Here is a 72,089-nt window from a genome sequence, read left to right on the forward strand (position 1 = left end):
GCATGTTGCACCGCCTTAAGTCGTTGCCGACTTAAGTCGATTGCTCCGTTTGTAGGGCATAGTGGTCACCCCGAGTTAAGTAAGCGTGAGCATGTTGCACCGCCTTAAGTCGTTGCCGACTTAAGTCGATTGCTCCGTTTGTAGGGCATAGTGGTCACCCCGAGTTAAGTAAGCGTGAGCATGTTGCACCGCCTTAAGTCGTTGCCGACTTAAGTCGATTGCTCCGTTTGTAGGGCATAGTGGTCATCCCGAGTTAAGTAAGAATGCAAGTCAATCGTAAACGAGCCAAGTATCTTTGAAATCTCTCTTTATTGATGACGTATTTCCATTATTACAGAATACATGGTCGCCCCGGCTTGTTTTGAAATACAGCTAGGGGTAAAACTTTCGGAGGTGCTCTATGTTCCAGGAGTTTCCAACTTCTGTGCCATCCATCTGGGTGAGGCGATACGATCCGGGCCGAGTGACCTCTGCTACTATGAATGGCCCTTCCCATAAGGGTGATAATTTGTGTCGTCCCTCCCCCGTTAGAATTCGGCGGAGGACGAGGTCTCCTATCGAAAAGAAACGTTGCCGCACAGCTTTGTCGTGGTAGCGCCTTAGGGTCTGCTGGTATCGTGCTGATTGGATTACTGCATTTAGTCGTTCTTCCTCAAGTACATCAATATCCTCCAGCCTGGTGGCTTCGGCTTCTGCTATGCTTTCGAAGATCAATCTTGGCGCCCCAAACTTGAGATCAGCAGGTAGCACTGCCTCCGACCCATAGACCATGAAGAAAGGAGTGTTTCCATGCAGGGCCCGGCTAGGTTGGGTTCTCAAGCTCCAAACAACATAAGGCAATTCTCTTATCCATTTTCCTGCGAATTTTTCGTTCTTATCAAAGACCCTTTTCCTGAGTGCCTCCAATATCATTCCGTTGGCTCGCTCAACCTGCCCGTTGGCTCTCGGATGGGCTACAGATGCGTACTTAATCTGAATGCTCTTTTGCTCGCAGAAGTCAAAGAATTCTGAACTGGTGAAGTTGGATCCCAAGTCAGTGATGATACTGTTTGGTATCTCGAATCTGAATATTATGCTTTGTATGAATTCCACGGCTTTAGCAGAGGTTAAAGAGGCAATGGGCTGGAACTCTATCCATTTAGTGAATTTGTCAATTGCCACCAATACATGGGTGTATCCTCCTTGAGCTTTCTTGAAAGGTCCAATCATATCCAATCCCCAGCATGCGAAAGGCCAAGTTACTGGTATGGTCTGTAGCTGCTGTGCTGGCATGTGCTGTTGCTTTGACAGGTATTGGCAAGCTTCGCATCTCTGAACTAACTCGGCTGCATCGTTCTTCGCCGTCGGCCAATAGAATCCTGACCTGAAAACCTTCCCGACTAGTGTTCTGGATGCCGCATGTACTCCACACTGCCCTACATGGACTTCCTCCAGAAGTTGCTTCCCGGTGGATGGGAGAACGCATTTCATGAGGACGCCTGACACGCCCCTCCTGTATAATACCTCCCCAATGAGTGTATAGTGAGCTGATTGTCTGGCAATGCGCTCTGCCGAGTTCTTGTCATCTGGTTCTTCTTCATTCTTTATATACTTAATAATCGGTTGCCTCCAGTCATCAGAGTCTGACTCGGGTTGATCTATGATGTTGCACTCTTCTATTTGATCCGCCGAGATGCTCGGCTGGAGAATTTCTTGCACGAAGACCCCGGGCGGGACCTGAGTCCGACCGGATCCGAGCTTGGACAGTACATCGGCCGCCGTGTTCCGATCTCTTTCTATATGATGAAACTCCAGACCCTCGAATTTATCTTCTAGCTTTCGGACGACGGCGCAGTATTTTCCCATTGAATCACTTGAACAATCCCATTCTTTGTTTATCTGACTGATGACTACCAGAGAATCTCCATACACCATCAGTCTCTTGACGCCCAGTGATATGGCGATGTTTAATCCGTGTATCAAAGCTTCATACTCGGCTGCGTTGTTGGAGGCCGGGAATAGCAACTGGAGAGCATACTTGAGGTGCTCGCCTCCAGGTGCAGTGAAGAGAATCCCTGCTCCTGCTCCCTGCAGCTTCAGCGAGCCATCAAAATACATTCGCCATACTTCTGCCGTTTCTGGATTGTCTGGAACTTGATGTTCTGTCCACTCTGATACGAAATCAACCAGTGCTTGAGTCTTGATGGCAGTGCAAGGTCGGAACTCGATATCATGGGATCCCAACTCGCAAGCCCACTTGGCTATTCGGCCAATGGCTTCCTTGTTGTGAAGAATGTCCCCTATTGGAAAACCAGTAACTACTATGACTTTGTGATCGTCAAAGTAGTGGCGCAGCTTGCGGGCAGTTAGAAGTACTGCATATAATAGCTTCTGAACCTGAGGATACTTTTTCTTCGATGGGCCTAGAACCTCACTGATGAAATAAACAGGATGTTGTACCGGATAGGCATGCCCTTCTTCCACTCGCTCGACTACCAACGCAGTGCTTACCACGTGAGTCGTGCAAGAGATATATAGCAGCAAATCTTCAGCCGGTTGAGTCGGCGTAGCTCGCCGGGGCGGTTTCAATACTGGTGGTGTTGTCAGGAATTTCTTCAGTGCGTCTAGAGCTTCTTGTGCTTCTGAAGTCCATTGAAACTTATCCACCTTCTTGAGTAGTTTGTAAAATGGCAGACCTTTTTCTCCCAGCCTGGATATAAATCTGCTCAGGGCTGCCATACATCCAGTGAGTCGCTGAACCTTCTTTTGCGACCGAGGAGCTTCCATCTTCATGATAGCTTCAATCTTATCTGGATTAGCTTCAATTCCCCGGTGGCTGACAATAAATCCGAGCAACTTTCCTGCTGGTACCCCGAAAACACATTTTTCAGGATTGAGCTTCCATCTATATCTTCTCAGGCTGTTGAAAACCAGCTGTAAGTCTTCGATGAAGTTTTCCGGATTCTCCGTTTTGATCACCACGTCGTCTACGTAAGCCTCCACACGCTTGCCCCAGTGATCGGCTAAGCATGTTTGAATGGCTCTCTGATAAGTCGCTCCAGCGTTTTTGAGGCCGAACGGCATGGAGGTATAACAGAAAGCACCAAACGGGGTGATGAACGCCGTTTTTTCCTCGTCTTCTTTTGCCAAACTAATCTGATGATACCCGGAATAGCAATCTAAGAAAGACAGCACAGAACACCCAGCGGTGGAATCCACCACCTGATCTATCCTCGGGAGCCCGAAGGGATCCTTCGGACAGTGTTTGTTGAGATCAGTATAGTCGACGCACATGCGCCAATCCACTTTATTCTTTTTGAGTACAAGAACAGGGTTGGCTAACCACTCGGGGTGTAATACTTCTCTAATAAATCCAGCCGCGACCAAGCGAGCTAACTCGGCACGAATGGCCTCTCTCTTGTCGGGCGTGAAACGACGCAGCTTTTGCCGGATCGGCCTCGCCTGAGGATAGACTTTCAATTTGTGCTCGGCCAACTCCCTCGGGACTCCCGGCATATCCGCAGGTTGCCATGCGAATACGTCTCGGTTATCTTGCAGGAACTGGACGAGCGCGCTTTCCTATTTGTCATTTAAACTGGAGCTGATGATGGCCGTCTTGCGCTCATCAGCAAACCCCAGGTTGATTCGCTTGGTTTCTTCAGTAGGCCGCATAGAGGTCACGGCCTGAGCTTCGTTTGCCGGTACGGCGAGGTCTTCCTCAGGCTTAGAGTTCGCCGGTGTAGAAGGAACCGTCGACGGCTTGGTGGTGAGGGCTGCTTGGATGGCCACTCGAAAACATTCTGCGGCGCCTTGGAAGTCGGCGCGCACAGTTATGATTCCTTGCGGTCCTGGCATCTTCAGTATCATGTAGGTATAGTGCGGGATGGCCATGAATTTGGCTAGCCCCGGCCTTCCGATGATGGCGTTGTACCCGCAGTCGAAGTTCGCCACCTCGAACCTCAGGAACTCGGTTCTGTAGTTATCCGGAGTTCCAAAGGTGACCGGCATGTAGATGTGGCCTAGCGGGTATTCCCCTTCCGTCGGCACGATGCCGAAGAAAGGAGTGTCTGACTCGTGGAGCTCTTTGAGGTGAACTCCCAAGCCTTGGAGCGTACGGGGGAAGGTGACGTTGATGCTGCTCCCCCCGTCCACTAGTACCTTCTTTACCCGGCTCTCTCGGATCACCGGATCGACGAGGAGCGGGTATTTGCCTGGATGGTCAAAGTTGAGCCATTGATCCTCCCGAGTGAAAGTGATCGGGTGCTCCGACCACCGGTATGGGGCGGGAGGGCCGGTGGTCGCCACCAGTATCTGGCGGTCGTTGAGCTTTTGTTGTCTTTTGTTCTCCTGCGACCCATGTCCGCCGAAGATGACGTTGACCTCCCTGTCAACGCGTGGGAAAGCTCCTCCTCCCCCCTCCTCCGGCTGATGGGGCTGTCGTGGTTCACCTGGTCCTCCCCTCGGCGGAGGAGGTGGTAGGGGTTGGAAGGGTCGACCATGTCCGACGGAGTGCTTGAAGTCCCGGCAGTTACGGAGAGTATGGCGCATGTCCTTGTGGTACGGGCACTGGGCGTCGAGGATGTCGTCCAGCGTGCGCTCGCCTCCACGAGGCCCTCCTCGGGCGCGAGAGGCGGGTGGTCCGGCGGCGTGTACCTCTTCACGAGGCCTCTTCTCCCAGCATTTGTCGGGTGGCTGGTTCGCGTCGCGTCGTGGTGCTGCCGGTGCGGGCTTTGCTCCTCCGATGAGATCCTGGGCCCGCTCGTCGGCGGTGATGTAGAGGTCGGCTTTCCGGAACAGCTCCTCGGAGGTAGTCGGCGCCTTTTGTAGTATGGCTCGGACGAAAGCCGAGTCGTTAGATCCTCTGTAGAAGTCCTCGATCACGGCCGCCTCCGTGACCTCGGGGATGCGGTTTCTCATGGTCTGGAACCTTTTAAGGTATGACCGGAGAGTCTCGTCCCCCCGGCGCTTGATGGATTTGAGGTCCCATGGTTGCGCTGGCTTGTCGGAGAGAGACTGGAAGTTGGCGGTGAAACGTCGACTGAAGTCTCCCCAGTCGTCGATGCAGTGTCGGGGTAGATGTCGTAGCCACTGCAGCGCATCTTGCCCAAGGACGATGGGCAGATACGCGGTCATGACGTCTTCGGATGCTCCGGCAGCCCGAGCAGCGGTGGTGTAGACGGCTAACCAACCCCCTGGATCCTGCTTAGGTTCATATTTGTCGACATTGGATACCTTGAAGTTGGGAGGCCATTGGATGGCCCTAAGGCGCGGAGTAAGGGCGGATACTCCGCACGTGTCCTCCTGTCGTCGGGGATGACGTCTGTCCCGGGGAGGGGAGTGGCGGTGGTGGTTCCTCGACCGTCCCCGGGTGGTACCACCAGTTGAAGCTGTTGCCGACTCAGTTCGGGTGGCCTGGCTTTGAGTCAGGAAGCCATGATCTCGGTCATACTCCTCCCGACGGCGAATTTCGTTCTCATGCCGCCGTTCGCGCGAAGCATTAATAGAGCTTCGTGCGTCTCGGCGACTGTTGATGGCGTGTCGCAAATCGTTCGGCGGGTGAGCGAGCGGTAGAAGATGGTTGGCCGCCTGAGTGAACAGGCGTCGGTATCCTTCGGCGTCGGGAGTCCGAGGAAGACCGTCAGCTATCCGAGCTAGAACGCCTCCGACTTCGCTCGGCGTGTTCATAGCTCGGGCAAAGTCGGGGTTCAGGTTGCGCCCGAAGAGCGGATTCTCGCGTCGTTGCCTTGCGTCTTGCTCGGCTTGCTCCTGAGTCCGCCGGCGATCACGTCGTCGGGAGTTCCTTCGTTCCCTGAAGACGCGTTCTTCCGGAGTTTCTCCTATCTCTGAGACCTCGTCTCGCGAGACAGGCTGCTCCGGATCCCGTTCTCCAGCTGCGTGATGTCGTCGAACGTTCCTGCGTCGGTTTCTTCGTCGGCGGGATTCTCGCTGAGGTGGTTCTTCTCCAGGCGCGGTCGGTTCATCGTCAGAGACGGCGGGCGACTCTGCTCTCCCGATGAAGAGGACGTTGGGGTAGAACGGTACTGCTGTCGCGGCGACTTTCTTTCCGTTCTCCTTTGAGGCCGGAGGAACGGGAAGAACGACTCGCCTCTCCCTGGTCTCCTTCTTTCTCACGACCCGTGTCCATTCTTTCGTCGGGGAAGTAGACAGCGGAGTCTTCCGGGTCAGCGAGCTTCTAGCTCCAGCCTCCCCGGAGACGATCTTTTTCCGAAGAGCCGGAGGTAGCGTCTTTCCAGCATTTTCGGAGTTTGTTGGAGGAGACTTCTGTTCCGGCAGATCTGCGAGGCGGTGTAGAATTCCTTCTTCATCCGCTACGGATGAGATTGTCCCGAAGCAGAATACAGATCCGGGACGCACGGCGATCTTGCTGTGGAATGTGACGGCCATTGAGCTAGCTTGGATCGTCGACACACCCCCTACCTGGTGCGCCAGCTGTCGGTGTTTTGGGTCCGACCGCACACCCGGGGTGGCCCCTCAAGGTGTTTTTAGGAGTAGGACGGTGTCAACGACTGTAGCAAAATGGTTCGTGCCGATCGCACGAGGGACAATGGACAAGATTTACAGGTTCGGGCCGCTTAGAAGTGCGTAACACCCTACGTCCTGGTGAGTATATGAGCGTGGTTACAAGAGGGTTCTCTGGATAGAGGGCGCAGAGAGTTTACGTGGGTGGCTAAGTGAAACAGGGTCGATCGTTCTGAAGGGGTGCCCCCTAGGCCTTATATACTCGACCGTAGGGCAGTACACGTGGGTATGATAACAACAAGTAGCTAAAAGGTAGTGAACCCCTTGGGTTTATCCCTACATAACCCTCGCCGACTTATCCTCGCAGGGCTCCGTTGCATGGGGGCTTCAGCGCGGGAAAGTCGGGCCTCTATTGCGATTTACTCGTTCGACGATGTGGGCCGTCCGGGTTTGCACCAATCTGGTCTCACGTCTTCTCTTCTTTGTTGATTGTCTTTCCCCAGGCCCACGAAAGAATGACCTTACGAATTATTGGGCCCTCGGGCCTTTCGTGAGGCCTTTTACTTCTTTAGTGGACCCAGGGGATATCTATCCCCCACACCTCCAAGCTCGACAATGAGGAAATGGCGCTCGTCATCAAGAGCTTCCGCCAAATCCTCAAGCAACGGAAGGGGAAGGATTACAAGTCCCGTTCCAAGAAGGTTTGCTACAAGTGTGGTAAGCCCGGTCACTTTATAGCTAAATGTCCATTATCAAGTGACAGTGACAGGGATAACGACAAGAAGGGCAAGAGGAGAGAAAAGAAGAGGTACTACAAGAAGAGGGGCGGCGATGCCCATGTTTGTCGGGAGTGGGACTCCGACGAAAGCTCAAGCGACTCCTCCTCCGACGAGGACGCCGCCAACATCGCCGTCACCAAGGGACTCCTCTTCCCCAACGTCGGCCACAAGTGCCTCATGGCCAAGGACGGCAAAAAGAAGGTTAAATCTAAATCCTCCACTAGATATGAGTCTTCTAGTGATGATAATGCTAGTGATGAGGAAGATAACTTGCGTACCCTTTTTGCCAATCTTAACATGGAACAAAAGGAAAAATTTAATGAATTAATTAGTGCCATTCATGAAAAGGATGACCTTTTGGATTCTCAAAAGGACTTCCTTATTAAAGAGAATAAGAAACATGTTAAGGTTAAAAATGCTTATGCTCTAGAAGTAGAAAAATGTGAAAAATTATCTAGTGAGCTAAGCACTTGCCATGAGACAATAGACAACCTTAGAAATAAAAATGCTAATTTGTTAGCTAAGGTTGATTCTCATGTTTGTATTGTTTCAACTTCCAATCCTAGAGATGATAATGTTGATTTACTTGCCAGGATTGATGAGTTGAATGCTTCCCTTGCTAGCCTTAGAATTGAAAATGAAAAATTGCTTGCTAAGGCTAAAGATTTTGATGTTTGCAATGCTACTATTTCCGACCTTAGAACTAAGAATGACATGTTACATGTTAAGGTTGTAGAATTAAAATCTTGCAAACCCTCTACATCTATTGTTGAGCACGTATCTATTTGTACTAGATGTAGAGATGTTGATATTAATGCTATTCATGATCACATGGCTTTAATTAAACAACAAAATGATCATATAGCAAAATTAGATGCTAAAATTGCCGAGCACAACTTAGAGAATGAAAAATTTAAATTTGCTAGAAGCATGCTCTATAGTGGGAGACGCCCTGGCATCAAGGATGGCATTGGCTTCCAAAAGGGAGACAATGTCAAACTTAATGCCCCTCCTAAAAGATTGTCTAATTTTGTAAAGGGCAAGGCTCCCATGCCTCAGGATAACGAGGGTTACATTTTATACCCTGCCGGTTATCCTGAGGACAAAATTAGGAGAATCCATTCTAGGAAGTCTCACTCTGGCCCTAATCATGCTTTCATGTATAAGGGTGAGACATCTAGCTCTAGGCAACCAACCCGTGCTAAGTTGCCTAGAAAGAAAACTCCTAGTGCATCAAATGATCATAACATTTCATTTAAAACTTTTGATGCATCTTATGTTTTGACTAACAAATCCGGCAAGGTAGTTGCCAAATATGTTGGGGGCAAACACAAGGGGTCAAAGACTTGTGTTTGGGTACCCAAAGTTCTTGTGTCTAATGCCAAAGGACCCAAAACCATTTGGGTACCTAAAGTCAAGAACTAAATTTGTTTTGTAGGTTTATGCATCTGGGGGCTCAAGTTGGATACTCGACAGCGGATGCACAAACCACATGACAGGGGAGAAGAAAATGTTCTCCTCCTATGAGAAAAACCAAGATCCCCAACGAGCTATCACATTCGGGGATGGAAATCAAGGTTTGGTCAAAGGTCTTGGTAAAATTGCTATATCTCCTGACCATTCTATTTCCAATGTTTTTCTTGTAGATTCTTTAGATTACAATTTGCTTTCCGTTTCACAATTATGTCAAATGGGCTACAACTGTCTTTTCACTGATGTAGGTGTCACTGTCTTTAGAAGAAGTGATGATTCAATAGCATTTAAGGGTGTGTTAGAGGGTCAGCTATACTTAGTAGATTTTGATAGAGCTGAACTCGACACATGCTTAATTGCTAAGACTAACATGGGTTGGCTCTGGCACCGCCGACTAGCCCATGTTGGGATGAAGAATCTTCACAAACTTCTAAAGGGAGAGCACATTTTAGGACTAACCAATGTTCATTTTGAGAAAGACAGGATTTGTAGCGCATGCTAGGCAGGAAAGCAAGTTGGAGCCCATCATCCACACAAGAACATCATGACGACCGACAGGCCACTAGAACTCCTACACATGGACCTATTCGGCCCGATTGCTTACATAAGCATCGGCGGGAGTAAGTACTGTCTAGTTATTGTGGATGATTATTCTCGCTTCACTTGGGTATTCTTTTTACAGGAAAAATCTCAAACCCAAGAGACCTTAAAGGGATTCTTGAGACGGGCTCAGAATGAGTTCAGCTTAAGGATCAAGAAAATTAGAAGCGACAACGGGACGGAGTTCAAGAATTCTCAAATTGAAGGTTTCCTTGAGGAGGAGGGCATCAAGCATGAGTTCTCTTCTCCCTACACGCCGCAACAAAATGGTGTAGTGGAGAGGAAGAATCGAACTCTATTGGACATGGCAAGAACCATGCTTGATGAGTACAAGACTTTGGATCGGTTTTGGGCCGAGGCGGTCAACACCGCTTGCTACGCCATCAACCGGTTATATCTTCACCGAATCCTCAAGAAGACATCATATGAACTCCTAACCGGTAAAAAGCCCAATATTTCATATTTTAGAGTCTTTGGTAGCAAATGTTTTATTCTTATTAAGAGAGGTAGAAAATCTAAATTTGCTCCTAAGACTGTAGAAGGCTTTTTACTAGGATATGATTCAAACACAAGGGCATATAGAGTCTTTAACAAGTCCACTGGACAAGTTGAAGTTTTTTGTGACGTTGTGTTTGATGAGACTAACGGCTCTCAAGTAGAGCAAGTTGATCTTGATGAGATAGGTATTGAAGAGGCTCCGTGCATCGCGCTAAGGAACATGTCCATTGGGGATGTGTGTCCTAAGGAATCCGAAGAGCCTCCAAATGCACAAGATCAACCGTCCTCCTCCACGCAAGCATCTCCACCAACTCAAAATGAGGATGAAGCTCAAGTTGATGAAGAAGAAGATCAATCAAATGAGCCACCTCAAGATGACGGCATAGATCAAGGAGGAGATGCAAATGATCAAGACAAGGAGGATGAAGAGCAAAGGCCGCCACACCCAAGAGTCCACCAAGCAATCCAACGAGATCACCCCGTCGACACCATCCTCGGCGACATTCATAAGGGGGTAACCACTAGATCTCGTGTTGCGCATTTTTGTGAACATTACTCGTTTGTTTCCTCTATTGAGCCACACAAAGTAGAGGAAGCACTACAAGATTCGGATTGGGTGGTGGCGATGCAAGAGGAGCTCAACAACTTCACAAGGAATGAGGTATGGCATTTAGTTCCACGTCCTAATCAAAATGTTGTAGGAACCAAATGGGTCTTCCGCAACAAGCAAGATGAGCATGGTGTGGTGACAAGGAACAAAACTCGACTTGTGGCCAAGGGATACTCCCAAGTCGAAGGTTTGGATTTCGGTGAAACCTATGCACCCGTAGCTAGGCTTGAGTCAATTCGTATATTATTAGCCTATGCTACTTACCATGGCTTTAAGCTTTATCAAATGGATGTGAAAAGTGCCTTCCTCAATGGACCAATCAAGGAAGAGGTCTATGTTGAGCAACCTCCCGGCTTTGAAGACAGTGAGTATCCTAACCATGTCTATAAGCTCTCTAAGGCGCTTTATGGGCTCAAGCAAGCCCCAAGAGCATGGTATGAATGCCTTAGAGATTTTCTTATTGCTAATGGCTTCAAAGTCGGAAAGGCCGATCCTACTCTATTCACTAAAACTCTTGAAAATGACTTGTTTGTATGCCAAATTTATGTCGATGATATTATATTTGGGTCTACTAACGAGTCTACATGTGAAGAATTTAGTAGGATCATGACACAAAAGTTCGAGATGTCTATGATGGGGGAGTTGAAGTACTTCTTAGGATTTCAAGTGAAGCAACTCCAAGAAGGCACCTTCCTAAGCCAAACGAAGTACACTCAAGATATTCTAAGCAAGTTTGGAATGAAGGATGCCAAACCCATCAAGACACCCATGGGAACTAATGGGCATCTCGACCTCGACACGGGAGGTAAGTCCGTGGATCAAAAGATATACCGGTCGATGATAGGTTCTTTACTCTATTTATGTGCATCTCGGCCGGATATTATGCTTTCCGTTTGCATGTGTGCAAGATTCCAATCCGACCCTAAGGAATCCCACCTTACGGCCGTAAAACGAATCTTGAGATATTTGGCTTATACCCCTAAGTTTGGGCTTTGGTACCCTTGGGGATCCACATTTGATTTGATTGGTTATTCGGATGCCGATTGGGCGTGGTGCAAAATCAATAGGAAGAGCACATCGGGGACTTGCCAGTTCTTGGGAAGATCCTTGGTGTCTTGGGCTTCAAAGAAGCAAAATTCGGTCGCGCTTTCCACCGCCGAAGCCGAGTACATTGCCGCAGGTCATTGTTGCGCGCAACTACTTTGGATGAGGCAAACCCTGCGGGACTACGGTTACAAATTAACCAAAGTCCCTTTGCTATGTGATAATGAGAGTGCAATCAAAATGGCCGACAATCCCGTCGAGCATAGCCGCACTAAACACATAGCCATCCGGTATCATTTTCTTAGGGATCACCAACAAAAGGGAGATATCGAGATTTCTTACATTAACACTAAAGATCAATTAGCCGATATCTTTACCAAGCCTCTTGATGAACAAACTTTTACCAAACTTAGGCATGAGCTCAATATTCTTGATTCTCGCAATTTCTCTTATTAACTTGCACACATAGCTCACTTATATACCTTTGATCATGTCTTTTTCATATGCTATGACTAATGTGTTTTTCAAGTCTATTTCAAAACAAGTCATAGGTGTATTGAAAGGGAATTGGAGTCTTCGGCGAAGACAAAGGCTTCCACTCCGTAACTCATCCTTCGCCGTCGCTCCAAGAGACTCTCCACCCTAGGGGGAGAGAGCAAAAGAACTTCGTCTTCGGTATAATCTTAACTTATTTATTTATGACCAAAGGGGAAGATAGCACTTCAAGGGCTCTAATGATTCCGTTTTTGGCGATTCATGCCAAAGGGTGAGAAAGTAAGAGCCCAAAGCAAAAGGACCGCACCACCACCAATTTCAAAAACTTTGTGTTTCCAAGGTTATTATCAATTGGCTTTCCTATTATGTTCAAAAGGGGGAGAAAAGTAGTATTTCAAAAATTATCAAAACCCTCTTGAACACTAAGAGGAGGATCTCATTTAGGAGGAGTTTTGTTTAGTCAAAGGAAAAGCATTTAAAACAGGGGGAGAAAATTTCAAATCTTGAAAAAGCTTCTCAAAATCTTATTCATTTGCCTTTGACTATTTGCAAAAGAACTTTGAAAAAGATTTACAAAAGAGTTTGCAAAAACAAAACTTGTGGTGCAAGCGTGGTCCAAAATATTATATAAGAAAGAAACAATCCATGCATATCTTGTAAGTATTTATATTGGCTCAATTCCAAGCAACCTTTACACTTACATTATGCAAACTAGTTCAATTATGCACTTCTATATTTGCTTTGGTTTGTGTTGGCATCAATCACCAAAAAGGGGGAGATTGAAAGGGAATTAGGCTTACACCTAGCCCCTAATTAATTTTGGTGGTTGAATTGCCCAACACAAATAAATGGACTAACTAGTTTGCCCAAGTGTATAGATTATACAGGTGTAAAAGGTTCACACTCAGCCAATAAAAAGATCAAGTCTTGGATTCAACAAAGGAGCAAAGAGGCAACCGAAGGCACCTCTGGTCTGGAGGCACCGGACTGACCGGTGTACACCGGACAGTGTCCGGTGCACCAGAGGACTCCGACTCAAACTCGCCACCTTCGGGAATTTCTCAGGCCGGCGCGCTATAATTCACCGGACATGTCCGGTGTACACCGGACAGTGTCCGGTGCTCCAAGGAAGCGCGGCCCCCGGAACTCGCCAGCCTCGGGAACGCGCAGCAGCCGCTCCGCTATAATTCACCGGACATGTCCGGTGTGCATCGGACTGTCCGGTGTACCCACGGAGCAACGGCTATTTCAGCGCCAACGGCTACCTGCGGCGCAATTAATGCGCGCTCTGCGCGCGCAGAAGTCAGGCACGCCCATACTGGCGCACCGGACAAGGAACAGTGCATGTCCGGTGTGCACCGGACATCCAGGCGGGCCCACAAGTCAGAAGCTCCAACGGTCAGAATCCAACGGCAGTGATGACGTGGCGGGGGCACCGGACATGTCCGGTGTGCACCGGACTGTCCGGTGCGCCATCGAACAGACAGCCTCCCAACGGCCACTTTTGGTGGTTAGGGCTATAAATACCCCAACCACCCCACCATTCATTGCATCCAAGTTTTCCACTTCTCAACCACTTACAAGAGCTAAGCATTCAATTCTAGACACACCAAAGAGATCAAATCCTCTCCAATTCCACAAAAGGCTTTAGTGATTAGCGAGAGAGATTTGCCGTGTTCTTTTGAGCTCTTGCGCTTGGATTGCTTCTTTTCTTTCTCACTTGTTCTTGTGATCAAAACTCCATTGTAATCAAGGCAAGAGGCACCAATTGTGTGGTGGCCCTTGCGGGGAGGTTTTGTTCCCGGCTTTGATTTGAGAAGAGAAGCTCACTCGGTCCGAGGGACCGTTTGAGAGAGGGAAGGGTTGAAAGAGACCCGGCCTTTGTGGCCTCCTCAACGGGGAGTAGGTTTGCGAGAACCGAACCTCGGTAAAACAAATCCACGTGTCACACTCTTTATTTGCTTGCGATTTGTTTTGCGCCCTCTCTCGCGGACTCGTTTATATTTCTAGCGCTAACCCAGCTTGTAGTTGTGTTTATATTTGTAAATTTCAGTTTCGCCCTATTCACCCCCCTCTAGGCGACTATCAGCTTGTGCTTGAGGTCTTTCTTCTGGTTGTTCGCAGAGCTCGAGTCCGCCCTTGACGAGTCCGCCAGGGCGCTCGCCGAGGCGCTTGCCGGAGCTGCCGAGCAGAGGGAAGCTGACCTTGCGGCCATGTCCGAGGCCGTCTCGAACGTTTATCGTATCCTTGGCTCCGGCGACGTCCCTTCAGGAAGCTCCCCTCAAAGCCGCCTTCAAGCCTTGGGTGATCACGCGCGCGGCAGAGTCCGCGAGGCGCTACACCACGGCGTCAGGCGGGCCTTCGCCGTGCTCGCTTCCCACTACGTTGTGGACCTGGAACGGGTTAGTGAGGGGTACTGTCTTCCTGACGAAGACGAAGCTGCCCTGGCAGAAGTCCAGCGGCTCGACGCGGTCGCCGCGGGTCCGAGCGCGGCGCTGGCGACCACCTTTGAGGCGGAGATCCTTCCCCCTGCGCCGTCGCCGGAGGTCGAGATGGACCTTACCGACGGCGGGGACGGAACTGAGGGCGCGGCTCCTTCCCAAGGCGGCGCCTAACTCTTGTTGGAACAATTTCTGTTGGATGTGTGTCTCACCGCGACCGCTGAGGCCTGAACACTTTGTCTTTCTTGCATGAAGTCGTACTCTCCTTTCTTTCAATTTGCGTGTCCGGCCTAGCTTGTCAATAATAGGGTGGCTTCCCGAGTTGGGTCATTTTTCGTGGCAGGTGATGAGCGAGGTGTCTCTAACCCGGAGGCATAGGAGTTCCTCGGCTCAGTCGGCCTCGCCACTTACACGCACCCACGTTCGCGCCTCGGGACCTTGCTTCTGACATAGCCAGGAGAACGCAAAAAACCCCTTTTTGATCGAAAATTTTTGATGTTGAGAAGTACGCCCAATCTCGACGCAGAGGGATTCCCCCTTTTTAGCCCCCGAGGGAGGGTCGGGCTCTGCCGAGGCGAGGCCGACCCTTCCTAGACGACTGAGGCGCAGAGGCTGCCTGACGGGTCGGGCTCCGGCCCGAATATCCAGCGAGTGCTCGGCGACATCCCTCGGTGTGCCGGGCATGTCCGAGGGACTCCACGCAAAGACGTCGGCGTTTGCGCGGAGAAAGTCGACGAGAACTGCTTCCTACTTGGGGTCGAGCCTGGAACCGATCCGGATCTGCCTGGAGGTGTCGCCACTGGGGTCGGGAGGGACGGCCTTAACCGTCTCCGCTGGCTCGAAGTTGCCGGCATGTCGCTTCACGTCTGGCACCTCTTTGGAGAGGTTCTCCAGGTCGGCGATGAGGGCCTCGGATTCGGCGAGGGCCTCGGCGTACTCCACGCACTCCACATCGCATTCGGACGCGTGTTTGTACGTGGGGCCGACGGTGATGACCCCGTTGGGGCCCGGCATCTTGAGCTTCAGGTAGGTGTAGTTGGGGACAGCCATGAACTTCGCGTAGCATGGCCTTCCCAGTACCGCGTGGTAGGTTCCTCGGAACCCGACCACCTCGAACGTCAAGGTCTCCCTTCGGAAGTTGGAGGGCATTCCGAAGGAGACGGGAAGGTCGAGTTGTCCGAGGGGCTGGACGCGCTTCCCAGGGATGATCCCGTGGAAGGGCGCAGCGCCTGCTCGAACGGAGGACAGATCGACGCGCAGGAGCCTGAGGGTCTCGGCGTAGATGATGTTGAGGCAGCTGCCTCCGTCCATCAGGACCTTGGTGAGCCTAACGTCGCCGACGATGGGGTCGACGACGAGCGGGTATTTCCCCGGGCTCGGCACGTGGTCGGGGTGGTTAGCTTGGTCGAAGGTGATGGGCTTGTCGGACTAGTCTAGGCAGACTGGCGCCGCCACCTTCACCGAGCAGACCTCCCGGCGCTCTTGCTTGCGATGCCGAGTCGAGGCATTCGCCACATGCCCACCGTAGATCATAAAGCAGTCGCGGACCTCGGGGTACACTCCTGCTTGGTGATCTTCCTTCTTGTCGTCGTCGCGGGCCCTGCCACCCTCCGCGGGTGGCCCGGCCCTGTGGAAGTGGCGCCGAAGCATGACGCACTCCTCGAGGGTGTGCTTGACGGGCCCCTGATGATAGGGGCACGGCTCCTTGAGCATCTTGTCGAAGAGGTTAGCACCTCCGGGGGGTTTTTGAGGGTTCTTGTACTCGGCGGCGGCGACAAGGTCCGCGTCGGCGGCGTCGCGTTTCGATTGCGACTTCTTCTTGTCTTTCTTCTTGGCGCCGCGCGGAGTAGACGCCTCGGGAGCCTCTTCCGATGGGCGGCCCTGGGGCTGCTTGTCCTTTCGGAAGATAGCCTCGACCGCCTCCTGGCCAGAGGCGAACTTGGTGGCGATGTCCATCAGCTCGCTCGCCCTGGTGGGGGTCTTGCGACCCAACTTACTCACCAGGTCGCGGCAGGTGGTGCCGGCAAGGAACGCGCCGATGACATCCGAGTCGGTGATGTTGGGCAGCTCGGTGCGCTGCTTCGAGAATCGCCGGATGTAGTCCCGGAGAGACTCTCCCGGCTGTTGCCGGCAGCTCCGGAGGTCCCAGGAATTCCCAGGGTGCACGTACGTGCCCTGGAAATTGCCGGCGAAGGCTTGGACCAAATCATCCCAGTTGGAGATCTGCCCCGGAGGCAGGTGCTCCAACCAGGCGCGAGCAGTGTCGGAGAGGAACAAGGGGAGGTTGCGGATGATGAGGTTGTCGTCGTCCGTTCCACCCAGTTGGCAGGCCAGGCGGTAGTCCGCGAGCTACAGTTCCAGCCTCGTTTCCCCCGAGTACTTTGTGATAGTAGTCGGGGGTCGGAACCGGGTCGGGAACGGCGCCCGTCGGATGGCCCGACTGAAGGCCTACGGACCGGGTGGTTCGGGCGAGGGACTCCGATCCTCCCCGCTGTCGTAGCGCCCCCCACGCCTGGGGTGGTAGCCTCGGCGCACCCTTTCGTCGAGATGGGCCCGACGGTCGCGACGGTGGTGCTCGTTGCCGAGGTGGCCCGGGGCCGCAGGCGCGGTGTTGCCCGTGCGCCCGGTGTAGACCGAGGCTTCCCGCATGAATCGGGAAGTCGCGGCATGAGGTTCCGAGGGGTACCCCTGCCTTCGGGAGGCAGAGCTCTCGGCCCGTCAGGCCGCAGCGCCTTCCAGGAGATTCTTGAGCTCTCCCTGGATTCGCCGACCCTCGGTGGTTGATGGCTCCGGCATCGTGCGGAGGAGCATCGCTGCGACTGCCAGGTTCTGACCGACCCCGCTGGATGCGGGCGGCGGCCTGACCCTGACATCGTTGGCGACGCGGTGTTGGAAACCTAGGGGCAGGTGACGTATTTCTCCGGCCGGGGGTTGGCCCGCCCATACCTGCCCGACGTCCCGGCGGACCGGCTCAAGCGCTCCTGCTCCCTCGTCGAGCCTGGCCTGCGCCCCGCGGACTTGCTCGAGCTGTGGGTCATGACCCCCCGCCGGAACGGGGACCACAGCTAGCTCCCGCGGGATGTCAGCACGAGGCACCGGCCCAGGAAGATCACCGTCCTCCGGCATGCCAAGATGGTTGCCTTCGGAGGGATCCCCCAGCTCGACGTGGAAACATTCGCGGCTTGGGCCGCAGTCCTCGTCGTCAAGGCTGCGGCTACCGTCGGAACAGTCGGAGAGGCAGTAGTCACATGCGGTCATGAAGTCCCGCATGGCACTGGGGTTGCCAAATCCGGAGAAATCCCAACAGATGCTGGGAGCGTCATCTTCCTCGGACCCAGAGGGCCCGTAGGTCGAGAAGTCCGTCAATCGGTCCCAAGGCGACCGCACACGAAACCCCAGTGGGGTTGCACTCGCCTCAACGAGAGTGCCCGCCAAAGCGAGGTCGCTAGGCGGGTTGAGGCCGAGTCGAAATGACGTAGAATGGGAATTAGTCTGTACCTTTTGGTCGACAAGGAGCGACGTAGTCACATCGGGGACTGGTTGCACCGTCGTCTCAGGTACAAGGGCGACATCCTGCAAGCCCTCCGCAAGCGCGCTGGCGTCGTCTTCTTGCTCGGGATCAGTGCGTCGCGGGGGGACGGCGCTTGCCTTCGTCTCGAACGCGAGGTCGACGCCCGGCGTGCCTTCCGTTGGGGCGCTGGGAACGTCGATTCGCTCGACGGCCGACGAAGCGCGGCCTCCCGCTTGGCCTTGGTTGCCCCGCCTCCTCCTCCGTTGGCGGGGGAGAGGACGGGGCAAGCTCGCATGTTGTTCTTCCACCACGCGGGGAAGATGTCGTCGATTCCGCCACCGGCGGGCGGGTTGTCGGCCGCCATTGTCGTTGTCGCGCGGCGGTGGAAGGAGTATCATGTCGTAGCTGCCGTCGAAGGACATGAACTCAAGACTCCCGAAACGGAGCACCGTCCCGGGCCGGAGAGGTTGCTGGAGACTGCCCATCTGGAGCTTGACGGGAAGCTGTTCATCAGCACGCAGCAGGCCCCTACCTGGCACGCCAACTGTCGGCGTTTCGAGACCGGGGGGTCCCTGAGCCGACGAGTGAGTGTGCCGCGTGCCCCAGCCCAGATGGGTCGAGCGCGTGGGCGAGCGCGAAGGGGGGAGAGCGAGGTGGCCGGAGACGGGCGTGAGAGAGGTGGAAATCCCGCGGCCTTCGTGTTCGTCCCGCGCCCAGGTCGGGTGCGCTTGCAGTAGGGGGTTACAAGCGTCCACGCGGGTGAGGGAAGCGAGCGGCCCCAAGAGAGCGCCTGTCCCGTCCTCGTCCCGCGCGGCCAACCTTCTCTAAGAAGGCCCTGGTCCTTCCTTTTATAGGCGTAAGGAGAGGATCCAGGTGTACAATGGGGGTGTAGCAGAGTGCTACGTGTCTAGCGGAGGGAGAGCTAGCGCCCTAAGTACATGCCAATGTGGCAGCCGGAGAGATCTTGGCGCCCTGCTGGTATGATGTCGTGGCTGTCGGAGGAGCAACGGAGCCTGGCGGAGGGACAGCTGTTGGAGCGGTCGAGTCTTTGCTGACGTCCCCCTGCTTCCGTAAGGGAGCTGAGAGCCGCCGTCGTCACAGGGCACGCGGGGCGCCATCATTGCCTATCTGGCGGAGCTAGCCAGATGGGACACCGGTCTTGTTCTCTGCGGCCCGAGTCGGCTCGGGGTAGGGTGATGATGGCGCTCCCTGTTGACGTGGCGGGCCCGCGCCCGAGGCCGGGCGACGTGGGGGCTCCTCCGAAGCTGGGGTCGAGTCTGTCTTCCGTTGCCGAGGCCGAGCCTGAGCCCCTGGGTCGGGCGAGGCGAAGGTTGTTCGGCAGAGGCCAGGGCGGAGTCCGAGCCCTGGGGTCGGGCGAAGCGGAGTTCATCGTCTTCTGGTCTTAGCCCGAGTCCGAGCCCTGGGTCGGGCGGAGCGGAGTTCGCCGTCTTCCGGGTCTTAGCCCGAGTCCGAGCCCTGGGGTCGGGCGGAGCGGAGTTCGCCGTCTTCCGGGTCTTAGCCCGAGTCCGAGCCCTGGGGTCGGGCGGAGCAGAGTTCGTCGTCTTCCGGGTCTTAGCTCGAGTCCGAGCCCTGGGGTCGGGCGGAGCGGAGTTCGCCGTCTTCCGGGTCTTAGCCCGAGTCCGAGCCCTGGGTCGGGCGGAGCGGAGTTCGCCGTCTTCCGGGTCTTAGCTCGAGTCCGAGCCCTGGGTCGGGCGGAGCGGAGTTTCCTATGGCGCCTTCGGCAAGGCCTGACTGCCTGTCAGTCTCACTCTGTCAAGTGGCACTGCAGTCGGAGTGGCGCAGGCGGCGCTGTCCTTCTGTCAGACCGGTCAGTGGAGCGGCGAAGTGACGGCGGTCACTTCGGCTCTGCTGGGGGGCGCGTGTCAGGATAAAGGTGTCAGGCCACCTTTGCGTTAAATGCTCCTGCGACTCGGTCGGTCGGTGCGGCGATTTAGTCAGGGTTGCTTCTTAGCGAAGGCAAGGCCTCGGGCGAGCCGGAGATGTGTCCGCCGTTAAAGGGGGGCCTCGGGCGAGACGGAAATCCCTCGGGGTCGGCTGCCCTTGTCCGAGGCTAGGCTCGGACGAGGCGTGATCGAGTCGCTCGTGTGGACTGATCCCTGACTTAATCGCACCCATCAGGCCTCTACAGCTTTATGCTGATGGGGGTTACCAGCTGAGAATTAGGCGTCTTGAGGGTACCCCTAATTATGGTCCCCGACAATATTAAAAATCAATAATTGCATTACAAGAAGTTGATCCATAGTTTCATATATAATATATGTTCGAGACACTTTTGGTATGATAAAAATATATTTACATATGACTCGTAGTCATCGGTGATCTAGATCCTAAATAAACCAATAGGCAAAACAAATATCCATATGCAGCAAGCCCTTGCATCTTCATAGTGTTCCAGGTTCAGAACTGAAAAAATGAAGCATAGAAAATATAACAGGTTAATATATACAAAATGACAGGAATAAGTAATGCAAAGTTGAGAAGAGATGTGCAAATATCGCATTTCAAAGAAGGGGAAGGAAAAATATTATAGCACAAAAATTCATACCATGGGAAGCATGTATAGCCTAAACTGATCTAATCATTATTTCTTATTTCTGCACATAGTCCCTGCCTCTTTGCCTTCAGCTCCCAAACTTCAGCTCCAAGCCTGCACAACTGCACTGCCCAAGCATGGCATGGCAAGGTGAGCCCAATAGTGCAAGGGCAACGCATTAGTGATAGGAAGATTGGAAACAAATTTAGACACCAGCCATGATGTTTTTGCCATATTTTGCTTGCGCTCCTCACCAAATGCCCAAAGCTTTCCTAGGACTAATGCACTTGATTATTAACTACAATCAGCATGATATTTTACACATATAAAATTTTAAGAGAACAGAAGGACCTGAGTGAGCACCTTGGATGCATTACTGTTGTTTTTTTGTTTTAGTGATGCAAAAATTGTAGCTTGGAGTCCTTCGCGTCGTGGTTGTGGTGGATTGTTCTGCACTTCAAGAACACACAATTACATGTGAACTACTTGGGAACATAGTTTAGGAAATCTGCTGCTTGCTGCTACTTTCAGCATGTATACAATATGATATAAACAATCTTATTCCTAGACAGATCATACATTGTTGTTATTTAGTTCAAGTAATTCCTATAAAAAGCAACCTTAGTACAGAATATCCTATGACTACTGCCTACTTTACCAATGATATTGCAATGAGGACATAATTAAACAACCTATTTGAGCACGGCTATAGAAGTAAAAAAGTAGTTTAGAGCTGATGAAACATGGAGCGGCGTGCCTCGATTTACTTAAGATATGTGTATGACTTTAAAAGGAACAAAGAAAATGAATATAACCTAAAAAGCCCTGATGGAGAAAGAAACATAATTTTAGAAGATTGAAATACATACCTATCTTGCAGCGTTGTCCTGTTTTTGTTTTCTTTAGAGTAAATAGAATGATCGGGGGAGTAATAAAATGTTTATGTGATAAAGAGGTAAGGGAAAACATTAGTATTCAACTCGTTGCAATAAAAAACACTGATGTAGGTGGCAAACTTTTTTTTTAAAAAAAGTAATAAAGAAACCATATAACCTCACCTGTTTTATCTAAATCTTTGGTTATATTGAAGCGCCATTGCAGTCCTGAAGTTGTCCTTCAAATGCAGCAGAAACAGATATCTAAAAAGTAACCGATAGTTAGAGACTATATAAAACAAGGCATCACATATTCATTGAGAGCAGCTTTGTTGAAGATTGCAGCATCGAAGGGTTATAATAAACAGCTACAAATATTTAATAGGTCAATTGTGGTCATTAGCTGATTGAATGGGCCGCTAGGAGCAGTAATATTGCTATAGGTAACGTACTTAGTTTGGAATGATTCAGAAGCTTGCTCTATAGCCGCATAGTGGACAGTAACAGTGTGGTTAAAGAAGAACTGGGTCATCCATACCATACTCATGTTAGGGCGGGGGAGGGGCACGAAGAAGACAACGGTGGATGTGCGCACGAAGAAGAAAGCAACGGAATAACCCTAACGAAGGAAAATCAACTGATCTGACTAAGCGTGATGAATGAGATTGGTTACCTGTGAGAAGCGGCGACGCGGTGCAGAGAGGGAGGCTGTGGCGCGTGGATTGTAGTCGCCGTCGTTGTCGCCGACCAGCGCCGCCTCGTCCCCACGAAGACGACGCAATACTTTGGAATGGAGGATGTTAAAATAGTATGGCTCAGTTAATTTAAGTGTTAAGACATAGGATGTCTACAAATACATATATTCCCCATTACAAAGCTAAACCAAGGACTGCTACCTGCCTTGACTTTTAGGCCTGTTATTTCCTCTCCTATAAAGCTTAAATGATGGGGGTGTTTATTTGTAACAATAAAACACAGCAAGGGAGCCGTCTAAAAGGAAAATGGCAATTGCCCAGTTTATATACAGAACAAAAATACTTTCAAGAGACCTAGGGCACCCAGCTAATTACGTACAGAGGTAGTTACACGCATTACATTTCTTCGTCTGTACTTTGCAGACATGGAAGAAGTGGTAAAAATCTAGAGGAATAAAAAATGCAATGTGCATAGTATTTGCAGGGATCAATAATGCATCCATGAAAACATATAGAATAACCAAAGGTAACATTATAGAACCTCAAATGTATTGTGAAAAGTTGCTTCTTAGCTGTCTGATCTTGTGACTATACGGTAGTATTGTGCCTGTTGTAGTGGGTTACAGTCTACGTTTCTATGCAATAATATTTTACTCCCTTATATTAAGGAGGACCAATAGCAACCACCCTCTCCCAACATAAGCAAGCAGGGTTTGACGCATAGAAGGAAAATGTGTGTTGTACCTCCTCATCGATCAGTACAAGATCAGAATGCAGAAGTTTTTTATCATCTCCAGGATCATAGAAGTCTCATATCCTAGTAACCTTAACACACAGACACTCGCTGCAAATGTCATGACAAGGAAAACAGAGCAAATGCGAGAATCTATTAATCCTGCACTCAATATGAACCAAGCTCAGGGGAGGGCGAGTGCGTGCCCTCGAAGCAATCGTCAAGCGGGAGGCCCGACTGTAGCAGACACGAAATCTGGAGGCATGTGTTTAGGGCGTGCACCTCGGGGTCCATCTCGGCGGCGAAGTTCTTCATGAAGTCTGAGAGCACGATAGCCAGGCGTCGCTCCTCCTCAGCACACTGCGTCTTGCGCTTCCGTCCCCCAGCCCCGTCCTCACCGCCGGAGTTGTTGGCTACGGAGTCGTAGCGGGTGCGATGGCGGAATGAGTCTCCGGTGCCCGGGCCGAAGCCATCGCTGTTGTGGTGGGGCTCAGAAGAGTTAGCGTGGAGCGGGTCGGAAGAGGGCTCGTGTGAGGGAGCAGGCTAGGGTTTTGGCAGAAGCCATAGTCGCGGTTGCGCTACAGAGAAGTGGGGAGAGTCGTTTGGAACTGCATAGAGAAAGGAGACCGAACGGCCACGCAAGGCGGTCCAACCTGCATCGATGGTCACGATCTTGTTGACGACGTAGACGACTCGAGAGGTCAAGATTTCCTGTGAGTTTTAATTGAAGTAACGAAGAATTTAGGTCCAGGAGTTATCTGTACCAAGTTGTTCTGTGTTATAATATTAAATATTATTAGAAACATATATTAAATGTTGCCACATCCCAGTTAATCAATACATTTCGCTAGCAACGCATTTTAAGTGTTGTCACATCCTATTTAAATAACAGATGGTGCTAGCAACACATATTAAGTGTTGTGACTACTTTAATAACTTAACGTATGAAGCTTGCAACACATATTAAGCATTGCTACTAATTTCTTACAACGCAAAAAACTATGTGTTCCTGCAGATGCGTTGCCATAGGGGGGTTTGTGTTGTAGTGTCCTAAAGTTGGTTATTTTTAATTATAGGGGATGGGTTGTATGATTTCTTAGAATATATAATCTTTCTCATGGGGTAGTGGTGGGGTGTATTCCACTGTATAACTACCTTATTTTTATATTTTTCCTTTATAGCACACATCACAAGTACTTAGGGAAAAATAAGGTTGCTTATTATTTTCCACTTTTGGCCTTACTTTTTATTCTTTTGAAGTATTGGAAAAATCCTAGTTTTATTTGTTTAACCCACTTACTGTGATATTCTGGGGTGGTTACTATTTTTGTAGTGGTACAATAGTGGTCATGGTTCTACTAAATTTTTCTTATCACTATTGCATATGACCTATTATTTTTAATCATTACCTTACTTAAATACTCAATACCTAAATAAAATCATAAATTCCAGAACACTACTGGACTAGGGTTCCATATATTTTTCCCTTGAACTTTATCACTTAATCATGCTAGGAAAAATAATATTGCTCTCTGGTCTCTATTTTTAGTGCCCTTTTCTATTTCTCCAAATTTTGGGTAAAAACAAATCCTAGGGGATAAAATTTGCTTAATCATGGGTACTGGGGTGCTTAATATTTTTAAACTTTGTAAATATTGGTCAAGTATCTCTACAAATTTTTCAACCCCAGTCTAAAAGTATTTTTACCCTTTTTCTTATTTCCAAGGTTTAAGTGGTTTTTCTATTTAAATCAAAATTCTAAAAAGTAATATAGGTGTTGGGGGCCTTCGTCTTCCGAAGGTCCTCAAAAACATGATTTAACAATGTTTCCCAAGTGTAATATATGTACAGGTACCTTCAGATTCGGAATGAAACTGTACACAATACAAAAAGCAAGGTCGAGACGAAGGATGATGCAGCTCCGAAGCTACGCGCAAGGCAGCTTCGGCTCAGCGGCAGGAAAAGGAACCGACTTAAAGGGAAAAAGGCTATCTAGTCCTCATTAGATTGTCCTTACGTCAATAGTAAACATAAAGGGCATGAATGTAATTTTACACAGGCTACGCCCTGTGCCTATAAATAGATGAACAGTACCCCCGTACTGTTCACGCTGACTTGTATTCATTCGTGCGTCACGCTTGGACTTTTGCCTTCTGTCAAGCTGAAGGTACAAATGTAATTCAATATTGTTCATATTCATTTATGATGATTTAATAAAGATATATTAAATATGTTGTATAATTATTCATGTTGTCTCTCATGTTTCATATGCTTCTTCTTTCATTAATATATACTGCGGTGATGAAGGTACGTCCTTCATGACCTTCGTCTGAAGATCATTATATCCTAAGGGAGATAATGCTTCGAAGGACGAAGGGCTTTAATCATTAACATTTTGTGTTGCTTTGTGCTTAACTCATAGCATTTGAGAACAAGTCACCAAAATTGGCGCCCACCGTGGGGTGTACTCACTTCCACAATCTTCGGCAAAGTATCAACCTTCGTCATGCCGCCGAAGAAGATAACAGCGCCAGGGGCTGCACTGCAGCCACTGGACACAAATCAGGAGACTCTCTCTCTCCGAGAGGCCAGAAGCCAAAAGAGAAAGGCCACCAGTCCAACACTTTAGGAGGAGGAGTTGGACCAAGAGATCAGGGACCTAGAAATCATTCACAAGTAGGTGCAAAGGAAAAAGGAGAAGATGGCTCGGTTGGCCGACCTTCAGAAGAAGATCGACGAAACTACTGAGGAAGTGCGTCATCTTACTCAAGATGATCATGACTGAAGGCCCCAACACAGGGAGCTTCATCAAGAGGGCTCATTCAACGAAGAAGAATGGTACAATGATTTTAATCATGGTAGCTTTACTTTTGATGATGATTCTCCTCTAGCAGCAGAATTGTAGGCTATCTCATGGCCACAATCCTACAAGCCACCTCAGCTACCCATGTACGATGGGCACTCGGACCCAAAACAATTCTTGATGTGGTATGAGGCAACAATATCCTCATATGGAGGCAACGCAGATGTCATGGCAAAGTCCTTCGTCATGGCAGTCCGAAATGTGGCCCAGACATGGTACTCTTCTCTTCGGCCAGGGACAATCACGTCATGGCAGAAGCTCAAGGACATGCTGGTTACCAGTTTTCAAGGCTTTCAGATAAAGCCAGTCACAGCTTAGGCCTTGTTCCAGTGCACACAAGACCATGTCCGAAGGTTCTTGCGACTGAGAGCACAAGCGCCTACAATGCCCAATGAAATCGTCATTGAGGCCATGATCAAGGGTCTTCGGCCAGGACCTATGGGCCAATACTTCGCTAGGAAACCCCCCCCCCCAATTCTGGAGAAGCTGCTTCAGAAAATGGATGAGTACATCCGAGCTGATAATGACTTCCGACAAAGAAGGGAGGAAGCTTATAGATTTTTTGAGATGACTAGGGGCTTTGGAGGGAGAATCCACTCTAGGCATGTCAGATCAATCCACAACTCTAGTCAGAATGATGACAAAGGAAGCTAGCTTCAGAGGTCACAGCACACCACACAGTCTTCGGGACAGCAGCAAAGCTTGTTGAGGCCACCAGCTCCAAGGGGCAGAGGCGACAGGGGCTTATTCTGTGGTGAGGACAAGGGCCATACTACAAGAACGTGCTAGATCACTATTCTGAAGCAAAAAGAGATTGCCGAAGCAGAAGCTCGGCAGAATCAGCCGAAGCAGGTTTTACATACTGCTTCGTGCCACTCTCCTTACATACTAGAATATGTGGGCAACCAACCTGCAGCTTCTGTTGCTTCGGCAAGCCATTCACAAGCTTCTTGGCCTCAGCTCCCACAGCCACCACCACTGCAACCTACTTATTCCCGAAGCCAACAGCCAGAAGTGCGTCAACACTCCCAACAACAACGTGACTTCAGGGAGGCGTCCGAAGCTCGTACAGTCAATAGTACTGTGCTAGAATCAAAGCACATATACTGAGCAATATCCTACTTCTCAAATACTCTTATTTTCTAGGCTATTTTGCTTTTTGAATAAGGAACAAGCAATGAAAACTTAGTTTTAATTTCTTGTAATGATTTTGCTTCTATCAGAATGAAATATATCTTCTTCACAGATTTATGAAGCTCAAAAGCCGTTCCTAAGAGAATGCAGAGCTTAAATTGTCGAAGCTACAAAAAGTCGTTCCTAAGGGAGCACAACGTAAGTTTTGTGCTCAAAAGTCATTCCTAAGGGAATGCAGAGCCCAAATTGCCGAAGCTACAAAAAGTCGTTCCTAAGGGAGCGCAGCGTAAGTTTTCTGCTCAAAAGTCGTTCCAAAGGGAATGCAGAGCCAAATACCACCGAAATATAAGGCAAAGAAGTTAAAAAGTCGTTCCTAAGGGGATGCAGAACTTATACCGCCGAAATAGAAGGCGAAGAAGTTCAAAAGACGTTCCTAAGGGGATCTAGAACTTATATCACCGAAATAGAAGGTGAAGAAGCTCAAAAGTTGTTCCTAAGGGGATGCAGAGCTTGTGTGTTCCAGTGTGGGCGTGTGGGTGTGTGGCTTTGGCATCCTCATCATTTTTCATCATATCATCACATCATTTCGCACAATATTACATCATACATCATATTGCATTAACGACACAAGAATCGAATACGAAGCCAACCTTCGGCAAATGCTTCGTCAAATTGAAAATGTGCTAAGGCACGAAGTGAGCTTCGGGAAATACAGTTTTGACAGCCTTGTCATAAGAAGGGATCTCTTTCTATACGAAGCATGAAAAGAAGGGAAGGTGTTTTTTCGCCGAAAGCTAAAAAAACGGTATGTCTACATAATTCATGCATCGCAAAGAAACTAAATTACAATAATTTACATATTCGATTCAATGTTACATACATCAAATGTCACATAGTTTTGTTACAATAGAAACTTAATCTTACTTAAATTGTTCCATACATTCCAGCTATTATTACAATAAAGTCTATTCCTCTTTAAGGACTTTCTCTGCAACTTCGTTCAGTAATTTGTTGACGACTTCATCGACAATGGATTAAACCATGTTTATGATGTCCAGCGCTTCCTTCATTTCTGGATTAGCTAGGGGATCGTACGGTTCCGGCGGCGTAGGTAGTTCAGCTGAAGTAGGAAAAATTGATTAGTTCGAAGCCACAAAGCAAGTACCGAAGCTAAAAAGCCAAAAAATAATACATATACGCCTTTTGTGTTCTGCAGCTTCTTCAGCTCGCTTTGCTTCTGCTCTGGCGTCGTGAGTGTCTTTTTCACTCTTTTTTATAATTTCATGGGCTAGCTCTCGACCACCGTTCACCAAGACATCGTTATAAAATTTCCCCCATTAAAGTTGCTTCGGCTGAAGGATCCTTCGTATCATCTACGGAGAAGACAGCTTCGGCCTAGGCCATGGTCTTAACGTGATCACACCCAGCCTTCTCCAAGATGGCTGAAATCCCCCGCGCACTAGAAAATGCACAAACATCCCCGCGATCACTCAAAATTTCTTCGAAGGCTTCGGCTTCTCCACTTATCCATTCAATAACGCCTTCGGGGTCGCCTCGTATGAAGTTTTCTTCAGCAGAGTAGGCACCCACTTTGGCGAAGCTAGTTTTTAATTTTCTCACGCAATCCAAGGATTTTTCGAAGCACCTTTCCTTGGATTCGCGAAGCTCTTTAACATTTTTCTCTAGATAATTTTTCCAATATTCGCTGATTTCTTGATTAGCCTGTGCGAGTGCGCAGTTTTCCTTAGCTTCGGCCAGTTGTCTCCGAAGGTCTTCAATTTCAGTTTTCTGGGCTTCGTCTTCCTTTACTTTGTTCACTAATGAAATTAAGATTTTGTCCTTTTCCATACCTTCGTTTCTCAATTCAATCACCTCTGAACGAAGGTTATTAAGAGCCATTGTATAGCTTTCGTCTTCAATATTCTTCTGCGCCCTAAGGGCATTACTAAGAATTAAGCCCTGCAAAGAGGAGGAAAGAATTAAGCATGAAAAATAAAATACTTCATTCTCAAATTCAAAGTTAACTTCTATACCTTTATACTGTTGTATGCTAGGCTGTCAGCAAGATCATCCTTCGACAAAATCGGAAGGCCATCTTCCAGCTCCGGGAATCCCATGCTCTTACCTATCTCCCGGCAAACGGATATTTCTTTGTTTTCCGGGAGACAGTATAAGAAGTCGTCATCGTTAGTGTCGTTAAACACTAAAGCTCCCTTCGGATATTTCTACTTTCGCGCATAGTGTCTGGCTTCCAGAATTTCTTCCTCGGACAATTTCTTCCCCGAAGCGTGTCGAATGATGTAGTCAACATTTTCGATCGGAGCTTCGGGAGCAGGATTCTCAATGTTTTCAAGTGCAATATGTCCTGTCATTTTTTCCTCAGGCGCGGCAGGCTTCACCGCAACGGGCGCTGAAGGCCCAGCTTCGGCTTCAGCCAAAGTTTTCGTAGCTTCGGTTTCTGCTTGCCCAGTTTTGGCTTCGGCTTGCGCTTTGGAAGCTTTAGCAATATTCTTTGTAGGAGCACGGCTCAAGGCCTCTGTAGTCTCCAGCACAGCATCCAGCATGTTGGCTATCCTCCTCCTCTTGGGAGTCACGGCAGAAGCCTTTTGTACCTTAGGCAGTTTTGCCTCTGTTGGAGGGCTCAGGATTTCTAGCATTTTTATCACTTTTTCCACTTGTGGCTCTTTAGCCTTATCATCTTTAGTTTTGGCTGGCCCGACTGTAGGCATCTTCGGCACTACAGTTGGCTCTTCAACGCTCTGTGCAATTGAAGCAGCTTGTCTAGCTTCAGCAGTTGAAGAGGCTCCTTTGGCAAATTCAGGCACCACGGCCGGTTCAATATAACGCGGCCGGTGGGTCAGAACCTTCACCTTTTTTTATCTTCGGCACAACTGTGGTAACCGAAGCAGCAGCCTTCCTCTTTTTTCCGTGCCCTCACAGCGGGATGCGATAATCGGGGTATATGAAGCCAATCGCATCAAAGACCCTGTTCGGTCTTTTCTTCCCCCGGCCTTCGAAGGCTGCGGACAAAGCATTATCTTTGGCCTTGGAGTAAGCTCCAAGTAGCTCATCACTGGTAGCTTCAATACACTTCAGCCAGTCGTCGTTTGGCTTATCAAACTTCTCCCTAAATCTGAAGGTATACTTCAATCGGACCAGACCACCATCACTAGAATCGGTGGTGGTCTCCTTCGGCATATCCCAGATTTTCACAAGTGGCCATACCCTGAAGGATATATGCTCTTGAATCAAATCCCTTGTGCCAATGAAGGCACAAACAGTGCTAAAAGCCCTCTGACATGCTTCAACAGCGTCATCAATGTCCACCTTCGGCCTTCGGAGGCGGAAGCGAGACCAGATGGGGCGCTGGATGATTTCTTTGATGTCTTCCCTTGCCTTTAAATCATTTTTAACATAAAACCACTTCTCCATCTAGGCTCTGGGCCATCTCTTTCGGAATCTTGGCACCGAGTGGCTTGTGTTGGGGCGAGCAATAAATCCATAACAACCGAAGTTGTCGTGGTATTGTTCTTTGCCAATAGCCTTCGCCTCATATAAAAGCTCGTGCATACTATAGAAGCACTTCGCGCTTGGCTCTAGCCCCTGACTTCTTACATCCCAGACAAAAATCCCCATCCTCATTATAGCTTCAGGGGCGATCTGATGAAGGAAGATCTGGTATATCTTCAGCACTTCAACCACAAACTTGCTCAAAGGGAACCGAAGGCCAGCCTTAAAAAAGCTTCGGTAGATAACAACTTCGTTTTCCTCAAGGGCAGGGATGATGTTGTCTCCGCCAGCTCTTACGATATACATGTCACAAAAGTACCTTCCTCTCATGTTGTCAAGATGACTCTGTTTAATAGTCGATTTTCCGAAGACAGCATGGCTTGGTCGCCAAGGCCGATCTTCAGAATCTTCATCCCCACTTTCCACATCATAACTATCACTATCATCAGTATCTTCAGACAAACCTTCTAGTATCTCTTTAGTAATCTTCTCTGTGTTTGTTTTTGACATAGACTCAATAAACCCGGCGATAAAAGGATCCACAGCTTTCTTTTCTTCAAACAACTTCGTCTCCTCAATTAGCTTCGTCTCTACAGTCATCTTCTTTTCCTCAGTCATCTTTTCCCCAGACTTGGTGAAAACACGTCTTTAAACCGAAGCTCGAAAAGCTTGAAAATCAGGCGACAGCTAGTGAGCAAGAGCTAAAAAGTTTGAGAAAATAATGCAAATGGTAGAAATGGCGTATCAAATGTTGCCGGTGTGGGTTCATATTTATACGCCCAGTGCTTTGCAACTTGGTGGACCTCATCTGTCATTGACTATTGCTATTCTAGCAAAGGGAAGGCGTTTTTCGGACCTTCGGCTTAAGGCCTTCGTTCATGTCGCAGTCAGAATTCGTTATTATAACAAATTAATACTGCGAGGGGCTACTGTTGGGGGCCTTCGTCTTCCGAAGGTCCTCAAAAACATGATTTAACAATGTTTCCCAAGTGTAATATATGTATAGGTACCTTCGGATTCGGAATGAAATTGTACACAATATGAAAAGCATGGTCGAGACGAAGGATGATGCAGCTCCGAAGCTACGCGCAAGGCAGCTTCGGCTCAGCGGTAGGAAAAGGAACTGACTTAAAGGGGAAAAGGCTATCTAGTCCTCGTTGGATTGTCCTTACGTCAATAGTAAACATAAAGGGCATGAATGTAATTTTACACAGGCTGCGTCATGTGCCTATAAATAGATGAACAGTACCCCCGTACTGTTCACGCTGACTTGTATTCATTCGTGCGTCACGCTTGGACTTTTTCCTTCTGTCAAGCCAAAGGTACAAATGTAATTCAATATTGTTCATATTCATTTATGATGATTTAATAAAGATATATTAAAGATCACAACAACAATGTATATCATTTTCGGCGGCTGTTGTTATTTTCGGCGGCCAGGAGGTGGCCGCCGAAAATAAGTAAAGAATTTCGGCGGCAGGAGCAGACCGCCGAAAATAAGGTTATTTTCGGCGGCCGTGTCAGAAGCCGCCGAAAATAGTCTTATTTTCGGCGGCTTCTGACACGGCCGCCGAAAATTAGGTATTTAAAAATAGCCGATTCCTTCTTCCTCTGTTCTGTTTCTTCTCCGTCGCATTTTTTCGCCGCCGCTCGTCCTAGCCGCTCGTGCGCCGCCGTCGCTCGCCCCACCGCGCCGCCACTCGCCGAGCCGCGCCGCCCCTCGCCCCGCCACGCCGCCCCCCGCAGCGCCGCGCCCGTCGTGCCGCCCCACCGCGCAGCGGCACCCCCGGCCTGCCGCGCCGCCCCAAGTCCCCGCCGCGCCACCCAAGCCCCCGCAGCGCCGGCCCTCGCCCCGCAGCGCCGGCCCCCGCCCACCACGCCGTTCGACGCGCCTGCAGCGCCGCCCGCCCGTGCCCTCGACGTGCCGCCGCCAAGCCCGACGCCTTGCCAGCCGACGCCACCGACGCGCCACCGACGCGCCATCGACCACGCCGCGCTCTGCCCCGTCCCGTCGACCTCGACTCCCGTCAACCTCGCCTTCATTAAGGTATTTTATTTTGCGTATTTTATTTTGTATTTTCGGCGGCCTTTTATTTAATTGCCGCCGAAATTAGTATATTTTTGTATTTGTGTTTGTTGATTTGTGTGTTTGATTAATATTATTGATTAGTGTGTTTGTATGTGTGTTATATGTTTAGGGAAGGCATATGTGGTATATGTGGAATGTATTAGTGGTATATGTGTTTGTTGATTAGTGCGTGTGATTAGTGTTATTGTTTAGTTCGAGACATATTGTATATATGTGGTATATTTGGTTTAGTAAAGATATATGTGGTATATGTGTTATATGTGGTTCATTCTTATATTGTTTAGTGGCAGCGAGGTCATGCTGCCGAATTTTTTTTGGTCCTGCTAGCTTGCTGTGGGTTTAGAACCTATTCTTGCCTGTACATATATATAGGACCGAAACCATTAACGTAGTTGAATAATGTTTTCACGATATGGTTCGGTTTAACAGTCTCAGGCATGGCTGAAGATCGTGCATGGATGTACAATGGCTGGAGTAGAAATGGACGTCATTCTGATGAGTGGGTAGCCAAGACCAAAGATTTTGTGGACCACGTATTCGCCTTGTCCTTTACCGGCACTGTCAGATGCCCTTGTAGGCGTCACGAAAACAGTATATTTCTTAATAAGGAAAGAGTTAGCCTAGATCTTTGTCAGTTTGGATTTATGCCCGGATATGAGGTGTGGGAACATCATGGTGAGGTAGTACCCAACCGGAATGTAGAAGATGAGGAGAACAATGATTGGGCTGGCGATGATGCGATGCATGAGATGCTAGATTCGCTACGTCCAGAATTCAACCTAAGCTCCGAGGATCCTGCCACACCAGAGGTTTCTAGATTTTTTAAACTACTAAAAGACTCTGAAGAGCCGTTGCATGAACACACAGGTGTGAGTATACTCGCTTTTGTGACTCGGCTCATGGCCATTAAGTCCAAGTACTTTTTCTCGAACAATTGTTATAATGAGATTTTAAAGTTATTAGGAGATGTGCTCCCAAAGCCCAATAAGTTGCCTAAAGACATGTACCAATCAAAGACAATTATCAAAGGTCTCGGTATGGATTATGAGAAGATTGATGTGTGCAAAAATAATTGTATGCTTTTCATGAAGGAGCATGCGGAAGAGAAAAAATGTCTGAAATGTGGACAATCTAGATTTGTGGAAGTTGTTAATGATGAGGGTGAGAAGGTGATGACAGATGTTGCAAATAAGCAGCTCCGCTACTTGCCACTAACTCCTCGAGTGAAACGGATGTTTCTATCTAAAAAAAACCGCTATGCACATGCGATGGCACAAAGAAGGTGTCCATGATAACGATGACCTAATCATGCACCCTTCAGATGGGGATGCATGGAAGGCTCTCGACACGTTTGATCCCGAGTTTGCAGCTGATCCGAGGAATGTTCGAATCGGCCTCGCGACCGATGGCTTCACACCTTTTGGTCAAATGGCATCATCATACTCATGTTGGCCCGTCTTTGTTATTCCATACAACCTTCCACCTTCTCTTTGTATGAAATATGAATTTATATTTCTTTGCTTAATCATTCCTGGCCCAGACTATCCTGGAAAGAACCTCAATGTCATGTTAAAACCCTTGATTGAAGAGTTGAAGGAGCTTTGGAAAGGTGTTGAAGCATACGATGTTTTTACAAAACAGATATTCAAACTTCGAGTTGCGTATTTGTGGTCGGTGCATGACTTCATGGCGTATGCTATTTTTACCGGTTGGAGTACACATGGTAGATTGACATGTCCATATTGCGGTTCAGATACAGATTGCTTCCGTCTTGCTCATGGTGGAAAGATCACTTACTTCGATTGTCATCGACGCTGGTTGCCCAGGAAACACCCCTTTAGGAGCGATAAGAAAAACTTTATAAAGAACACTGTGGTCACCAAAGGTCCGCCTAAACGTCTTAACGCGGCAGAAATATATGCTCAGCTGAACAACCTTGTCCTAAATGAAAAGGGGGACAAGTACGAAGGATTCGGAGTGGACCACAACTGGACACATATATGTGGTCTCTGGGAGCTCCCTTATATGTCGTCATTGATTCTTGTGCACAACATTGATGTCATGCACCAAGAAAGTAATGTTGTTGAAGCCCTCATACACACCTGCATGCATTTTGACAAAACAAAGGACAATCTGAAAGCTCGAAGAGATCTAGCAATGCTTTGTGACCGACCAACCCAAGTGCTCAATGACAACGGTAGGCCGCCTCGTGCCTTGTTCTGTCTTACCTCTAAAGACAAGATCGAGGTAATGAGATGGATGAAAAAAATTAAATTTCCCGATGGTTATGCTGCGGGCTTGAAAAGAGCTGTGAATTTGAAAACGGGAAAACTAACTGGGTTAAAGAGCCATGACTTCCATATATTAATGGAGAGGATTATCCCTGTCATGTTTCGTGGTTATATGCCCGACGCCATGTGGCAAGCAATAGCTGAGCTAAGTTATTTCTACAGGCAGATCTGTGCCAAAGAAATAAGTAAAAATATGATGGAGAAGTTGGAGAAACAAATACCAGTGTTGTTATGCAAGCTAGAAAAAATATTCCCACCTGGATTCTTCAATCCGATGGAGCATCTACTTATTCACATTCCATATGAGGCAAAGGTTGGTGGACCTGTACAATATAGGTGGATGTATCACATTGAACGTGCACTCAAAAACCTGCGAGGCATGGTTCGAAATAAGGCTAGAGTAGAAGGATGCATCGCTGAAGCTTTTTTGCTAAAGGAGGTTTCATACTTCACGAGTGTGTATTTCGCAGAGGAACATAATGTCTATGCTGCTACCATGCGATACAATGTCGATGAGGAACCTCCTGTCAGTGATCTCAACATTTTCCAATGGAGAGGCACAAGTACTAGTAAGGGCACGTTCTACCACCTTAGCATGGATGAAAGAATGTCTGCATTGCTATACATGTACTCTAATATGGAAGAGATGGAGCCATATTTCATGTAAGTCTTTATTTTACCCCTTAATTTCTTTACCAAAGGAGCCATATTTAATTACTTATTTGTCGTACAGTAAGTTCGACGAGGAAAATTGGACTTATTCCCATCAGCCTAGAAGCAAACAACTAGATACTATGCGACGACATGGGAGGCAAGGAAGACCTAATTTTGTTGACTGGTTTCGCGAGCATGTAAACTCTCTATATTCCTTACTTTCATGTCATTTAGCCTTTTACGCGAGGTAGTCATTTTAACTGTATATTATTTGCAGTGCACAAAGACTCCTAACATACACGAGGACTTGAGACAGCTATCTTATGGGACGGTCACTTGCAGAACATTTGGTCGATACGATGTGAATGGCTTTCGTTTTCGTTCGGACCAATTTGAAAAGTCTCGTCCTCGTGCAGCCACACGTAACACTGGAGTTCTGACTAGGGCACTCGATGCACTCGGCAGAGAAACTAATTATTATGGCATCATTCAAAACATCCTAGAGTTTAGTTTTGCAGGGAACAAACCTTTGAAATTAGTATTCTTTCTATGTGATTGGTTTGACAGCACTAATGGGATTAGACAAAGTCAATATGGTATAACTGAAGTAAAGCACAAGGAACGACTTCGAGGCCATGATAATTTTATCCTTGCACACCAGTGCGAGCAGGTCTACTATATGTCGTACCCAAATCCGAAGTTTGAAGCATGGTGGGTAGTTCATAAGGTGAACCCTAGGGAACGTTTACATACTCCTTGCACTGCTGGTTATCAATTCGAAGAGAACAGGCCGATGATGTTTATCAAGAAGAAGAATTGCCAACTACTTTTACTATCGATGAGGGTGTTGCACTGAACTCACTAGTCGGAGACCGTAACGATGTCACTACTGATGAGTGTGTTGCACCGAAACGAAAACGAAATCCAAGGAACAAAAAAGCCACATTGCGAGCTTTGGATCGAAGAAGACTCCTTGATCGTGATTCTGATGAATTTTGATGTGTAATGCAAAATTTCATATTATGTGATGTATTATTTGATTTTTTATTAGTTCACTTAATTTTATGGAGCTAATACATTTAATGTTTTTCTATTGAATAGGATGAGTGGTAGGAATAAACCAAAGCGCACTGCTAGGGGGTTTCTTAATGCGGCTAGCAGGATACTCCCTGGTGCACGTTCCCTTTTCCAAGGGAGTTCTTCTAGCCAGAGCAGTCAGGAGGCGTTGCTGAGAAACGCTCGGCCAGAACTACGTGATACACCTATCGCTCTACAACGGAGTACCGATGTAAATGTTTATGTAATTGATCTTATTTGTCAGTCACTTATGTAATTGATCTTATGTAAATGTTTATGTAAATTTTTACGTGTCTCTATTTCATGTGCATAGGAAGAGGAGGATGGCGAGGAGGAGGTGCAACACCATGAGGAGGAGGACGAGGACGAGCAGGCCCATGAGGAGGATGACGAGGAGGACGAGCAGGCCCATGAGGGCATAGATGCTGAGGCGGATGACGATACCACCGAGGCTCCTGTCGTTCGACGAAGGGGCACTCGGAAGGGCCACTTTGTCCTACTTCCGTCAGCGCCTGCACAATCTGAAGCTCGAGTACCTGATCATCCCGGTTGGTGATAGGTACTCACGTTTGGCCACTTTGTTCTTACTTATTTGTTTATTTTACACTATATATATGACATGACTTTCTTGTTTTTTGTCATGCAGCCAATGGGAAGACACGTCATTTGACGGTCGAGGTCACCATAGACAGGTTAATCAAGTCTTAGGTAACCTCTGTCATCTACATAACCCAGGAATTGTCACCGACCCGAAAGGTGTGGTGGTTCCTTGCACTAGCTGGTCGCACTTCGCACTAGCTCCACATGCTACATATGGAACAGCTCAAGGCGCCGTCAAGCAAGACTTTTGGGTAATTTTTTCGAACTAACATTTATTAGTTGTTTCAACCTAACATTTATTAGTTGTTTTTGAACTAATTTTATTTTCGATGTTGGACAGAGACGCTATCGTGTGGAACCTGAGGCTCAAGAGCATGCAGACCGAGTATTAGAGAAAAATGCGAAAAAGGTGTGCAGGGATGCATTTTCCAATGCTCGTCTACAGGTTGTGAACGCGTACATGAAGCGCCGAGGTCATTCTATCAACAACTTTTGACAATATTCAGATGTCTACTTGATTGTAGACCAGTACATGGAGGTAAAAATCTAATTTAACAACTCATTCAGATGTGAATGTAATTTTGAGCTAACGCTTTATATGCAGGTAACTCTTCTATGGATGGAACACCGGCCGCAGGCTTACAAGGCTTTGTGTGAGATATGGGCTTCGCCCGAGTGGATTGAAAAGTTAAACAGAAATCGACATAGGCAGCGCCATCAGCAGGACGAGGACGATGATGAGGTCGTAGTCAACCATACCTATGGGGCTAATGGACACATTCGGTTGGCTAAGCGAATGGTGAGTATGTAGTATTCTGTTTTACTCAGAAATGAAACAGGATTGAACTCATATATTTGCAGGAGGCTCAAACTGGAGTTGTCCCGAGCCCAATCGATGTTTATAGGAGAGGGCATCGAGCGAAAAACAGTGAAATCTCCGATGAGCTGTGTAGTCAAGCGGACGTTGAGCGTATGGTTAGTTGTTGTTATGATTAATGTTTTCTTCCCATATAGCTATAAATTACATGTGTGCTGAACCTTCATATTGTATTGCAGGAGACATACGCGCAGGAGATGGTTAAGAAGTATGGAGAAGACTACGATTGGCGAGGAGCGCCTACCATCGACGCTGAGGTTGTGCATTCACTTGGAGGCAAGGCGCATGGACGGTATGAACTTGTGAATTGTTTTCAATAATATTGGAACTACGACCGAATAGCTAATTTTCTTGTTCTTCAAGATATTCTATGTTTACCGGTGTTATCGATTTGACGGAGTTGCGTTCTCGTGGCGGCTCTTCGTCGCAGGCGGGCTGTGGTAGTAGCAGCTGTAGTCGCCGCTCTGTATCTAGCATGGAGGAAGCTATGAGGGAGCAGCAAGAAAAGTTTCGTGAAGAGATGCGGCAACAACAAATGGCATTTCTCCAACAGCAATCAGAGTACATGGCTGCTTACAACGCACAGGCGCAACAAGCAATGAACGTGAGTGTCTTATTTATTCTCAACACGCTCGATATTGGTTCTATAACTAATATATTATATTTGCAACAGTCTTGGTTTCCACAGCAGGCACAACAGCAACCATTTGTTTTCCCTCAATTTCAGCCGCCGATGCCTCAGTGGGGATTACATGCTCCGCCACCTCCACCTCCACCTCAGGTTATTCAATTTAGTTAAGACTTGTCGTTTGTATCAACCTAATTGTCAAATCTTTACTAAACTTGATTTTGTAGGGATCCGGGGTCATGGGCCACAACACGCCACCACCGATCATACCAGCACCAGGAGGAGCTTATGCAGGGGAGGGAGCTTATGCAGGAGAGGTTAGTTTGAGAAACAATTTGTTTGAATAGTCGTTATACATGTAACTGTAGCCGTTATTAATGTCATCTTTTTTTTAGGATCCAACCCGTTACACGACTTCGTCGACCAGTTATTGGCTTCTGGAGGTAGTGGACACAACTCCAACGACCCCAATGTGTGATTAAGTTAGCTTTGTGCCGCATTGTGTTGTAATGAACTATTTGTGGACTTTATGTTTGTATGGACTATTTGTGGACTTTATATTTGTATGGACTCAAGTTTTATGTTGTGAACTCAAGTATGAATTTTCTGTTATTGTATGGAATTTCTGTGATTGTATGAATTTTGTATGAAATTCTGTTATTTTTCGTTTTTTTTCAATTTTTTTTGCTCTGAAATTAGTAATTTTCGGCGGCCCCCCTGGCCGCCGAAAATAGGGATTTTATTTTCGGCAATTTTTATTTCTGGCGGCTGACTGTCGGGCCGCCGAAAATAATCTGTTATTTTCGGCGGCCAGGAAGCCAGCCGCCGGAAATAAGCTATTTTCGGCGGCCAGGAAGCCAGCCGCCGGAAATAAGCTATTTTCGGCGGCCAGGGCCTGGCCGCCGAAAGTAAAGCCTTATTTTCGGCCAGTTTTTTTGGCGGCCAGAAGCCGCCGAAAATAAACCTTTTGCCGAAGAAAATAGCTTATTTTCGGCGGGAACTGGCTTATTTTCGGCGGCTTCTGGCCGCCGAAAATGACTGTAGCTGTTGTAGTGGATGTTGTATGATTATTCATGTTGTCTCTCATGTTTCATATGCTTCTTCTTTCATTAATATATACTGCGATGATGAAGGTACGTCCTTCATGACCTTCGTCTGAAGATCATTATATCCTAAGGGAGATAATGCTTCGAAGGACAAACGGATTTAATCATTAACATTTTGTGTTGCCTTGTTCTTAACTCATAGCATTTGAGAACAAGTCACCAACAATAGGAAATATGGGTGCTACTATTTTTGCTTGGTAGTTTATATTATACAAAGTCTAGCAAAATTGGTTTGACCAAATTTGGATAAATATTATTTAAGTTATGATTTTTCTAAGTTTGTTGTATATTAAAGTGAATTAGAAATTCAAAAATGGAAAAGAAAAGCACTCTTACGCTCGGGTCCCTGGCGTAAATTTCCTTGGTTCCTTACAAATGAGTCCTCAGGTTACTATTCATATAAGTCGCTGACAATGCGGAAACCCCCATAGGCTTGTGAACTGTCCAACCCGCGCTCCTAACCTCACAGGAATAGTGACCACGGCGGAAAAAGGGAGGCGGGGCTTACCGGCGGCGGTCTAGCTCCGGTGAAGTGTCCTCGGAGATTGGGGAGGTTCCGGCGAACACGTCGATGGGCTGATGGTGGCCGGTTGTGGTCGGAGTCGTCCTGGCCAAGCGCGAGGGCGGACGAGCTTGTCGGCGGCGAGGGGCTTGGCCTGAACACGGCGGTAGAGTTCAATTGGTAGGCTCGGGGAGCATTACCAGGTGACGCAGAAGCTGTGCGCACAAGGAATCAAAAAATGCTGCACTGGTTTACCCGGGTCACGTGCTCCGGCGATGAAGGGATTCCGGCGAGGGCGATTTGGCGTTTCCGGTGAGGTAGCTCTCGGTCTGAGGGCTTGGGAAGCTTCACGGGACTTTGGTGAGGCTGACCGAGCAGTTGGCGCGGGCGAGGGGTGGCTAGGGTGAGCTGTCCGCGGTGGCCGGAGCTCGGGCGGCTCAACGGGCGGTGGAGCTCTCGGTTCACGGTCAAGGCTCCGGTGATTGAGCGTGGTGAGTGTGCGGGGCTAAGGCAAGGATGTCCGAGGGGCTAAAGGCCTTTATAGGCATGGGCACGAGGAGGGTGCACCGCAGACTGACTGTGCGCGGGGGCGAGCGCTCGGGGGTTGGGCAAGTGCCAGCGTGCCGACCAGGGTCGAACACGTGTGCGCGTTGTTTCTGCCTAAGTTCTGGCGCGTGTAGGCACTCATCCGGGCCTACTCTTGCCTTGGTCAGTGCACAAGACCTCTTCCTATCCCCTCAAGCTAACGATCTTTTGTGGTGGTCAAAGGATTTTTCGCCTAGACCCACAGATATGGTGCACTCAAGTAGGATCTGTCTCACAGCCCGAACCCGAGGCAAATCTTTGGTTTTGTCGCGTCAAATATTCGAATCCCAATGCCATCTCCAAATATGTGGTGGGTTAGTTTAACACAAATTTGTCAATGGGATCCCACGGTTTTGAATTCGAAATCTTCATGAACGCGGGCGATCTTTGCAAGAGGGGCTGAAATAGAGTTAGGGAAAATCCTGAGTTTCTTTGGGGCCCTCGGCTTGAGTGGCTTATTTAGGGATTTTGCAAAATCTTTTTGAGCCAGCTTTCTTACTATCTTTTGTATGTCATTAGTTATATTACAACTTTTATATTTGGCCCAAGTTATGACAATGTGATTTTCTTGGTCTTTTTATTGAGTTTCTTTTCAGTGCTTCATTGCTCTTAAAGAGAGAACTTTTAGGGTTTTGGCACTTCCTTTCTTCCGTAAGCTTCATATAGTCAGGGTATGATTCCTAGGGTGAATAAGACTTGATCAAGGTTTGGCTCCTCAAGTTTGGTGCCTTTTGCTCCAACTAAACCACATGTGATAATAGGTCACAATGTGGGTACTGAGGAGAAACCCTAAGTAACACCTGGGGTGTTACAGCCCTCTCCCCTTAATAGAATCTCGACCCGAGATTCGAGTCGAGGTCCTCTAGGGGTGAGGAGGTGGGTACAGCTTGCTTGCGTTGTATTGGTTAGCTTCTTAAGGTTTATGAGAAAATCTGCTCTTCGAATGTCATCCTCTTTGCAACTTCAGAAGGAAGCCCTTTTGTCATAATTTCATATCTTAAATCGGTTTTATTAAGGGCATCTTTCTTATATTTGGAATCAGAGGCAGGGGGGCTGGGGCATGGTTACGTGCCGACTTCCTTAGGTAGGCAATCGGGGTAGTTCTTGCATAGAAAATCCTCAGTCTCCCACGTAGCCTCTTCTTCTGTGTGGTTGCTCCATCGAATCTTATACATCTTGATCGTCTTTGCATGAGTGGACCTTTCCTTGCAATCCAGAATCTTGGAGGGGTGTTCTTGGTATGATAGATCTGGTTCTATCTCTACATCTGGCTCGGTTATGACTTCCGTCGGTAGTCGAATACACTTCTTTGGTTGGGATACATGGAACACATTGTGTATGGCAGACATCTTTGGAGGTAACTTCAACTTGTATGCCACGGGCCCACATGCCTCTACGATAACATAGGGTCCAATGTAGTGAGGGGCTAGTTTGCCTTTGATCCCAAATCTTTGTACTCCTTTTGTGGGCGATACCTTTAGATAAACGTAATCTCCCACTTCAAACTATAGGGTTTTCCTCCTTTTGTCGTGGTAACCCTTCTGCCTAGCCTAAGAAGCTTCTAGGTTCTTCCTGATTACTTTGACCTTTCTTTCGGCTTCCGACACCAGGTTGGGTCCAAAAATTTCTCTCTCCCTGGGATGTGACCAGTTTAGGGGTGTTCGACATCTCCTTCCATATAGGGCCTCAAAGGGTGCCATCTTCAGACTGGATTGATAACTGTTGTTATAAGCAAATTCTGCCAAGGAGAGACACTTGTCCCAATTCTTCAGAATGGATTGCACAAGCCCTCAGCATATCCTCAAGGATCTGATTTACCCTTTCTGTCTGACCATCAGTTTGTGGGTGGTAAGCCGAACTTCTTATTAGCTTAGTTCCCAAGGACTCTTGTAATTGTTCCCAAAATCTAACTATGAATTGGGCTCCCCAGTCAGAGACAATTGTCCGGGGTAATCCATGCAAACACACAATTCGGTCAATATACAATTCTGCATACTTTTGTGTCTTATCGGTGGTGTGCACTGGAAGAAAATGAGTCACTTTTGTTAATCGATCCACAATGACCCCTATTGAATCATGATGTCGAGAGGTGTTGGGCAGACCCATAATGAAATCCATGCTGATGTCATCCCATTTCCATGAAGGTATCGACAGGGGTTGCAAGGCACCAACTGACTTTAGGTGACTTGCTTTTATCCTCTGACATGTATCACATTCCGACACATACTTGGCTATCTCTCTTTTCATCCTTGTCCACCAATACAGGGGTTTCACCGTTTCAGATCATGGTACATCTTGGTGCTCCCTGGGTGCATGGAGAATTTGGAGAGGTGAGCCTCATCCAAAATTTTCTTCTTGAGGTCCCCATTTTTAGGAACTACCAGTCGGTCTTCGAACCATAATATCCCCTTACTGTCTTGGAGGAAACACTTATACTTCTCCACTTTCTGGTTAAGATTCTCTTTGATGATTTGCACTCCCTTGTCACTGAGTTAGGCCATAATAATATGGTCTAACAAGGTTGGTTCGACGGAGATGTAAATCAAGGTACCAAAAGGAATTACTTCAATCCTCATTTTACTCGACTCGTCACATAGGGTATTGATGCGAGAATCCATCGTCATACAATTGCATCGTGACTTCCGACATAGGGCATCTGCTACCACATTGGCCTTCCCAGGGTGGTAATGCACTTCCAAGTCGTAGTCCTTGATTAATTCTAGCCATCTTCTTTGTCTCATGTTGAGGTCAGCCTGAGTAAAGATGTACTTGAGGCTCTTGTGATCTGTATAGATGTTGCAGCGAGCTCCCATCAAGTAATGCCTCCACATTTTTAAGGCATGAACCACGACTGCCAACTCTAAGTCATGAGTAGGATAATTTTGCTCATGAGTTCTGAGTGCTCTTGACGCGTAGGCAATGACTCAGTTGTATTGCATTAAAACACAACCCAGCCCAGTGCTAGAGGCATCACAATACACATCAAATGGCTTGATGTTGTCAGGTTGTGCCAACAAAGGTGCTGTGGTCAGATGTTGCCTCAAGGTTTGAAAAGCATCTTCACATTTCTGACCCCACTCAAACTTTTCTCCGTTCTTCAATAGTTCCATCATATGCTTAGTAATTCGGGAGAAATTCAGAATGAATCGCCGATAATACTGTACCAACCCTAGAAAACTCCAAATCTGACGGACAGTGGTGAGTGGCTACCAATTCATCACATCTTGCAATATATCCGGATCAACTGCTATTCCTTCCTAAGAGATAGTGTGGCCCAAGAATTTAATCTCCTTTAACCAAAAATCACACTTAGACAATTTGGCATAAAGGCGGTGCTCTCTCAGGCGTTAGAGTACTACATGTAGATGACCAGCATGCTCTTCTTCATTTCTTGAGTATACTAAGATATCGTCGATGAAGAGCACCACAAATTTGTCCAGTTCAGGCATGAAGACTGAATTCATCAGGTACATGAAGTATGCGGACGCATTCGTCAACCCAAACTACATCACTAGGTACTCATACAACTCATATCTGGTTGAGAAGGCTGTCTTCGGAATATCACTCGCTCTTATCTTGATTTGGTGATAACCAGAGCGAAGATCTATTTTGTAAAACACCTTAGCTCCAACCAACTGGTCAAAAAGAACATCAATATGAGGCAAAGGATACTTGTTTTTGATAGTCACCGCGTTGAGTGGGCCGTAATCTATGCATAATCTTAAGCTCTCATCCTTCTTCTTCACGAACAAGGCTGGACATCCCCAAGGTGAAGTACTTGGGCAGATAAATCCTTTGTCCAACAATTCTTGTAACTGCTTCTTCAATTCTGCAAGCTCGGCGGGTGGCATCCTGTAGGGCCTCTTGGAAATAGGTGTCCTTCCCGGCTGCAGTTCAATGGCGAACTCGATATCCTAATCTGGTGGCGTTCCTGCCAGTTCATCTGGAAAGACATCCGCATATCCTGATCTAGGCAGACTACTATAATCTTCTTCAAGGGTAGCTCTATCATGGAAAAGGCACATGACCGAGTGGTTTCTTGGCTAGGCAGATATAAGGTAAATTTTCCGCAAGTCGGGGAATGGACTTCAACGATGCGGTTTGTGACGTCTAGTACTACTTGGTGTTGGGTCATCCAATCAGTTCCCAAGATGATATCCACATTATCCATCCCCAAAATGAGGAGGGTGGTCTTGCACACCTTGCTTCCTAGTTGGATGGGTATGCTGCGGTTTACTTGGTTTGTTGCAATTTTGCCCCCAAGTGTTGCGATCATGAAAGCCCCTTGGGTATGGTAGAAGGGAAGTTGGCATTTGACACTGAATTTTTGGCTGATGAAGCTATGTGATGCGCCGGAGTCAAACAAAATTAAAGTCGTTTGATAAAAAACGGAAAAAGTACCACCCATGACGGGTGCCCTTTCGGGTAGCTCCTCCAGAGTAGTGAAGTTGAGTCTCCCTTACTTGACTTGCACTTTTTGCTTCTTCCCTTTTTCTTAGTTAGGTGCTGGCATCTGTCTTGGCTGATTCCGTGGACAATCCTTGGCATAATGGCCTGTGTTGCCACACGTGAAGCACTTGTTTCTGTTTCCTTGTCTGAACTATTGTTGTTGTTGTTGTTGTCGTGGGGGCTGATTGTTTTATGGAGCGGGAGCGGGGAAACGGTTCAGTGCTTGCTGCTGTTGAGGCGGCCTGATGACCCATCTCCCTGCTTGCTGTTGGGATCCGCTGCTTTGATTGTTGGAGACAATCCGGATCCTTTGAGGTGGAGCTGAGGACCTTGTCATTGGTGCCTTCCTCTTCTTCTCTGCCCGGTGGGCCAAGATGCAGTCCTCCTGTGAAATGGCAAGGTTGACCAGTTCATTGTAGCTGTCGACACGAACAGGGTTGAGGCGCTCACGGAGCTTGGTGTTGAGCCCCCTTTGGAAATGGTCCCTCTTCTTCTCATCAGAGTCTGCATGATAACCTGCATATTGGCGCAGGTCATTGAAGGCCTGGGCATATTGCAGCACGGTGCGGGTCACCTAAGTCAGTGCCAAGAACTCATTAAGCTTGCAATCCAATATCCCTGCGGGAATGTGGTGTCCTCTGAAAGCAGTCTTTAATTCGTCCCACGTCACCACATGGTCAACGAGTAGCATGGCGAGGAAATGGTCCCACCATGTCCTTGCAGGTCCACAGAGCTGCTGTGCGGCGAAGCGAGTCTTTGTGGCGTCATCGCAAGCTCCCGTGAGAAGTGGGAACTTAGACTCCACAACCTTGAGCCACACATCAACGTCCAGTGGGTCCTCCTCCTTGGTGAATAGTGGCGGCTGGGTGCTCAAGAACTCCTGATATGTAGTTGCAGCTGGTGGGCGTTGCTGCTGTCCTCCACCAAACTGCTGAGGGTAGGGCTGGTGCTACACCAGCTGTCTTAGGATCTCATTCTGTTGAGCCATTAGTTCCTGCATTGTGGTAGCTGGGGGAGGTGGTGGGGGAACCTGCTCGTTTTGTCCGCGGTGAGGTCTAGCTGCCATCTGAAAACAGAAATTTTGTCGTTGTTACCTCGATTCAGGGTTCCAAACAGTGACTTTATATCATGGGAATAAAAATGCATAAAATTATATCAAACCAAACGAGGATAACCATTAATTCATTGCATTGTTCATACAGGTTTCTCCGGGTTACATCATATTAGGAGATCCATCCTATAGCCTAGTTCAAAAGTTGATACCAAAAGCTAAGCTTACGTGGTTTTTCTGTTCTCCTAACATGTTTAATTCTAACCCGTCTAACCCTGATTGGTAGAGGCAACACTGGCCACAGGTGAAGGGGGCACTCCGGAGTGGGCCGTGTTCGGACCGGAAGCTGGCTCTATTTCCTCGGGATCCTCCTCTTCCTCACTTCCTACCTCATTAGCGTTCATGTCTTGGTGATGCATTTCTAGGTGAACGTTGTCCTCCACAAGCTCCTCTTGCACATCATGGAGCTGGTTCTCTAGGATCTCGATGGCGTTGTCCCGGATTACCACCTGCTGCTCCAATGCTTGGATGCGGTTGCCCATCTGTTCCACCTGTAGATCCTTCTCCACAAATTCTGAAGACAAGTCAACCATGAAGTCCTCCCTATCATAGAGGGTGATCTTTGTAGCTTGAGCGAGCCTAGCGAGGTGTGTCATGGCGTCGCTTTGCAAGGCCTACAGGCGGTACAGTGCACTCATACACGGGACGGTGATTCTCCCAATCTGGTCGGGATGCATGGCCCACACATCCTTCACGTGGCTCACTCTGTTACACCACATCGGGTCATTCCTCTTCTCGGCGGGGAAGAGTCCAAGGGGGTGCATCATCATCTCTAGTGGGTGATATCCGCAGAAGGTCGTCAAAGCTTTTAGTGTTGCGACCTCAGTGGTGTCGTCCGCTCTGAACCCGACAGTTTCGGAATCAAGTGAACGCCACCCAAGCTGCAGAGGGTGAGACTCCAGGGTCAGCCAAACCCTACAATGTGGCACCCGATGCTCCTCGTACAACTGCATTGTGTACAGAGGGGGTGTGGGCTATCCAGCGGAGCAAAGCACCTCCCACAAGGTAGGGTAACATAGTCAAAGTTGAAACGGGTGTCTCCTCCATAGGCTGGAGTGGGTGAAGTCATCTGTGAAAGAGGGGTAAATGTAAGTGCTAAGGTAGCGGTAAGGAGATAAGTGTTCTTAAGTTAAAGAAGGTGGGTCGACTTAGATTAATCTATTTTAGCTCATTTTCCTGCTACTCATTCTTAACTAATGTTGTTAGGGGTCATGATTCAATGCATTCTCTTCAACATTTAATTATTCATGTTCTATAATGCATGCATGCTTGAATGAACGTCTTCTCCTCAATCATAGGGGTGCTCCTAGGGCATCCCTTCTATCCTAGTGTCAGCCTTTATGGCCTACTTGTATAGCCACCTATCTGCTCCACTATTCTTAAGGCCTTTCATCCTAGGTCTAGCGTTCTAGTCTCCTGACGATCCAACACTGGTTTCAAAGCAAGTTTTATTTTTAAAAGGTTGACATTCATGACTTATTGGTTCCTTTGTAGTGGTATTCGCTTCGATACTAGCTGTGGCAGAACCGCCCAGATTATTCCAGCTTAAGTGCCCGAGTCGCACCTTAAAGGCAGCAACACACTTAAATCGGAATAACCCGTTAGTTCTTCGGATCTCATTCGATAGAGCCACGTACCAAGGATCGAGTACCATTAGCTCAAATGATGGCGAGACTCAGAGAGAATTCAATAAACATGAAAACACATATTTAAAGTACTTGAGTTATTACATAAATCAGAGTTTGGTAAAAGATAACAAGTTCTTAATAGTACAGCAAATAATAGATAACGTCGGTACTGAGGAATAGGGCAAGGCCTAGCCCACTACTCCTCCTGGTCCTCTTCTACCGAGGCGGCATCCCACTCGATCGTCCAACCCGGTGGTAGGGTGGAGGGCCAAGTCACACCATCAACCATGTCCTGTAGTGTACCTATAAAAATGATGCCACAAGCAAGGCTGAATGTACTAATACTCAGCTAGACTTACCCGGTGTGAGGAGTCTACTCCTCTACCTCTAGACCATGAAGTTGTTTGGCTGAGGGGGGTTTGGTTTTCCAAAAGCACCGGCTGAGTCTAAAAACAATTTTAGCTTTTCCAGTTCTACCATATTTTTTAAGCTAGGTTTGCTCCTTTCTAAGTATACATGGTAACAATCATTTAGTGCAATCAACATGTTATCTCAAGAATCCTCATTTCACTTTTTACTCGATGTAGTACAAGGGGTCAAGCAGTCTCATTAACTGCGAGAAGCGGACAATTTGAATCGAGTTTTATCCTTGCAAGGTAAACCTAAACACACGAGATGTAGGGGCACTCCATCCCCACTCACCACCTTAGCATGCAATGCCCCACTGACCCCGGCTGCCGCCGTGTAGTGACTGCACTTGCACCCACCATAGCTAGCATGGGAGACCACGTCTCAGGACATCTGAGGGATAAAGTCCGCACCCGGCTTCACTCAGGTACTAGGCTTACCGGTTACCATATTTTTCGACATGCGTTTAGTACGTTCAAATGCTAGACTCAGGTATCCGCACATTAATCCTTAAGTCCATTTCCGTCTCATAGACAAGGCATCCACCCTGGATCTATGTCCATGGACCATCATAGATCCCATTATCAAGATGAATACAATCAATTACTGACCTCGCGCAAGTGCTAGAAAACTCACTCGACTTCTACCGACATCCCTAATTAGCAAAGCAGCTACTCGACCTAGCATTCTAGTATCCATCTCAAAAAGGAATCCTGAGTTCATGCAGCTAGGGTCTCAAGCAGCTCCTACACTTAAGTGCATGGTACAAGCCTACAGACATTAAGTGTAGTAAAATAGCATATATAACGGTTATGCATAAAACCGGGGCTTGCCTTCAAATGCGGGTGCAGCGGGAGGTTCTTCGGCGACGAGTTCGGGAGTTGGTTCCCGAGCCTCTTCTTCTTGTTGTGCCTCTTGCTCTTGGATCAAGATGTACTCTCCGTCCGCGAGATTGCAATCTAATGAATGCAAATGTATGAGTATGAATGCAACATATTTATATTCATCTGTACATATCCAAGATGCTTACTAGGATTCAAGGATTTGTCTTCCCTTTTAATTCTTAAGGTGCATACTAGGTTGAACTATGCTTCTGATTTAGAAATTTCCAAAAATCCTATAAAAATTATAGTGGTTTCTTATTTGCCTACACCAGTCTGTCTCAAATTTTGAGGCCTAAAAGGGGAGTGGTTCTCTCTGTACAGAAATAACAAAATCTAGGGCAGAGGGGACGCTTTAAACTTCAACCCTTGTGTAAAAGTGGCTTCTGCCATATAACTTATTTTTTGTTGGTGTTTATGGGTGATATTATGCTCCTATGCCAGATTTTAGCCAAGGATACCTAATGGATAATTAATGGTGATTTTCTAAAGTTTGAGGGCTTAGTGGGTGCTTTCTACTACCACTCTATTTGAAAAATGTCAAACAACAGATTTCCCAATTATTTTAGTTTCTTCTTTGCGCAAGAGCAATCATTCCTAAAGTTGGTTATTTTTACTTATAGAGGATGGATTGTATGATTTCTTAGAATATATAATCTTTCTCATGGGGTAGGGGGTGGGGTGTATTCCACTATATAACTACCTTTTTATACTTTTCCTTTATAGCACACGTCATAACTACTTATGGAAAAATAAGGTTGCCTACTATTTTTCACTTTTGATCTTCCTTTTTATTTTTTGAAGTATTGGCAAAATCCTAGTTTTATTTGTTTAACCCACTTACTCTGATATTCTAGGGTGGTTAATATTTTTGTAGTGGTACAATAGTGGTCAAGGATCTACTAAAGTTTTCTTGTCACTATGGCATGTGTCCTATTATTTTTAATCATTATCTTACTTAAATACTCAATACATAAATAAAACCATAAATTTCAGAACAGTACTGGACTAGGGTTCCATATATTTTTTCCTTGAATTTTATCACTTAATCATGCTAGGAAAAATAATATTGCTCTTTGGTTTCTATTTTTAGTGCCCTTTTCTATTTCTCCAAAGTTTGGGTAAAAACAAATCATTGGGGATAAAATTTGCTTAATCTTGGGTACTAGGGTGCTTAATATTTTAAAACCTTGTAAATACTGGTCAAGTATCTCTATAAGTTTTCTCAACTCCAGTCTAAAAGTTTTTCTACCCTTTTACTTATTTCCAAGGTTTAAGTGGTTTTTCTATTTAAATCAAAACTCTAAAAAGTAATATAGGAAATATGGGGCTACTATTTTTGCTTGGTATTTTATATTATACATAGTATAGTAAAATTGGTTTGACCAAATTTGGATCAATATTATTTAAGTTATGCTTTTTCTAAGTCTGCTGTATATTAAAATGAATTAGAAATTCAAAAATGGAAAAGAAAAGCACTCTTGCGCTCGGTCCCTGGCGTAAACTTCCCTGGTTCCTTAGAAACGAGTCATCGGGTTACTATTCATATAAGTCACTGACATTGTGGAAACCCTCTTAAGCTTGTGAACTATCCAACTCGCACTCCTAACCTCATCGAAATAGTGACCGCGACGGAAAAAAGGGCAGCGTGGCATACCGGCGGCGGTCTAGCTCCGGTGAAGTGTCCTCGGAGATCGGGGAGGTTCCGACGAACACGTCGATGGGTTGATGATGGTCGGTGGTGGTCGGAGTCATCCTGGCCACGCGCGGGGGCGGACGAGGTCGGCGGCGGCGAGGGGCTTGGCCTGTACTACACTAGCTTTTGTTAATTTTGTGTAGGAAGGACCATAATTATTTTGACACCAAACTCATATGGAAACTTCCAGTAGTCAGTAGGAAGCTACTGTAATTTTTGTAGAATTTTTAGGATTTTCTAGACAGTTGTTGCAGTTCAAACCACCGTATAAGTTAATTAAAAGAGAACTAAAGGATAACTAAGAATCATAGGGCTAATTTATGTCAAACTTAAGTAGACCCATATTGACCTTTCAATTCAGTTAGCCAAGTTTTAATCATCCTCTTAATTCCACAAAAAGCCTACACTAATGCTTCCTTTGCAAACATCTTTCGTAGAATTAAGTAACTTAGGTGCTGTTTGGTTCAAAAAATGTAACGCAAATGTAATGGTAATGGTTTCGGCTCGATTACTGACGGTAACAAATTTGAATTGGCTGGTATCAAATTATAGTGTGGTATCTGATTACGGTTGGACTAAAACAAACATGATTTAACGTTATCCGTTACCCATTACGTTACAAATATGTGAACCAAACGGCACCTTAATTCTTTATTGATGTATTTCGTTGTTTATGCCAAGAACCATACTAAAGTAGCATTTTTAGTACCAGATCAAACAAGCGGGACTAAAGGTTATCGGTTGGGAATCCGATACTGTAGCCTGTTCCCAATAGATGGTACTTTCTCTAGCAGTGAGGGCTTCAACAACAAATTCATATCTAAGGGAAAGAGTTTGCTCTTGATTTCTTTGTTGGGGAGACTAGGGACGGTGAGTACATGCCATTTCTAACCTCTATTGAAGGTTTAGCGCTAGATTACTTGAATAATTAGGTTCTTCCTTTTCTCTTATTTTGCATGCATGGTGCTTGAGGCAACTACAAAATAAAGCTAGATAAAACCTTTGGAAGGTCTTAGGTCGAATATGATCCTACCGTTGTTTAGTGGCCATGTCTTGATTGGTATGATTTGTTATTTACGCCCTGTTTGGATCATTAGAATTAAATTTCATCCTAATAATAGTAATTTAGACATATATCAATTAAGCTAATTCGGTTTTATGAAAAATATATTTGTATAGTATTATTAGCAAGATATTGGAGATATTTATGTGCTATATTTTTACTATAGAGAAGTGAGACGAAAAGTGTCAGGTAAGTTACAGAGTAGAACAAATTCTACTAATACATAAAATCATTTTCAATCCCCCATCCCATGAATTTGAGATAGGCTTAAATCTGAACTTCAGAAAGTAGTGGAATGTAAAATTCTAAACTAAATAAGTTATTTTATTGAGTGAATTTAAATTCATCTAAAATGAAGGGATCCAAACGTCATGTTAGGTTTTTTTTAATAGTGATACTTTGGATCCATGATTAGATCTAGAGCTAGAATCATTTTGTTAGCCAATCTGTTTAGTTTGATTTCGGAAGGGGTTAAGTTCACATCAATAATGGGTTGACAATTATAAATATCTGTCAGTACTTTCTTTCAGTGTGGTGATCACAATGATTAGAGTACAAATCGGTGCATTGTTTCCATAATAAATTGTAGAAGTGAAAATAGGGGAGAGCTTTATCGTGACCAATCCTTTTTTTTATTTCGCTTATGCTTTTTTACAGCAGCAGCCGCAGGTGCGACACGGATCGATCAACGTACACAGAGCCACATGCTTAGTTAATTATGATAGGGCCGGGACTAAGTATGTGCGAGTAGCGCGTTTGTACAGGATCTCCAAAAATTAAAGGACCTAAAAGTTAGCAGATTTATTCTAGTTTTATAATTTTGTATAACACATGTTAATATGTAGTATCTATTTTTCTCCCGACCCTGCCGATGCGTCGAAGCGAAACTGTCGAGGGTTGAACCAAAAAATGAATCTTCATAGGATCCTAATACGTCTGCTCACGACAACGAAGTTTCTTTAAAGTAAAGCTACTAAATTCATATTTGTATTCTACTAGGACACAATAAAGACTATTATTTAGCCATAATAGCACTCGAGAGTGAAGGCTTAGGAAGATCGAATATAATCATATTGTAGAAATTTTTTTAAACCATACCAAAAGAACGATGTTATTCAAATAAAATAGATATGTTTTTTATGTGCTATTACAATATATATTATTATAAGTTGTAGATTGTTGGACAGCGTTCAGCACTACACTCGTATGGTCGTCTAAAATACTCTGTAGACTATACTATTCGTAAAGTGAAATTTGCATATAGGTATGTTCCTGGATAGATAGCCTTATTAATTATTTTTAATAAAAATATAGATACTATTAGTTTTGGCACAGTGCCTCAAATTTATTCGAACGGGCCCTGCTATGAAAAAAAAAACTGTCCATTCTTCGCTTTTGCATACCAATGGATCATCGGATGCATATCACAGATCGCACTAGTGAACCAACCATGTCGAACTTTTCGCCCCCCAATCACGTGGAAATCGAGAAAGCAACGTGAATGATTGTCCCCTGTTCTTATCAACAGCCGACAAGGACAGTCGGACATGTCACAGCAGTGTCACTCTCATGACATTGCCCTTACTGTATTGATTGATGGCGTGTGCCACAGTTGGGCAATTTTTTCCTTAGATCTTTGACAGTAGAATAGTAGATACGTACGGTTCAGACTTCAGAAGCACCAGGAACGTGCAAGTCGAGAAAGCGACTCATGTCCCTGGATTAGAGATGGTAATTAGTACCCTAAACTACTCGATAGATATTTACTATATATTAAGATGGGTATATAAGCTAAATGTTCTACCACTAAATTTTTTATTAGGCAAAACCTTCACCTAATGATTAAACAAGCATTAGAACGTTCCACCCTCACCCATACTTGTTAACTTGTGGATATAAAATACCCGATATAAACTTAGCCCAAAAGCATGAACTTTGGCTTTAGTTATCCATCTTTTTTCACTATTTAACAACCTTTGGAACGATAATATCATATAAGGCTTAACAATTATTTAATGACCATGTAATAAAACATATAATGTGTTACATAGTTTATTCTAGTGTTGCTACTTTATTCAATTATCTATGATATTCTTGAATAGATGATTGAATGATGCTAGAAATTTTATAATCATATTTAGATGGATATACTTGACATTTGTATAATGTAGATGTTTAATCTTTGTGGGTACGGGTGACCCGAGGGGTGACTCATAACCACATGAGTATAGGTATAGATGTCAATCCATACATACAAGAAGATATAAGTGACCCGACGGAGCTATTTTTCGTCGTTGGTATGAGTATGAGATAGTAATATCTGACGGGTATTTACTCAATGCTATCTCTACTCTGGATTGGATTGCATTGGACGCGACAAATGCTAATCGATTATTTTTAATGACTAGAGCACTATATATATAGTGAGTTATTTTTGAAAAACGAGTGAGAGGCACGAGATTTAATTGGTCACAAATTAGATGTTTTGAATAACTTATTGCCACATATTTCTAATGTTGTGCTAGAATAAAGAGAGGATGAAGTTCGCTAGACTTTATATCCGAATGGATAGTGCTCAGTGAAATCTCACTATTTGGCCTTGATCTGTAGTGACGTATCTAATATAATAAATAAGAAAATAAGGAAAATGAGAACACCCCTAAAGATTAAGATGTTTCTATGGTACTTAATTAAAAGTGTTATTTTAACTAAAGACAATCTAGCTAACCGAAATTGGCAAGGCAGTAAACAATATTGTTTTTGTCACAAAATCGAGACAATTAATCATTTATGTTGGGGGTCTTCTTCTCCACCGAAGATCATCAAGAGAAAGGTATCGCTGACAAAGTGATGTTGAGGATCCTCTCTGCCGAAGGTCCTCAAGACGAAGATACTATCTGAGAACCATAATGACGAATATCGAAGCTTCTAACCGAAGGACGACAACTTTGGCTTAAGATGATGACGAAGGTCAAGCATGGTGCTGAACCGAAAAGAAAAAGACCAGTTAATCCCTGATGATTTATGTTACGGTTATGCATACAAATTAAGGTCATAAATGTATTTTCACCCGAGCTGCGTCCCGTGCCTATTAATAGGTGAACAGTACCTTCGTACTGTTCACGCTGGATTGAATTGCTCTCGCGTCAACACCTTCGAGCAAGCCGAAGGTATTAATGTGATATAAATTTTGTTAATGTTCATGGGTATATTACAAAATACATATATGTATGAATGATTAGATTACATATATCATATAGATATGGACTATTATTTTCTTAAATCACGAAGGCATGTCCTTCGTGACCTTCGTCTGAAGATCATTATAACCAGGACGAGATAATGATTCGGAGGACAAAGGTCCTTAATCTTTAACAATCGTGTTGCCCTGTTCTTTATTCACAGCATTTGAGAACAAGTGAATAACATTGGCGCCCACCTCTAGTGAACTCACTTCCACGACCACGACAATGGCTTCGCAAGGTGACCAAGTTGTGACGACACCTTTGGCTACGAAGCTGGTGCTTCCAATCATAGGCGGCTCAAGCTCTGAACCAGCCAATAAGAAACAAAAGAAGGAAGCGCAAAGAAGGGTACAACATGTTTGAGTGCAAGGACCCTTCATAAAATCCAAGTGGTCTCATGTACCAATCACATTCTCACAGGAAGACCTTCAGCTCAAGGACTACCCACATAATGATGCAATGGTCATATCTAGCATTATCAAAGGGTTTCAAGTTCACAATGTCCTTGTAGACATAGGCAGTGCAACAGATATCATCTTCACAAAAGCCGTCAGGCAGATGCAGGAGCAGGATGACAAGATACATGATGCAACACACCCCTTGTGTGGTTTCAGAGGGAGGCAGATAGTGGCACTTGGAAAGATAACAATGCCAATCACCTTCGGTTATGTTCATAACACAAGAACAGAACAAGTTGTATTTGACATTTACAATATGGACTATCCTTACAATGCAATGATTGGTCGAGGGACGCTGAATGCCTTCGAAGCAATACTCCATCCAGCATATCTGTGCATGAAGATACCTTCTGACCAAGGTCCTATCGCTGTGCATGGAAGTCAAGAGGCTGCCAGAAAAGCCGAAGGGAACTGCACAGATTCAAAGGCCATCCATGACATAGATGAAGCCGAAGCTCATCAACATTATAAACATAAAAGAGACAAGGTTGTTTCAGTAGATCAACCAAAGCCTATGCTTCTGTGCGAAGACATAGCTAAGCAGAAGGTGTTGTTGGGGTCCCAATTGTCCGATGAACAAGAGAAAACTATGTTAAAGTTCCTGTTCAACAACAAGGATATTTTTGCTTGGTCAGCTAATGGTCTTTGTGGTGTCAACAGAGATGTCATTAAACACTCACTTAATGTAGATCCAGCTATTAGACCAAGGAAGCAGAAGCTTCAGAAGATGTCCAATGACAAAGTCGAAGGTGCAAGAAATGAAGTCAAAAGACTCATGAGTGCCAAAGTAATTAGAGAGGTGACATTTCCAGAGTGGCTAGTCAATACTGTGATGGTGAAAAAGGCCAATGGAAAGTGGAGGATGTGTATTGATTTTACAGATCTCAACAAGGCATGCCCGAAGGATGAGTTTCGCTTGCCAAGAACAGACTCCCTTATGGACACAGCAGCCACTTTGGAGCTTATGAGTTTATTGGACTCCTATTCATGTTATCATCAAATCTAGATGAAGAAGAAAGATGAGCCTAAAACAAGCTTCATAACCCCTAGTGGGACTTACTGCTACCTTCGGATGCCCAAGGGGCTCAAGAATACCGAAGGAATCTTCAGCAGAATGACTTCCAAAGTCCTCAGCTCTCAGATTGATAGGAATGTCCTGACATATGTCGATGATATCATAGTAAAAAGCATGAAGCAAGAAAACCACATTGCCGACCTGTAAGGAACATTTGCCAATTTCAGGAAGGCTGGTCTCAAACTCAATCTAGAGAAATGTGTCTTCGGGGTGAAGAAGGGGGAATTTCTTGGGTGCCTTGTATCAACAAAAGGAATTGAAGCAAATCCAAGCAAGATAGAATCTATACTTCAGATGGAGCCACCAAAGACAAGAAAAGGTACTCAGAGATTAACAGGAAGGCTGGCATCTCTAAACAGATTCATCTCAAGATCAGTAGAGAGGAATTTGTCATTCTTCGAAGTGCTAAAATCAGCCGAAGTCTTTCAATGGGGACCAATTCAACAAAAGGCTTTCGAAGAGCTGAAGCAATATCTGATACAATTGACAACGTTGACACCACCTTCGTCAGGAGCTCCATTGCTATTGTATGTAGCTGCTTCCCACGCTACAGTCAGTGCAGCGCTAGTGTAGGAGAGACAAAATGGTCAAGCGAAGTAGCAGGTCCAAGTATACATCGTCTCTGAAGTACTTAGTCCATCAAAAAGAAATTACATAGAGCTGGAGAAGGTACTATATGTTGTATTGATGGCTTCCAGAAAGCTTCAACATTATTTCCAGTCATACCACATTATAGTACCTTCATCCCAACCTCTCAAGGACATTATAAGAAATAGAAAGTCACGAGGAGAGTTGGAAAATAGGCTACAGAACTGAATGAGTTCACTATTGATTTTGTCCATAGATCTTCGATCCAATCCCAAGCGTTAGCAGACTTCATTGCTGATTGAACACCAGGGGCTCAGGACGAAGGAAGCATAATAGACAACAAAGCTTGGACAATGTTCTATGATGGTTCATGGAGAACCTTTGGCGCAGGTGCAGCTGCTATCCTAATTTCACCATCCAAGATCAAAACCTGCTGTGTGGCCAGATTGGAGTTCAACTGCATAAATAACATTGCAGAGTACGAAGATCTTCTTTTGGGGCTTTGAAAGCTTAAGGCGATGGGAATAAGAAGGGCAATCCTCAAAATTGACTCAGGTCATCACAGGCCACGTTGATAAAATCAGCAGAGCAAGAGATCCGAAGCTCGAGAAGTATCTTGATACAATCTGAAGAATGGAAGCCTCTTTCGAAGGTTTCTCAGTCAAGAACAAGGCAACACAATCGTTAAAGATTAAGGATCTTCGTCTTTCGAAGCATTATCTCCACATAGGGATAATACTCATCAAACGAAGATCAAGAAAGTCACGCATTCATTATTTAATACGTAAAAAGGAATACGAAAGGATAAATATGAAGATTGGGTCTTATTAGTTTATTTATATTCATATTTCATAAGATATAAACAAATATTCAACACTATTGATATTACATTGACACCTTCGGCTTGCTCGAAGGCGCGAATGCGGGAGAGTGATTACAACTCAGCGTGAACAGTACTGTGGTACTGTTCATCTATTTATAGGCATGGGACACAGCCCAGGTGAAATTACATATATGTCCTTGTCATCCATCTAAAATCATAACATAAAACATTAAGGACTAAGTAGTCTTTGTCCTTTTTAGTCATCATTATACTTGGTCTTCGTCATCACATCAAGCCGAAGTTCTGTGGCTATAGCTTCGTCATCCATTTTTATCACCTTCGGGTTACATTTTTATCCTTGTCATGAGAAAGGATCTTAATTCTGAAGCTAAAGCCTCCTGCAATAATCCATATCATACTAAAAACATATAGTTAGTCATGTTTTTGAAGACCTTCGGAGGAATAAGGCCCCTAACAGTAGCCCCTCGCAGTATTGATTTATTTCTTTGTAACAAATTTAGACTGCGACATGAACGAAGGCCTTTAGCTGAAGATTCGAAAAAACACCTTCCCTTCGCTAGAATAGCGAATTACACTGACCTGCGGGACCCACCAAACTGTGGGGTTCTGAGTATATAAATAGAAGGTTGTGTTGTGCGTATTTTTCGTGATATTTGAGTTGCTCGCATTGTGTTTGTTATTTTAACCTTCCTTACTTCGACGAGTTTGATTGGATTTTGAGCTTCGGCATTCTAGCAACCATTGTCCAAATGGCTGACGAGAAGAAGATCATTGACCCAGCGCTGGCCGGATTTTACGAAGCCATGGAAAAACCAACGTGGAGAAGATTGCCAATGAGATGTTAGCTGGGATATTTGAAAATTCTAGCGACAGTGAAAGCTTCGAGGTGGAAAGCGGAAATGAAGATGCCGAAGATCGGCCATGGAGACCGAGTCATGTTGTCTTTGGAAAATCAACTATTAAACAAGAGCAGATCGATGCAATGAGGGGGAGGTACTTTCGTGATATCTCAATCGTGAGGGCCAGAGGGGAGAATAATGTTCCTCTTCCCGAAGCTGACGAATTGGTGATTTTTCGAAGCTTCATGAAAGTCGAGCTTCGGTTTCCTCTAGACAAGATGTTGGTCGAAGTTCTGAAAACCTTTGAAATTTACCTTCATCAACTTACTCCTGAAGCTATCATTAAAGTGGGGATCTTTATATGGGCCATGAAGAGCCAATGACTGGAACCAAATGCAAGATGCTTTTGCAACATTCATGAGTTATCTTATGAGACGAATGCTACCGGAAAGGAGTAGTATCACAACAACTATGGTTGTTATAGCTTCGTGCCTCGATCTGAGGCAAGCTACCCAGTGCCTACATTTCGGAAGAGGTGGCCGGGCTCCTGGATGCAAGAATGGTTTTACGTAAAGAATGACCTAAGTTAGAGGGAGGATGTGATATGGATTATTCAACGCCCTATATGGTCTCGCTTCAGGCTTAGGATGCCAGCCACTGCACTTGGGAATGATGTGCAAGCATGCCAGGCAGCTTTCAACACAGTGTGCACCTACATTGGCTCAAGGGACTTGGTTCAAGAGCACATTGCTTACAGAGTGTGGCCACTTGCAAATGGGTGGGAAATACCAAAGGAGGCTGCTGCTGGCTCTATCCATGGTGGTTTAGTCTACCTAAAGTATACCTTCAGGTACAGGAACGAGTTTGATGAGCCGAATGATGACTGGCTAGATGCCATAGAAGCGACTAGTGATGAATTGCTTGGAGCATATTCGAAGGCCGAAGATGACACCATGACAACTACGTTCGGGGCTAGTGGCAAAAAGAGGCTGAACAGGGTATTTGATGTCATCAGATTTGTATATCCAGACTACTGTTATCCTTCGTGAAAGCAAGGAAAGAAGAGGAAAGCTGCTATCTCGGTGACTTCTAGCGCGTCGAAGTCAAAAAAGGTTAAAGTTTTGACACGTTGGCCTAGGCGCATTGAAACGGCCGACGTGCTGAAGCTAATTGAGGGGGCCGCTCCTATTGCAGAGCCAAGTCGCTCTGTGTCAGTCGAAGCTAGGACAAAACTGGCTAAAGAGCTGAAACTGGAGGAGGCAGAGCAACTAAAAGCACTGAGTCCACCATGCACAATAGAACTACCGAAGCCATCAAGCATCCCCGCAACAACTCCAAGGAAAAGAAGAATGGTCAACGTGCTGGATGCTGTTATGGAATCTGTGAAGACATCGAATCCTGCTTCTGCTGAAGCGCTTAGCACAGAGGGTAAAGCTTCAAAGAAATCTGACAAGGCCGCCATGGTGCAAACTATTTCAGAAACTGGACCCTCAGAAGTTCCCGCCGAAGCTAGACCTTCGAAAAGCGCACCGATAATCCTGGAAAAAGAGGGGGCTTCTGAAAAACCCAAATCTCCTGCTCCTGAAGCACATGCTAAAGAGTTGGAATTCATTGTGCGACATGCTTCAGGGAAGCAGTTATCAGAGGAGCAGATTGTCAAAGCAAAACAATATGCCAAGGATCTAAAGTACCCCCGAGGATCCTTAGTGTATAGTGGAAATGACGAGGATGATTTCCTTTATTGTCTGCCACACAATAAAGATATCTATGTTTGCCGAGAAATGATGAAAAATATAGGGTACCCAAAGCTTGAACTCGGCCTATCTGCAATGTCGAAGGATGATCTTGCAGATAGCCTTACTTATAATAGCCTGAAGGTGCATATACTTTTTCTTGTAAAATAAATTATATTTGTAGCTTTTCTTGCTATCGTTATGTTCTCATATTTTTTATTAGGGCTTGATTCTAAGTAAGGATTTAAAGGCCCAAAAGGAAGGATAAGTTGAGAGCTGTCAAATAGCTCTTGGGAATCTTCGGTCAGAAGTCATTACACTAAGGAACGAAGCTCTCGAAAAAGATAAAATATTGCTTTCCTTAGTGGATAGGCTGAAAACTAGCGAAGCGAAACTTAGTGCACAAGCCAAAGCTCACAAAGTCGAAGTTGAAGATTTAAAGAAGAAGCTTGCAGAAACGAGCAAAACAATTGAAGTTGCAATGGTGAAGCACGAAATAAGCAAAATTGAAAAATCAAGGGCACAAAAGAATGCCAAAGAGCTCCACGACTCCAAAGAGAGATGCTACAAAATATCCTTGGAATGCGCCAAGAATCTAAAGAACAGTTTTGCAAAGGTGGGAGCATACTCTTCGGAGCAGAGGTTCATTCGCAGTGACCCCGATGGGGTTATCCAGTGGATCAGCTGGGAGGTCGAAGCTTTTGATGAGATACTCAGCGATCGAGGGGATTTCTGTGCTTTTGCTGGTGCCCGCGGGGTTGTATCAATTTTGGAAAAGGTCGGCTGTGACCATGTGAAGGCTGTTGTTCAGCCAGAATTTGTTATCTCAGCCAACGACATTAAGAATCCTTCAGCCGAAGCGTCTTCGTTAAGCGGTAAATTTTACTCTGAAGAATGGATAAAGGGCGGTTGTGAGATAGCCGACGAAGCTATTAGGAAAAATTTAAAAGAATCTCACGATGCTCAGGAAGAGGCCAAAAAAACTAAAGAAGCTAAAGAGCACGCCAGACTTTTAGGTACATTTAGTAAGATTTAGCTTTGGAGTTTGTTTTCAGCTTCGGAATAAACAAACATTTATTTGATAATGTAGCTGAACTCTCACCTCCAACGAAGCCATATAACCCCGAAGCTGACTCGACCATGAAGGAAGTGTTAGATATGATAAGAATCGCTAATGAAGCTGTTGACGAAGCCATCGACAGACTGCTAAATGAAGCCACTGAAAAAGTGCTGAAAGAAGACTAAATCTTTGTATTCTTGAAAGTGTAATTCTTTGTATATGGCTTTCGTCTTTTGTAAGAAACGAACATTAAGTTTCTGTATGTATTTCACTATAATATATTTCTTTGTGATGCATGAAGCTTTGTATGTACTGTTTTTGAGCTGTTGGCGAAAAACCACCTTCCCTTCTTTTCATGCTTCACGAAGAAAAAAAATTCTCCTTATATTACTGCTGACGAAGATTAACTTCCTGTGGGAAAATATATCTGCCGAAGACATGTCTTGTGCTGTAATATTCTTTTTCATAATCCGGCCAACTTTTTCGAAAGAATAACTTTTTTAGTTCCTCCCCAACTTTTTAGTGATGCAAAATGATGTATGATGTGATGCTATGCGATATGATATGATTGTATGATGCGTAATGTTAATTGTGCCGAAGGTAAAAAACCACACGGATACACACCCAGACTCTGCATCCCCTTGGGAACGACTTTAGAGTCTCTTCACCTTTTACTTAGGTGGTATTTTAGCTCTGCATCCCGTTGGGAACAACTTTGGAGATAAGCTCTACATCCCCTTAGGAACGACTTTGAAGCTTCTTCACCTTTGATTTAGGTGGTATTTAAGCTCTGCATCCCCTTAGGAACGACTTTAGAGCTTCGAAACTTACTCTGCGTTCCCTTAGGAACGACTTTGGAGCTTCGTAACCTATTGCTGCCACACTCGATGGTGTAATCACATGCCTATTTCTTCAAACTCAAGGTTAAACCTTTTTGCATTGTCTTTTTAGGAAAAAAACATAAAGGCAAAAAGAGTACAAGTATATTGAATGAGGGCGCTATTTGGCCGGAATGCTGTGACATTTTCAGTAGATATGCCTTGACTCGGGCACAGTGTTGTTGACTGTGCGAGCTTCGGACTCCTCCCGAAGGTCATGTTGTTGTTGAACCTGGCGATGCCCTTCTGGCTGTTGATTGTGAGTCAGGGCAGTCGGCAGTGGTGGTGGTGGTAGCAACTGGACCCAGGAAGCTTAGGAATGACTTGCTAAAGCGACAGAAAGTGTAGGTTGTTGATTGCCTACATACTGTGGGATATACGAAGAGTTGCACGAAGTAGTATGTAAGATCTGCTTCGGCTGACTTTGCCATGCTTCGGCTTCAGCGATTTCCTTCTGCTTCTGGATCGTGACTTCGCACATCCTTGTAGTGTGTCCTTTGTATTCGCCACAGAATAAGCAGTACAGTTTCCTGGGCTGATTACCAAACCTTCCTCCAAAGCTTCTCCCCCTTTGCCTCTTAGGACTGGTGGCCTGTAGGAAGTTTATTGCATGACCAAAGACTGTGAGCTGTGCAGGCTGCTTTGAGCGTTGTTCGCCCTATCATTATTTGCATTGGGATTGTGGATTGTTCGAACATGCCTGGGGTGAAGTCTTCCTCCAAAGCCCCTAGTCATCTCAGAATACCTATATACTTCTTCCCTTATTTGATGGAAGTTATTGTCAGCTCGGATGTATTCATCCATCTTCTAGAGAAGCTTCTCCAAGGTCTGTGGCGGCTTCCTTGCGAAATACTGAGTTGTGGGTCCTGGTCAGAGTCCCTTGATCATGGCCTCAATGATAATCTCATTTGGCACTAAAGGTGCTTGAGCTGTTAATCACAAGAACCTTCAGACGTACGCCTACAGGTACTCCTCATGGTCCTGCGTGCATTGGAACAAGGCCTGGGCAGTGACTAGCTTCGTTTGGAAGCCCTAGAAGCTGGTGACTAGCATGTCCTTCAGTTTCTGCCACGACGTAATTGTCGCTGGCCGAAGAGAGGAATACCATGTCTGAGCCACACTTCTAACCGCCATGATGAAGGACTTCGCCATGACTGCAGTATTGCCCCCATACGAGGATGTTGTTGCCTCATAGCTCATTAGGAACTGCTTTGGATCTGAATGACCATCACACATGGGGAGATGAGGTGGCTTGTAGGATGGTGGCCACGAGGTAGCCTGCAATTCTGCTGCCAAAGGAGAAGCATCATCGAAAGCAAAGTTACCATGGTGAAAATCGTTGTACCAGTCATCTTCATTAATTGAGCTCTCTTGACGAAGCTCGCTGTGTTGGGGCCTTCGGTCTTGGTCATCCCGAGTGAGATGACGCATTTCCTTAGCTGCTTTGTCAATTTTCCTCTGGAGGTCGGCCAGCCGAAGCATTTTTTCCTTCTTCCTCTGTACTTGCTGGTGAATCGCTTCTATGTCCCATGATCTCCTGGTCCAGTTCCTCCTCATGAAGTGTTGGGCTAGTAGCCTTTCTCGTTTGGCTCCTAGCTTCTCGCAGGGAGAGTGTATCCTAATTTGTGTCCAGTGGCTGTAGAGCATCCCCTGGCGCTGTCGTCTTCTTCGGTGGCATGACGAAGGTGGATGCTTGTCGAAGGTGGTCGTGCAGGTTCACCGGAGGTGGGCGCCAATGTTGTTCACTTGTTCTCAAATGCTATGAATCAAGAACAAGGCAACACAATCGTTAAAGATTAAGGATCTTCGCCTTTCGAAGCATTATCTCCACATAGGGATAATACTCATCAGACAAAGATCAAGAAAGTCATGCCTTCATTATTTAATATGTGAAAAGGAATACAAAAGGATAAAGATGAAGATTGGATCTTATTAATCCATTTATATCTGTGTTTCATAAGACATAAACAAATATTCAATAGTATTGATATTACATTGATACCTTCGGCTTGCTCGAAGGCGTGAATGTGGGAGAGTGATTACAACTTAGCGTGAACAGTATTGTGGTACTGTTCGTCTATTTATAGGCACGAGACACAGCCCGCGTGAAATTACGTATATGTCCTTGTCATCCATCTACAATCATAACATAAAACATTAAGGACTAAGTAGTCTTTGACCTTTTTAGTCATCAATATACTTGGTCTTCGTCATCACATCAAGCCGAAGTTCTATGGCTATAGCTTCGTCGTCCATTTTTATCACCTTCGGGTTACATTTTTACCCTTGTCACGAGAAAGGATCATAATTCCGAAGTTGAAGACTCCTGCAATAATCCATGTCATACTGAAAACATATAGTCAGTCACGTTTTTGAGGACCTTCGGAGGAAGAAGGTCCCCAACAATCCCAAGAGGAGAAAATGAACATGCAGATTTGCTAGCCAAATCAGCGGCACAGGGGCTCCCACTCCCTTCAGAAGTATTCTTTGAAACTCTAAAAGTGCCTTCAGTCGAGCTCATGGAGTGAGCAGTGCTTACAATCTCACCTGTACATAGCGAAGATTGGAGGACTGAGATTGTATCTTTCTTGCAAAACAATTATTCTTTGGATGACGAAGCTTACATAAAAAGAATGCAAGACAGAACAAGACCTTATATGATTATAGAAGGAGAATTGTTCAAACAAGGAGTTTGTTCTCCACTGCTGAAGTGTTTGTCTAGAGTCGAAGCTCAAGAGCTAATGAAAGAAATACACGCAAGGATATGCGGAGCTCATATTGGATTCAGGCCTTGTGGCAGAACCTCCCATGTTATTGGGCCCACATGCACCTGTCCTTGTCTCAAAAACCTCAGACTGCTATGCATGTGCACCAGATAACTTAACAGGATCCGTCTGAGTGCCCCAAGGACCCCAGATAAACCACGAACAACCAGGATCGCAAGATTAAGTAACACAAATCACACACCAACATTTTTGCAGCGGAAATCTTATTACCAAATTTTACAAGTTACAACAAGTTTACATTGTATTTATCGGAGTGATTACAAAAGTGGTTCAAAGAAATAACTTTGAACTGTTATAAATTATTTATAGTTTTGAAATATATGCTAGCTTAAGGGACCATCTTCAATAAGAAGTATAGAATGGTTACTTAGACTTATAAGAAGGCCGAGCCCACCGGCACTTAACACCATCAACAGCAGCACAAAGTTAAAACCTGAAAAACAACAGGGAATAAAACCCTGAGTACGGAATTACTCAACAAGACTTACCCGACTAAAGAAAAGACTCTCAAGGGTATGCTGGCTAGAGAGATTCAAGGTATGGCTTATCAAGAATCAAAGACTCTGTTTTGCAGAAAAGCTTACTATGAGTGGATCCTTAAAAGTCCATTTTTACTTGTCAGGTTAAGTAAAGTTACCTGCATCTAGAGTTCTTTCTACCCTAGTTCAATCACTTGACCTGCACTAGCCGTCTTTTATCAACCCTTTAAGTTCACTAGAATGCTACGTGTAAGTCAGTGACCATGTCTTCATGTCCGAGAAGTAACGGTGATCCGAATCGATTAATACTCAGCTGAGGATCTCCAATCACACGACATATGTAGCACTTAACCCTTGCATATGTCAACTCGCCACCGGGGTTCTTAAGACACGCCAACCGAGAGCACAGATACACCACCGTCCAACCTCTAGCCAACGGAGGGTACACGCTACTCTCACCATCTCTCCACTCCCATTGTGTGTTATCTTATTCTGGTATTAGTCTGCCCGAGGCAAAGCTTACCCATGACGAGGCATGTGACCAGTTAAAGGGTCCTCGGTCAGCAGGCCTACATCGACAAGGTCCTTAATCGACTCAGACGGAGACACTACACCGAGACTCCCTTCTCGTGCAAGTCAATCGCCCGGTCTCAGCTTTATTATTTTCAACCCAAAGTTTGGTACCTGGCAGAGGTACATCTTATCCGATGTTGAACCCATCACGACCGTGATGGATCCACCATCAAGTTTTATTTTCGAAAACATTCCCACCCACTGAAGCATCACTTTTGTTTTAAAACAAAACATTTTTGTTTGCTAAAGTAAGGCTAAGCATCATAAAAATCCTTTTTATAAAAGGGTGTCAAGGAAGGGTAATCAATTTTTCAAGGAAGGAAATGCATCAACGGTTTAGCACACAACTCCTATCACCTAATGCATCAAACAAGGTGATAAAGATTTTAAAACACAAGGAGGTGGAAAATGCACTGGGGCTTGCCTGAATAACACTAGGTTAGTGTTGTTAGGTGACGTCCACTTGACGATCATCCTTGTCCTAGCACTTGATCAGGCAGGTTCGTTCATCAGCATCACCATGCGGAGTAGCTCGCGCTTGGGGTTGACTTGGCTTGTCTTCCGCATCACGCGATTAATTAACGTACCTGAATGAAATGCATTATGCACATGAATGCATATAGACAGGAATATTTCGAACCTAAATAGTGCTACGCGATAGAGAATTAAACACCTAGCGGCGAGGCGTTGTACAATTTCATACGGAAACACTAGTTACCGATATACGACTACACGCAATAGTCATAAAACAATAAATTATACATAGTAACTACAGCATTCGTGTTTCTCCTGTTTAATCATATTTAATTTTATTACCAAGCAAGAATAAATTATAAACATAGTCACTCATTTTTAGTTCCAATATATCGATGTTACTTGATCCTAAATATTCGAAGTAGCAATCAACATCCATTCAAATCATGAAATCGACCAACACACATAGAATATCATACCTAGTTTAGAGAGCACACTAAACGACTTATAACTTTAACTTCAAAATTCTTGGACACCTAACACTTATAAAATTTTATAGAAGAACTTTTATTAACTTTCTAAACTAATTTACCGGTTAACCTGTGTATCATATATATTAATAAAACTTCCCATTTTTACTACCTACAGTCCTGTAAACACTGAGACCTATTGAGACCTCTTTCATCCTACGATATCGACCAAATTACCAAAGCGACTCAGGCAATCTAATAAATATTATACCCAGTCAAACCATCCATCAATCCACTAACACAAATAACAAATTTGCTTACCCTGACTAATTCGACGAGATAGTCGGAAGCACGATGACGGTTTTCGGTTGATATCTTCGATCACACATGTCTGGCGAACGATGCACACAACTTCTACTTTTGACCAGATACTCATGGAATTCCTTTTTGTCGAGCTAGTGATGCGTGGCCAGCACAAGAGCGTCTTCACGGCTTGGGACTTGGCGTAGACGAGGATGGTGATCGACGATATCGACGTGCCAGCGTGACAATTTCCATTTGACGATGATGATAGCAGTACGACTCGTTTGAGTTGAGGTGAGCATGATCCAAGTACCACAGCAGTACGCCGATAAAGCCTCGACAACACAACGAGGTGAACGCGGCAACACACGGCTCAACGGGTAAAGAGGGCGCGACGACTGGTGAGCTGGACTAGCTCTGATAGGAACAGCCGATGTGATAACCATGGCGAATAGGAAATCGACAACCGGCGAAACCGATGGCCGAACAGGATCTGCACAAATCGACGACGCGAGACTCGATCTGACAAGCGCGACGCAAGGGATCGCAGCTACTGCTTCGACATGAATTACATGATGTCGAGCACGACGGAGGCCGGGGAGCAGGAACGCTGCGTAGAGAAATCCACGGCTGCGCGCAGGGGACTTCGACTGGGCAGCGAGGCTCGACGACGTTGGGGTTTTGCGACAAGACAAAGTCGAGCACACAGGGCGTGACGGGAATCATGGCCAGAATTTGGGCGAGCTGAGCGACGGTGCGGGTTCTGGAATTCGGCGACGAGGCGAGCCAGCGCGAGGGCTGGGGACAAGTATGGTACAGGGACGCGCGAGGGAGACGGAATCTGAGAGTGCGCGCAAGGAGACAGAATCAGAGCGTGGCAAGAAAGGCAGGACCGAGCGCGACGCAGAGAGTTCCATGGTCGGACCTGCGCAGACCTTAAATGGAGGAGCAGATTCGGCGGTCAGACGAGCGCAAGGAGCAGCTCTAGCAGACAGCCATGGGAAGGACGCGCGCGGGCAGAGAGACGAGCTGAGGGAGGAGAAGCTGATGGGGCTACGCAGCGGCCAGGCTAGCTGGGGCAAACAGGGAGCGGGGCGCTGGAATCCGAGCCAGGGGCGAGTTCCATGGCCGGGCGGAGAGGGAGCGCGTAAGGACTTTAGGTGACGGCGCTCTGAACAGAGGGAAGACGGGTGGAGGGGGCTCGGTGGCTGTCCACGCCATGGTCGAGCAGAGAACGCCGGCACGGAGGAGCGAGCGGCATGGGCGAGCTCCAGGGAGCAGGCGCGCCGAGGACCGGGACCAGGGTGAGGGAGGAGCTCGGAGCTTTGGGGAGGGAGGGAGGAAGCCAAGCGCCATGGGAGATGGCTGGGCGAGCGGCGCTCAGCAAGGAGAAGCAGAGCGCACAGGCTGGGAGCTCGACTGCGGCTGGGGAAAAACTCAACCGGACGCACAGCGCGGGGAGGAAGAAGAGCGCGCGCTAGAGAGAGATGGAGGGAGAGAGAAGCCAGGGCGCGGCACTGGAGAGGAGAAAACACCAGGGAGCTCAGCGCACAAGAGAGGCAAGCCAGGCGTGCGCTGCGTAGAGGAGGGAGAGGAAGGAGATGGGCGCGCGGTGTGCTAGGGAAGAGGATAAGCGCGCGCAGGGAGAATATCAGGAAGAGGAGAGGCGGCGGGGATAAGACTGAAGATATTTTTCTTCTTCTTTTTTTAATTTCTTTTTCTCTCTCTTTTTCTTAACGGAAATCGAAGATATTTTGAATCACGATTTTAAGCGAGAATCAAAGGGTCGAATAATTAGAATCGACAACAATAATTGGACAGGATTTGATTTGGCGAATTTTTCGGAATCAGATGCGTTTTCACCCGTTATTTATATCAGGAAATTCAAATCGAGACAAGAAACACACGGACCGAACTACATGGATTTCAGCTTTGGTATTTCAATTACGACTGTTTTTGTTGAAGTTAAATTGATTAGAAATTATTCGAGTTCGGCTCTAATTACATTTATCTGTTTTAATCAATTTACTACAAAATACTCCTGATTATTAATCTCGCGCACGATTTTTCTCGGATAATACGCGATTCGGATTATTTTGCCCCGAATATTTTTGTCGTCGAGTTCAAACTAATTTGCCCGGGATAAAAATCATCCAGTGGGTCGAGCTTCCGAATTCGTATTCGCGCGAGCGATGAATTTTAAATAATCACCGGACGCACCGATTTTCGGAACAACGACGTTCCGAACATCACGAAAATTTAGGAAGAGCCTGAATAAATAAAAATAAAAACGATGTCGCACTCGCGACAAACGAAACAGATGCGATATAAAAATCGTGATAGGCGAAGATGATTAAAATTTAGCATCCGTTTTATCTAGTGATATTACACGTTTAAATCTGTACTCGTTGTCGAGCGGAATATAAACACCTGATTTCAGACAAGGATTTTATTGGCCAAAGGCAGCTTCGGATGCAGCGGATCTAGTTCAAAAATGTGAAAACAGTCAGAAGTGTGCCATTGATAAAAAACAACCTTCGTCTCTAACTCGGTTAATCTAGCCCACTTGGCCACTGCAAAGGTGGGGCCTAGATTTACTAGGCCCACTTCCACCAGCGCACGAAAACTTGAAATATGTTGTGGTAGTAGTCGAGTATTTTTCAAAGTGGATCGAAGCTAAACCCCTAGCTACGATCACTTCGGCTACGATCCAGAAGTTCTTCTGGCAGAATATTGTTTGTCGGTTCGGTGTGCCGAAGGCTATCATAGTTGATAACAGAACTCAATTTGATGCTAAAACATTCAAAACTTTTTGTGACCAAATTGGTACAAAAATACACTTTGCATCTATGAGGCATCCAAAATCAAATGGATTGGTATAGTGAGCTAACGGAATTATTATAACAGAAATAATAAAGTCAATCTTCAATCTGCCAAAAGGAAAGTGGCCAGATGAGTTAGTAAAAGTGGTATGGAATCACAACACTGTTGTCTCAAGATCAACAGGGTTTACTCCGTTCAAACTTTTATTCAGCGATGAAGCAATAACACCAGAAGAAGCAAGAATAGGTTCAATAAGGACCCTAGCTTCGGTAGAAAGACAAAGAGGTTTGCAAAATAACCAAAGACACCATACAAGGGACCAGACTTTAGGCAATAGATCACACTAATAAATATCAGGCCAAAATAGTTAAATGGCGAGACAGGAAGGTAAGATTAAAAAAATATCAAACCAGGACACTTGATGCTTCGAAGAGTGGCCAACCCAGACACGGTGGGAAGCTTCAGCTTAAGTGGGAAGGTCCCTTCTTGGTGGTGTCTTCATCAAGACCTCGATCATACAGGTTGAAAGATATGGACGGAAATAACATTCCAAGGTCTTGGAATGTAGATGAGCTTCGGAGATATTATGTGTAAACAATGTAATTGTCTTACTTTTCCCTATGGCACCGTTTTCCTTTCAAGAGGGGAGAAAGGTTTTTAATGGGGCCATAGGTTGTAATTTTCATTTTTTTTTCTTGCGCGGCCCTATGCAATACAAGGGCTAGTTTCTCCCATATGTAAAATCTAAAGATGTGGGATTACACCATCGAGTGAAAAAGTATGTAAAAGCTCCAAAGTCGTCCCTAAGGGATGCATAGCTAAAATGCCACCTAAAGTGAAAGGTGAAGAAGCTCCAAAGTCGTTCTTAAGGGGATGCAGAGCTTAGCTTCAAAGTCATTCCTAAGCGGATGCAGAGCTGAAATACCACCTAAGTAAAAGGTGAAGAGACTCCAAAGTCATTCCTAAGGGGATGTAGAGTCTGGGTGTGTATTCGTGTCACACCCGGGTTCTAGGGGTCCAAAACCTGGGCGCGAAATTATCACCAAGTGTGCTAGGATCAAGTCTCACACATATGATGACTCATGGTACAGAAAAAAATGTCACATCATTAATATATAACAGAGTTCTGTACAAAATAGTTAAATAATTACATCATACGAAGACAATGATCTAGCAACCAAAGTTGACTGGGAACCGACGGCCTAGACCACTCACGATCTCATCACAACATCCTTCCCACGCCTCATCCCGCGGTACCTGTCCTTGACCTGGGGGATGTGAGTACAACAAGGGTCAGCTCACTTATGTTCATCGCTCAACAAGTTGTGGGGAATAATGTGCATGAACTCACCAAAGGTGGGGAGCTCATGTGAAGTGTAAGGCTTACCAAAGGAGATGGTTAAAGCTAAGCATTGCTTTTAGAGTTGGTCAAAATTTTATTAGCAGTTACTAAGTATAAGTAGATACCAACCCAATTAGGTAAGAGATCACAATTGATAATAACACCCACAATGCAATGCATATGACAAATTAACTTTAGTT

General features: G+C 46.0%; 1 long non-coding RNA gene and 1 pseudogene across 2 annotated transcripts; both read right to left on the reverse strand.

Annotated features, from left to right (window-relative positions):
• Positions 1 to 20,131: 20,131 nt before the first annotated feature.
• LOC109945628 (uncharacterized) lies at positions 20,132 to 23,386 on the reverse strand. Its single transcript, XR_004857959.1, has 3 exons — positions 22,013 to 23,386; positions 20,828 to 21,603; positions 20,132 to 20,334 (listed from the first exon to the last, which is right to left on the reverse strand). It is a non-coding gene; the product is annotated as an uncharacterized lncRNA (long non-coding RNA).
• Positions 23,387 to 66,986: 43,600 nt separating this feature from the next.
• LOC112694683 (uncharacterized) lies at positions 66,987 to 69,323 on the reverse strand (annotated as a pseudogene). The gene is made up of 2 exons (NR_157323.2): positions 67,743 to 69,323; positions 66,987 to 67,064 (listed from the first exon to the last, which is right to left on the reverse strand). The product of NR_157323.2 is annotated as an uncharacterized protein (transcript).
• Positions 69,324 to 72,089: the final 2,766 nt, after the last annotated feature.

Source organism: Zea mays, chromosome 4 (assembly GCF_902167145.1).
Source record: "Zea mays cultivar B73 chromosome 4, Zm-B73-REFERENCE-NAM-5.0, whole genome shotgun sequence".
Classification (NCBI taxonomy): Eukaryota; Viridiplantae; Streptophyta; class Magnoliopsida; order Poales; family Poaceae; genus Zea; species Zea mays.